Here is a 71,485-nt window from a genome sequence, read left to right as displayed (position 1 = left end):
GCACAAACGAGGCACGGTATTGAATCACACTTGGCTATGTATACTTGGACACCGATACTCTACAATTGGATAACAATAATCTGCAAAAGAGGGAGAAAGATACGGAAAGGAAACCAAGAGACAGGAGGAAAAATAAGCTAGGAATATGGCTAGATCAGCAAGGATAGTCACCACCCAGGATCCAGCAACGTCCCACAGGTCCTCTGTTTGTCTTCAGTCTTCTGGTGGTGGGTCGACACCGTGTCTCAGGGCTGGTCTTCCTTTATACCATGTAGGTAAGAAAGTGGGTTTCGTCGTCTTGACAATGGTGTCTTGGCAACGGTGTGGTTACCGTTTTGCACCTGCGCATATGTCTCGTGCAGTTCACGCGCTTTAGGTCTCACATATCACTCGGTCTTCGTGTGGTCGTCTACAGTAAACAGGATGTTCTTGATGGGCTGCTTGCTCAGCCCAGATGATGGCTGGCATCTGATAAGCAGGAGAGTGGTGTGCTGCCTCAACAAGCTTGTGGGTTCCGCAGTGCCGGCGTCTTGTTTGTCAAACTGGTGCACACAAGCAAGCTTTGAGACAATCACTTTACATTTCAGTCTCTCACAGTAGCCTTCTAGGATTTGCAGACGAGAGGAGAGCAGTAGATTTAATTTACCCCAACTTTATAAAGGCTTCCAATACTGTTTCCCACAACACATTGTATATAATTTGGGACATTACAAGCTGGGTAGGTGGACAATCAGATGGGTAAAAAACAGTTTAATGCTTGATCTCAGAGGGTAATGGTTAGCAGGTAGTACTGTGTGTGAAACCAATAATAAGGGAAGTACTACAGGGGTATAATCTGTTGTCCATCTTGTTTAGTGTTTTTATGAATTACTTAGAGGAGGCAACAGTGTTTACTCTTTTCAAGGTGGCAGATGACACCATATCAGAGTGACTAGTTGGTATGTTCAAATGTAGAACTGTCATCTAAAGAGACACAGACAGACTGGAGGAATGGGCCAAGAGAAACCTTACTAAATTCAACAAGAACAAATGCAAAGTCGTGCTACAGGGAAGGTAGACCCCCCGCCTTGCAACAGCATGCACTGTGGACTGAGTGACTGGGGATCAGTTCTGCTCAAAAAGACTTGCAGGGGTCTTCTCAGACAGCAAGATGAACATGAGCGAGAAGTGTGTCCTGACAGCAAAGACGACCAAAAGGATCTGGACTCCATTAAAAGGAGCAGAGCCAATAGATCAAGGGAAGAGATTATCCCCCTCTATTTATTCAGAACTTCTTAGACCACATCTAGATACTGCTTCCAGTTTTAGGCCTCCCAGTAAAGGCAAGTAAAATATCAACAGGCTGGAGTGAGTTCAGTGGAGGGCTATGGGATGGCCAAGGGGCTAGAGCACATTCCCTGTGAGGAGAGGCTGAGGGAGCTGTGCTTTATCAGCTTGGAGAAGAGATGGCTTTGAGGGGAGCTCATGGCACCCTTCCAATGACTCTCTTTTGTACTACTAAATCTACATGGAAGTAGAAAAATCATGAGAAAATTTTCTTTAAAGTTTTCCTCCTCAGTAAGCTTTCTGTTTTCAAAAAAAAAGAATTAGGAAGATATGCTTTTACGTTTTACTTTCTAGATCACAGATTTAAAAAAAATATCATAAATAAGAAATAAGTAGAAAAAAGTCTTTTTTTTCACAATTTTTTCTTCTTTCTACTTTGTTCTTGTGACATTTGTGAAGGTAATGAGAAATTATGAAATATAGCCTTGAAAGCCTATCCCTGGTGAACAAGCACCAACATGCTTTGCCTAGACAACTTTCCCAAAGTGTCACCCAGAAGATGTAGTGGAAAGATATAGCCTGAGTGAATTATACTGTGAAGATGTCCCAGACTGAAGTCTTTAATGTGTTTTTGTGCGCTTTAAAAAACCTGTTATTTTTCAAAATAGAATTTGACTTTAAAATTATTTGAGCTGCTACATACGAAATTTTCCCAGAAATCAGTTTGGTTAGCTGAAAGATCTGTAATGTTTCTGGTGAATTTTGGATGCAGGTTTTCCAGAGGGTTTCTTCTCTTACTAATAAGCTGTTCCTTGCAGATGTGTCATCAGTCCCTTGTTGCTAGAGTGCCCCATGGAGCATCTCCACCCATGGGATTACTCCCCGGAGATCCTCAACAAAAATTTAAATCAATGCTTGTTACACTTCAGCCTTTATTTGTGTCTGTCTGTATGAAAGTCAAGACCGACTAGGAGGCAGTTCAGTCTAAAAGGGTTTCTGTCCAATATGATGTTGTATTCAATGTAAGGGTTTAGTAATAAGACTCAAACTACAGAGTAAAGGATGATTAAATTCACCTGGTAACTATTTTTCTGATACTGTCATTAATTCTGCCTCAATCTGAAAAACCTAGGTTACTGATGTATCCAGTCTGAGACAAGGACATGAATGCAGACTGAAACCTAGCACTACCTAATGTGTTCACAGCTTGGAAAACGGCTCTGTAAAAATTGGACACATACTCAATATTGTGCATACTGGTTCGTATGTAAGTAGATACCACTGCCATCTGCATCAGCCTTATTATGGATATGGGAAATGGAGTTTATTCTCATGAACTACATTGCTCTTAATCAATTTTCTGTAACAGATTATTCTCTATGGTTTCCATTCTTGAGGTGGAAAGTATATCTTTACTCACAGTATTTAACAAGAAATTATAAGATTGCTGGTGAATCTGTGTGCAAGTTTGTACTCCTCCCTGACAGAGCATTTTGAGGGGATTCTTACATGTGCCGTTGTATGTGTATGTTCAGGATCATGCAAATGAGTATTTACATTTTGTAAAAATATTAGTGTGTGCATTAGTGAGTGGAATTTTCAATGTAATAATTGCTGTTGATCATGTGTATAAGGTTTTACATTTCTTTCAATGAAAATTAGATCTTGGGGGGTGTGTCTGTCTGAGTTCACGTGCTATATACATGTAAGTTTATGAATACCTTTTTACTATGGATTAGTATAAGCGATATCTTTATATATATATGTACTTTCTTATACACATCCTTGCATGCAAGTGTGGAGAGTGGTGTCTACTGGACTACTTGCCAACCATTCTATAATTGTCTATATGAAGTTCATGAAATACATGCTAAAACTTAACATTTCAGGAGGGAGAGAGCGCAGGATGGAAGGGAGGGAGGGAGAAAAGAAGGACAGGTTGTTAGTGACTTTGATGCTGTTCCCAAAGGTTTATTTGAGAATCATAATCTTTATAGATAGTGCTTTCACCACTGAAAGTTAACATATTCTGATATTATTTCCTTAGCAGACAAATCCTAGCTCTTTCCAAGAGATGACAAATATTACAGCAGTACTGGAATTCAGGCTACTGGGCTTCAGTAGCAACCCACACTGCGAGATCCTGCTATTCACAGTGTTTTTGGTTATTTACATTGTCACCATCCTAGGGAACATCATTATAATTTCAGTGGTGACACTGGAGCCACAACTTCATTCACCCATGTACAAATTTCTCAAGAACCTGTCTTTCCTAGAGGTCTGTTACACCACCACAGTTGTACCCAAGATGCTGGCCAATCTACTGGCGAAAAGGAAGAGCATCTCTTTCTTAGGATGCATGGCACAGCTTTACTACTTCATTTCCCTGGGAGCCACTGAGTGTTACCTCTTGGCAGTGATGGCATATGACCGATTCCTTGCGGTCTGTGAACCCCTACACTATGGTGTGGCCATGACTGACGAGTCTTACACACGTCTGGCTGTGGGCTCCTGGGTCACTGGTGTTTTCACTGGTTTTCTGCCCTGTCTGATGGTCTCCAGATTGCATTTCTGCAGTTACAACCTTATTGATCACTTTTTCTGCGATATCTCTCCGCTGTTGAAGCTCTCATGCTCAGACACCACTGTCACAGAAGCTGTCATCTTCATCCTCTCTCTCCTGGTCCTTTCCAGCTGCTTTCTATTGACTCTTGTTTCATACTTACTGATAATTCTCAGTATCCTGAAGATACCCTCTGCTTCTGGAAAAAGAATTACCTTCTCCACCTGCAGCTCACACCTCATGGTAGTGACTATATACTATGCTACAATGATTTCCATGTATGTCCGTCCCACCTACGACCTGTCCTCAGAGCTCAATAAGGCTGTATCTGTGCTCTACACAGTGGTCACACCCCTTCTGAACCCAGTAATCTACAGCTTGAGAAACAAGACGTTCAAGAAGGCCTTGGAAAAAATACTCATCAGACACAGTCGTCTTCATTCTTTGTAAGCTGGGAACACTTCAAGACTGACTCTTGTTGATATTCAGACTCTTTCTGACTACAGAACAATTATCATGAGCATGAGTAACAGCAACCGTTGTTGCTGCTTTTATATTAAAAAAATAATTCAAAGCAGTTACTACTGTAAACTGAAATGACTCCTAGACTGTACAATGTTTCACTTCCCTCTTTTTCTTCTTTTTCTTCTTGCCCTCTCTCTTTGCCCACCATTTAATTTACTTTGTATTACTATTATAGCTACTATCTGCATTGCACTTTTTTTCTTTGTTAGTGCACAGACACAAAAACACATGAACATTCAAAGGCTAATATATGATTTTAAATTTACAAATTATTTATGTGTTTCCTTGCTTGTAGATTTTTCACTTGGTTTGCCTGGTCAGTTTTTTTGAATTCACTGATTCAGAATAAATGTCATTCTGTTTTTCTTATACTTCATTTGGGGCATGTGAAACCAATTTATTGACATAAAGTAGAAAAACTGTATTTGCCTTTTATGAGGAAAATGTATCTCAGAAGCATATTTTTATTGTTAATTTACAGTAATTTAATACTATGAGAAGTTAATGTGTTATAGCTGAATTTATTAAGTGTACTGTTCCTTTCTCTTCATCTTTAGGCAACATTTCAGGTGCTGAGACATCAATGCATATTCTTACATTACTAGATGTACAGTATTTAGAACATCTGCTGGAGATTGTGAGAAGTGACAGAGAAGCCTTAGGAGACTTGCATCCTTCTGCAGCAGCTGCTTTATTCCATTGAATGACCCATGGACCCAAAAATGACATTGGTGATAGGGTCTGCAAAGAGCCAGAACAGTCTGAAAGACACACAACTACCATGGTGCTGCTAAAGACAGACACCAGAGCAAGCACTTCACTGAGTTCTTGCTGTTGTCTGCATCTGGAGCAATTAAATTGTCTGTACTCATGTCTTCTCACTGGCTCTGGCTGGAGCCCAAGGTACTTAGGAGCCAAGGACAGAACTGCACCAGAGTCTGGAGACTAATCTGAAGATCTCTACCGTCATAAGATGTTCAATGCAAACAGCAGTGAGAGTAGTATTGCCTGACTTCAGCCACCCACAGTTACAAGCCTTGGACTAATTCAAGTCATCTAAATCAGGATTCATGACAGCTAGTTGAGAACACTAACTCAAGTGCGTAAAGAGAAACAACTAGTGATATCCTTGTGACATGTTAGATGCTCCAGAGTAAAGCTTTTAGTTGGCAGAATTGGCACCGGATCTGCCAGAGACCAGCCCTTCTTTTTGGAGTGACAGTTGGATGCCACCCAGGACACCATAGGGCATTTACAATGACAATAAATGTGTGTGTTTAGGGAGATAATTTTCTTCCCAGGTATAAACTTTGGATGAGGTGAATGGCTTTCTACAAAGCAGTGATAATACTGATTAGTATTTCAGTTTGGTTCCTGTCTAAGATGCCATTGGGGCTGGCAGACACAGAACAGAATAAATGGGGAACATGCACTTATGTGCAGGTGGCCATAATAGAGGCTTTGACAGAAGTTCATAAAGACATAAAGACATTCATACACACAGAATGTCTTCATTCCCTCATCAAAAACTATGGAATTAATATTTTAACATTCCTTTCTGATGTGCAATCACCTATCTGCAGAGCCTGCATGATTAATCCTTCAGGTCTGACATAATAATTTATAAACTCATAGGAAGAGGCTGTGGCCTATTCCATTGCCTATTCCAGAGATCCCTTTCCACCTGCCTCATTCTGTGATTTCCCACACCATTTCCTTTTCCATACAGCCTTAGAATCATACTACAAAATTTCAAATAAATTAGTTTATAAGACAGCTCTTTCATTATCTATTGGCAAATTATGAATAAATATCATTGGATGGCCAGGCCCAAAGAGTTGTGATGAATGGAGTTAAATCCAGTTGGTGGCCGGTCAGAAGTGGTGTTCCCCGAGGCTCAGTATTGGAGCCAGTTCTCTTTATTATCTTTGTCAATGATCTGGATGAGGGGATCGAGTGCACCCTCAGTAAGTTCGCAGACAACACCAAGTTGGGCGGGAGTGTTGATCTGCTTGAGAGTAGAAAGGATCTACAGAGAGATCTGTGATTGAAGCTACACCAGGCTTGGGTCTTTGAGGCAGAGAAGGCAGATCTTGGCATTAGTCACTGTGGTGAGAGACACAAGAACTCTCACCACAAGTGATGCTGCCACTTTTCCTCTGAGGGAGCTTGAAGTGAGCTGAGTCACAGCACACATCCCACTCCTGAACTACACATGAAATCTGTGCAGGTCGTGTAAGAAAGGTTATTGTTGCTGGTTGAGTACCACTATTCTGTCCCATACTGCCTCCCTCAGAATGGCATAAGCACATGACTAGTCCCTGTTATCTTTCTATTACTCACAGAATATTATCACTCTTTTAGAGGTATGTTGGGCAACCCAGTGAAAGACATCTGATTTGCACATGGCTGTTCATTGATGAGAGGACTAAGAAAATTATATGTATTTGTGTGAATTCAGGTGGTGGCAACAGAAAAACATATTTGCTTTGTGTCACTGAAAAGTTAATGATAAATAACAGAGAAGTGATGGTGTTTAGAAACTTTCAGAACACCATGAGTCTCCATTGTTTTAGATTAAATAAATTGCTCTCTTGAAGCAATTTATTTTTCTTTTTCTTATGAACAACAATGTGATTCTAGACAGATAGTTCACTTACAGATTCCCCAATTTCTAGCTGGCCATACCTGGAGGGCTATGCAAACTTAGACCCAGGACCACTTCACGGCTAGTCCATCTTGAAGTTTGCTTGTGAATTGCACACACACACACACACACTTACACACACATGAGGTTTGGAAAAGATACAAACCCTCTGCTCTCTCCTCTAGCAGCTCGCATCAGGCCTGCACGCTGTGACTCAATGGTCTCACTCCAGCTACTGGTGCTGAGACCTCACTTGCTTCACTTATCTCTGGATGAGTGAACCATCCAGTAGTCGGTACTCCAGACACAGAGTCTGTGGGGCCTGAATACAGTTGGTCCCAAGAGCTATGGTTCCTCCAGCTACAGACCCTGAGACCCCACTCACTCCAGTAGTTGACATGACGGGCAAAGGGCACTGACACCTCTGTTGTGATGCCAGTTGCTCACCCCATATCCACTCATGCCTGGCTACCCAGTAGCTCACACACAGTCCTTACAGCACTAACACACACCTGGGACAGACAGTGATTACAAAGAGACATAGTTAAGAAAGGATTTAATAAGAGGATAAGACAAACTGTGGTGATCAGGCACAGGACTTGGTCAGACAAGAGAACTGACCAGCAATGGTTTACACTTTAATGGCCCCATTTATACACCTTTCTGTCTATTCCCTCCCAAGTTTGTCCCTGATCCTGATGTGTTTGTTCCCTGCACATTCCTTCACCTATTTTCATAGCTCCATCTACCCCCTCTTAAATACCCCAAATCCTGATATTTCTCTTGTTTCCTCCTCCTTATCAGTTTGTCATGGTTTAACCCTAGCCAGCAACTAAGCACCACACAGCTGCTCACGCACTTCTCCCCCTCAGAGTGGGATGGGGAAGACAATTGGGAAAAAAAAAGTAAAACTCATAGGTTGAGATAAAGTCAATTTAATAGGGCAGAAAAGGAAGAGAAAATAATAATAATAATAACAACAACAACAATAATAATAAAAGATTATACAAAACAAGTGATGCACAATGCAATTGCTCACCACCAAAAACAAGTCCAAAGACAGGTGTGCCTACAGCAGAGCTCAGGCAAGGACTGAGTGCCCAGGTCAGAGCTTAAATAGAGCTCAGGGACAAAAGGGCAGAGGGCGCATGGATGGGAGTCCTCGGTGAGGCTGATCAGGACACTTACAGCCTCTTAGCGCATTCGGGTCCCTGACACTGTATTCTGACACTCAATTGTACGTAGTTTAAATCCTCAATATAATTTTGGATGTATGGGAATAATTAATCTATGCCCAGATTTTATCTGATAAGGATAATGATGGTAGACTGTAGAACCCAAGGGGTTCTTCCCCTCCCAGCCCACTAGCTATGAGGATGTTGCTCCTCCCTGTTCCCAAGTCCAGTGGCAAGGCTGAGTGTCAACTCCAATCAACACACACACACACCAGCTCACATGCATACATGCACACACACAGAGAGTACATACAAGTAGGTCAACAGTGAGAGGAGACCAGTGTCTTTGTAGGCACCCACATAAAGACAAACCATGTTACATATAATATGAGCACAGATAGCCTGATCCTGGTGATCTTCATTCTGGCTGTAGCTGGGAATCTCATCATTCCTGCACTGGTGATATTTCTAAGTATTTCCCAGGGAACTTGTCCTCCTAATTTTGCACCATCCTGCCTATAACATCAAACGTCTTGGTGATGGGGACACTGGGTGCCTGTATCACCCACTATTACTTTTTTGTTTTTTTGGCAGCTACCCTGCATGCTCTCACCTGCAGCAGCACTCATGATTGGTATCTAGCAGTGTGCCTCCATGTTATGCAGTTCATATGAAGGGCAGAACTTTTATCTATCTAGCAGGAGGATACAGGATAAATGGCTTTTACCGCAACTTTTCTTAATTTGTGTACTGTTGAGAGCCTGCCTTTTGCACTCCTTATTCCTTTCACTCAGCACTGCCATCCGCCTTTCACTGAAAACTCTGCAACTTTCCAACTATGCACACCGAAGCTGCTGGGGCACAGTTTCTTCCCTTGTGCTCCTTATGCTGCTGTTCTTGTGCTATCATTCACATGTCCTTGCACCTATGAGCTCCAAGACTTTAAATCTATTATCCCAGGTTTCTCATGGGAAACAACGTGAATTGCCATTGATGTGTGAATCTTTCATTTTTTTTTTTTTCCCTCTTTTTCATCTCTTTCACCCCATCATGGACATACTTCCATACATGGGTCCATAACTGTTGTGTGTGTGTTCCCACACCTAAAAATCTGAAGTACTCAAGTATTCTCTGTTTTCTGCACTAACTCTTCTCATCACTCCCTTCATTTACGCTTTGACAAATAAAACGTAAAGGAAACCATGAAGAAAGCTATTGGAAAGTACACTCTTTAAAGGGAATACTAAGGAATATATCTATTTTCATTTCTTTCTTTTTTTGTTCTTTGCATTAAAGTGATAAAATAAAAATCACCATAATGCTTATCTTTCTCCATGCAAATTTCCACATAAGAAGAAAATAAAGATTCAAAAATATTTTAGATACCTCTCTGAGGATTAAATGATGCTGAAGATGGCAGTATAATTTTTAATTTCTTCTGGAAGCACAAGTTAGTAATTTAGACACTTAAGTTCTTGACAGCTTAAACCATATGAGCTGATTCACAGCCCAAGTGAACATCAACACACTTAAACCAGAATTTACTTTCGCAGCCAGGATGCTTACACCAAAAATTTCTTTACACCAGTTTTTATATCTGCTTTAAGATAAATACTTACAATGGCATTTTCATAGAAACAAAAAAAGGAGTTTGCTTCCTTTGTGGTGTGTTAGTGTATGTGCATTAAAAAACATTTACAGGGCTAAGAAAAAAAAATCTGAAAGCCAGTTAACCATCAAAAGATGCTGAGTGAGTTCCAAGAAAAAAATGAGTAAAGCCTCTAAGTTGCTTGGCTAACTAAATATTATAGATTGTTATGTCAAATATGTGTTTAAATCTCTTTAAAAAGCCATACCTTTTGAAAGCATGTCCAGTTATATAGAAGAAACAAAAATTGCTATCTTTGAAATACAAAAACATAGCTCTCATTTTCAATTACATTATTAACAGCATGAGAAATAGCAAGGTGAAAGGGACTGTAAGCACATTGGGGAGGCATAAACATCTCCTTGGCATATGGAGATAATTTAATGTTTTGCAAGCAGGTGAAACAACAACAAGAGGAACAACATTGTTGATGTTTCAGTTTTCCAGGAATGAGAGGTCTACCAGAGAAAAGTATTTGAGTGTGTGAAGATGAGTATAGAGATTTATCAGGAGAAAAGTAAGGACATTTGCCAAAAGAGTTATCAAGCAGGTGATTGGAAACTATAGGAAGACAAGGACTGATGGCTCAGTAATAACTAATTTGCTGAGAATGAGTTTAGATACCACCAAAACCTCTCTTCAGAACTGTGATCTACAAAGACACAAAGTATATTGAGATAAAAATAGACTAAAAGCTATTGGCTTTAGACTTTATCATATACAGCTGTCATTTGGATGGGGTGTATCCAGTTGAATGCACACCAGAGTTAGTCATTGTAAGATTTGTTCATAAATTGTGGAGATCTAGTCAGCATCGTAAAATCCAAAACATGATGCATTTTATTTAGAAGAAGAATCTGTATTTGGCTAGAAAAAACAGATCCCTGAACTGTCCATTTTCTGCACTGACAGTAAAGTGAACCTAAATTGACTTGCTCAGGCAATGATATATGATATTATGTTAGGTTGAGGCTAATTCCTGTTTCTTCTCAATTACTTATCTTTGCACAGCAGCAATGTCTGTTCTTTGGCCAAGTAAGGGAGAGCGTTTTGAGTCCCACAACAGAAGTCCATAACTTGCCATACATCACCACATCTGTACTGCTTATCACTTGGAGCAATCCCTGCCTCAGTACTGTCCCGAAGTCTTTCACACCTGTGCACTCAGAGGTCCTGTTGTCAATCTGTGCATGCCGTGAACAATACCTGACTTTTCTCCATGGTCTAAATCACCATAATGTTTCTCATTTTAGGTCTTAACACGGGACACTGTCCGTATTTTCATTTTGAGTGCTGCTTCTCAAACCTCTCAGCACAGAACTGCTCTGCCATTTTCTTAAGGGTGACTACGGACCCTCTGTCGGTGATGAATATTCTCCTGTCCAGGTTTGATATTGTGGGTGTGTGCTCCATGAAAAGAAGTGTGGCGTGAAAACACAAAGCTTTGAGGTGTAATGCTGGAAGACTAAACCAAGATGGGAAAGAGAGGGTGTGGTCCCACCGTTGCTGATGAAAAGAGATCACAAGAACTATGATACCACTAAAATATATTTGAATCTTATTTGGGAATGGGCCAGAATGGATCCTTTGTTGCCCAAAGTTCTCAACAACAACCCGTTCGGCGAAGGTGACACGGAGGCATCCCCAGCCTCCGGGCCAAGAGAGCACAGACACCAATATGAGGATGATGCAAATGGCGTTTATTTAACTGCGCAACAGCCTTATATAGTCGTCTTGTCCCGTACGAACTCACACGATACTTGCACATCCTGCTCCTTTCGCCACGCCTGCCTTCCGTTACAGCCCGAGATTTTCCGGTCGCCGTACCCTAATCTACCTACATTTCCCCCTCCCCATGCTTCAAGTCATGCAAAGTAAAGCGTATCGCTGATTCTGGAGCCTTGCATCAAAGCGTAAGCGTAGCTGGCGGATACAACATCCCGAGCCCAGGTTCTCCAGTAAGATTCCCCTGCAACTCCTGAGATGCAAAGCAAAAGCAAGCTAATCATAAGCGCATTGTTTAAAGCTTTTGTTTCACTCAGCAACGGCCGCCGTTCCTCATCTTTCTTGGCACCCCGCCGCTTTACCAGACTCTCTGTACTGTCATGACTCCTCACGTCTGAAGGTCGAGGCTGGTGCTGTTTCGGCTTCCCCCACAGGTACTCCTGCAAAACATAAAGCTCGGACAGCGTACATATTACTTCGGGTTAGGATTTTGTTTTAAATCAGGGCGCAAACAGCGTGTAGGGACCGACTGTATAACATCATCCCGTTTGATGGCGGCATACCCCCTCCTGTGATGTAGCAGCTCCCAACCTGTTTCCCACTCCGCTGTCCCAGGGAACCGAACCTTGACTGGGGGGCCCACTTCTGGCACCCCTGGACCCCAATGTCGCTCAATTGGGGCACGCTCTTGGTCTCCCCGGGCAAAATGATTTAAAGAATAAAGAGGGCGATGTAAAATGTGAGATTGGTAGTTGACAGGAATTACGTCTGGGAATCCTTCCCCCTCCCCAAGAATCTTAATTCTGTGTTTTTGTTTCTTACTTAAACCTGGTTCCCTGTGTCTTGCAGAGCCCAGTCAGAGAATCCCAGCCTTGGTTACCCATAAATCCTGCTCTCTGTTGTTGAGCCACAAAGGTTGTATTGACCATTCGTTGCACAGTTTTCTGCAAACATGCAAACAAACAGGGTAACACAAGTAGGATAATGCCTATTATAAACATTCCCATAAGCAGACTCTATCTACAAAACATGCAGTTTACTTCAGAACATACTGTTATTCTCTGTTATTCTAGCTGAAAGGAAAACTACTGACAGGAAAGCTGATTCTGTTTAAAGGTAACACAGATCAGGCCTTTTAGAGCCTACTCTGAGGCCTACTCTTGCTAAACCGTTGCTAAACCATCCGGTATCAATTTCCCCCTTTGGAAGTAGTTAGATTTATTATCTCACTACTTCCATATACTATTCTCAATGATTGCCTCAACACAACCCATGCAGATCCCTACGATAATTATAATCACAACTATATAAACTATTCTCTCTAATAATGTGGCTAACCATCCTTTTAGAAACAATCCACCGTACTCCTGCGCCTGTAGAGACAGAAACATAACCTCGACCCATTAGTAATAGTTCCCCCGGTCCCAACCACTCGTCAGTACCTGGTTCCCTAACCACACTTTGCCTTTGTTTTGCACATAGCTTGCTCCCTATCGAACTGCCTCCCAATGTATCACAATTGGGGGTCGCTCCTTATCTCCTGCTAAAGTTAAATGGTTAAGTACATAAACAGCTTTTGCAAGTCTCTCAGAAGGTTCAGTTTCCTCTCCCCCTTTTTGTTTTTGCAGAAGCTGTTTCAATGTACTATGAGCACGTTCCACAATCGCCTGACCCGTAGGCGAATGAGGAATCCCGGTGACATGTGTAATACCCCATAGTTGACAAAATTGACGAAAAATTTATGAACAGTATGCTGGTCCATTATCAGTCTTAAGTTGTTGTGGAACCCCAAGACTTGTAAAGCAAGCAAGTAAATGTCATTTGACATGACGACCTGTTTCCCCAGTTTGTGCTGTTTCCCATATTATATGTGAAAACGTATCAACAGATACATGAACATATTTGAGCCTTCCAAATTCTGCAATGTGAGTAACGTCCATTTGCCACAGTTGCAACGCACTCAACTCTCGAGGATTTACCCCTATTCCAATTCCCATGCCAATTTTCTGACAACTAGGACAAACACTAACTAATTCACGTGCTTGTGCCATGGTGAGGTGAAATTGTTTCGCTAACATTTTCGCTGATTGATGAAAGAATTGATGGGATAGGTGTATTTGTTCAAATAAATTTGGTGATATTTGCGTATAGGATACAAGTGTGTCTGCTTTATTATTTCCAATGCTCAAATTTTGATCAAATTGATGACTACGAATGTGGGTGACAAAATAAGGTATCTCTCTGAGGCTTATTGCTTGATGCAACTGTAGCAAAATAGTGTAAAGTCGCATATCTCTTATTGGTCCATTTTACAAAGACCTGATATATCGCAAAAAATTCAAGTGTCTGCAATGAGTCCTCAGTTTGTCCTGAGAATTTACAATGTTTCTATTGTCCATCCTCTTGCCAGGTAATAACTGCTGAATGTGATCGCTTTCCTGCATCAGTAAAAACAGTTAGTCCAGTCATAGGTATCTCTGATCTGATAGGTTTTTCTTCCCAATCCTGTTTGCAAATAAACTGTAGCTTTTTATCTTTTGGCAAATGTGTTAACAATTGTCCAGTAAAGTCCTGTAAGGCCATTTGAAAAAGAGTTGACTGATTTGTTAACCACTGTAGATATTCCTTTCTGATAGGTAAATAGACAGCATCTGAGTCTAGTCCGGTAATGTCTGTAATCCTTTTATGCACTTTGACAAGCAATTGTGTTATTGCTTCCACTCTGGTACAAGTTGTTGTTTTAGGATGAAAAACCAAAGAGTCCACTCGAGCATTGCCTTCTGCAATAAACCCAGGCAAATTAGTATGATTTCTTACATGTAAAACATAAAACAATGCAGTTCGGATTTGAATTTCTTGCCACAGAGCTCGCAGCAATTCAAAAACACACTGATTACATATATGCTCTATAACAGATCTATCCAATTGCTTTATAATGCCAGCTACATATGCTGAATCAGCAATCAAATTAAAGGGAATGGGAAAATTCTGAAATATTTTTAATACAGCTCGTAATTCTACCACCTGAGGTGAACCCTTTTGATGTATTACCATAGATTCCCACTTGCCATCAGAATACCAGACAAGGCCCGCCTTGCCTCTGTTCCCAGATCCATCCGTAAAAATGGTAGTTCCATCCACAGGAGTGTCTGCGCACCACACTCCTGTGGCAATTGGAAGTTCCACACTCAATTTTATAACAGGATGGGAGGGCAAGTGGTAAACAACCTGTCCCGAGAAATTCTCCATAGCTGTTTGCAAAGCAAAGCTATTAGCCATACACCACTCAAAATACTGAGCTGCAAAATAGGAACGGTTAGTGATGCAGGGATCTCTGGCCACAAGCTCCCGACATCGCATCCGTCCTTTGATGAATAATCTGTGCCAATAGCTCTGTAACGAATCTGATCATTCTGAATTCCATTGACCAATTATTGCATACGGAATTTGCCTATCAAACAAAGTGATAATTTGTATTTCCTGATTCAAATCAATACGATGTACAAATTTGGAATGTAGCTTGCTTTCTATTTCTGTAATCAGTTGCTGTATCTCTGAAGTAGTGTGTCGTGGCGCTGTTAAAGTTGTGTCCCCTGCTAACAATTGGAATATAGGCTGCAATTGTGACGACGTAAGCCCCAAGTACGGCCGCAGCCATAACCTGAGCCTTATGTTCCACAGTAACCACTTTTGCACATGCCTTTATCATAGCATTCAAATCTGTTTTTCCAGGTAAAGCTTCAATGATCTTTTGACAATCATCATTAGCATTATCCCTGTTTGCCACAGGTCCAAGGCTTGGCAGCCGCACAGGTTAACCCCGTGTGGAAACACCAGTCCTGCGCTCCCTGCGGTTTGGGCTGCGAGTTAACTGCATAGGCCTGGAACTGGTTGGGAAGATTCATTTGTGTCAGCATACGGTTCCCCCCCCACGTTCTTTCTCCAGTTTCCCTGTATTCTGCAGCTGGTTGTTATCAGCTGACCTTGAGCATTATACTGAGACCTGCACAGCTTCACAAAATGCCCTAGCTTCCCACAGCAATGACACATCAAAACAGAGTTATCTCTCCCACTCAGCTTCAACTTCTTAAGGCAGTTTTTCTTAAAGTGACCTTCCTGTTCGCATGTATAACAACGATGAACTACCTTAATTGCCGCCGCAAAAGTTTTTGCTAAATGCTCCATCTGAAATGTGGTGGTTCCTACTTTCTCACAAGCATCCATTAGCTCAGTTAAGGTGGCATTACTATTTGCCATCCCTGCAACAACTTTTCTGCAGTCCTCACCTGTGTTGTCTTTCGCTAACTATAGTGGTAATGCTTCTTTTACAATTTTCCAATCTAACAGTTGCCAAATATTTCTTCCCTCAGGACCCGCACCCACAATCACCGGATATGCTTGTGGAATTATAACTCCTAATAACACATCTCGAATGATCCCTTTCCATTTTACTCCTCCCCCCCCTTTCCCCGTATACGCGGGCGGACGCTGATTCTCTCCCTCACCTCCCACATTACCAGATGGACGCAGACCTCCCCCCCGCCCTGATCTAAAGGTGGAGTAGGGAGTTGTAAAGGAGGTTGAGATGGCCCTAATACTTGTCCCGAACACAGAGGGGGGTTTTGGGGGAGACATAGTCACGTGTCCCGAGGCGTTGGCTGTACGATGCTGCTGCAATTCCGTCTTTAATTCTTCCAGTCGTCTACCAAGCTCTGTCATGTCAAGTTCGTGTCCATTTCGTGATGGTAACAGTCCTTTAAGTCCTTGTGACTCTGGTACTGCTGACTCTGTAAATGGCGAATCCGGTAAAGGTGGGTACAAAGCATGTTTACCCTCCTTCTTGTCCTCCTGCTCAGCCTCATCCGTAGAGAGATCAATGAGAGGGAGGGGGTTTTGGAGGGGGTTTCTGCCAAGTCTCCTGTTCAGCGTCTGAATCAATTAGTTCAAATCGAGTTCGTGTTTTAGGGCGCACTACCGGTTCTGATGGATCTGTATCTATTTTTCTCACTCCCCGCTCCTCAGCTTTTTTTTGGAGCCGTCCGTACCCACGGTGATAAAGGAGCTGCCACCGGTACAGCCACCGGGGCCATGGGAGGTGTTGGTCCCGCAAACAGTGAGGGGGTAGTAGGCGCCTGTGGTCCTAAAGCCATAAAAGCTGTATGTGTGACTTCTCTCTCTGCTTTTATTCCCTTTAACGCTTCACTAACCAGCTTCCATGTAGCAGACAATTTAAAGGCTTCCTTATCACCACTTGACACCGCATTCCAGAGAGAGTCACCAATCTTCTCCCATAAAGGCACTTCAAAGACATCATTAAAGGTTGTAAAATGTCCTTTGTCTTTTGCCCAAAGCAGTAACTGCTTTAACGCAGCTTCGTCATATTTAATTCCTCTCTCAGAGAGTATATGTTGGAGGAGTTTCACCACTGTCACTTCTGTCTTGGTCAGGGTAGACCCCATGTAAACACGTCCGAGCCGCATCCCATGTCGCCCAGTCCTCTCGCGCCGCTTGCCACGTGTCCCGTTCTTCCCGGGCTCTCCGCAGGAGCCGGGTGATATCCCCCCACACTTTCAAATCTTTTGAATTTTTTGATTGCATAGCGTATTCCGCTAAGGCGGAAGTACATTGTCCCCAGCCCTCGGGGAATAGAACATCCCCAGGGCAGCTAATCGCCCCTTCTTTCAGGAGCCGCTCGATGCAGTTTTTTACTGCTGCCGTTTTCACAGAAACACCCCATTCGCGAGCACACGTTTGTATGACCTTAATTATTGCGTCCATGATCCGGATCCGTCGACCGCCTGCGGTCCGCCACCTTCGAGTATCACGTCGGGGTCACCACTTGTTGCCCAAAGTTCTCAACAACAACCCGTTCGGCGAAGGTGACACGGAGGCATCCCCAGCCTCCGGGCCAAGAGAGCACAGACACCAATATGAGGATGCTGTAAATGGCGTTTATTTAACTGCGCAACAGCCTTATATAGTCGTCTTGTCCCGTACGAACTCGCACGATACTTGCACATCCTGCTCCTTTCGCCACGCCTACCTTCCGTTACAGCCCGAGATTTTCCGGTCGCCGTACCCTAATCTACCTACAATCCTTGAAGAGATTTTTCATTCATGTGCTGTTAAAACAAGGGGTGCATGCTGCAGTAAAAGAAGGAAACATGCATATATTGAATACTGTACTCGATTTTAGCAGTGAGATGGCAACCTAGAATAGATATCTGAGATAGCTGAAATGAGCTGTGCCTCAGATGAGCCTCTTTTCTCCCCTTGCAGTAATAGGAGCATAGAAAGTTATCTCATACATAAGCAAATGAACTCCTTCTGAGTTAAAGACCTGACTATTGGAGGGACCAGGGGAGTCCCAGCTAGCTGCCAGAGAGACTGTAGGGTCTGGAGGTCTCTAGGGGTGAGACCTCTGTGTGTGTGTGTGCATCTGTGTGAGTGAAGTGGTCTTGGGGGCAGATAGTGTTGGATAAGAGAGACTTTAAACACGCTAAAGGAAAAAAATCATCTCGCATTTCCCTATTCTGTCTATTCACCTATGTATTTGAATATATGTCTACCTAGAGTTCATTCAAAATCCAATGAAGTAATATTTAAGAATTCTCCTAATTTAGAAAATCTAATTCTTCTAATTTAGGAATTAAGATTTTTTTTCTGTTTGCTTAAATTTTAACTAGATGAAGGAAGGCTTTTTGAAACAGGTTAAAGTTGACAATATAAGATAAAAGATTAATATGGGATGATGGAGAATCTTGTTGTTTTATTTGGTCACATATTAGTAGTATCACGGGATCTACACGGAAATGGAAAATTTCAGAGAAAACCATGGTTGAACGGGTGCTCATGCACCAGGTTTCTTCTTCTAGCTAGGATTCCCATGATGCAAACTTTTTTTTCTGATACATACATAGAATATTCATCTTTGCATCATGCTTAATAGGAGGTGAAGACTACTGGACATCGGCCACTTGTCCTGAATGTCATTCCATCACAAGCATGTCATCTCATTTTTAGTTTTTTAAAACTGTGGTAAACCCACAGATGACTGCCACACCACAGCTGCAAAGATGTTGAAAAGGGATAAATTATTAATAGCTGATTTCTTTAGCACACTGGTCAAAATACACACAATTACAGAAAGTCAAGCTCACCAAAAAGTCTTTTGATAAAAAGCAAAGAGAGGATGTATAGAAAAAAAGGGAAGCTAGGTCACCTCTTTCTACTGCTGGGGTATGGTAGTTCTTTCAGATGGGATGCATCTGTTCCTATTTAGACATCCAAACTATGGATACCATATTTTTATATGAACTATATAGGGACATTAAGATACAGGTACATTAAATAGCTATCTATCTCAGCTGTTATTTGCATCATAGGCACCAAATATTAAGAGAATAAAGTCCATCATTTAGACAAGAGATAAGCAATAAAAGAATCCACAATGTGAAGCTTATCTCAGATGATTTTGGGAGGGAGGGATGCTTGTAATATTAATAATAACTGCTTTTACTTGATCTCTTCATTTCAACCAAAATATCCAAGATATGATGTTTTATTTTACTTGGTCTCAGCAGTATTTAGTAGACAGTTTGTGTTTCCAGTATCCTGAAGGCCAGAGGTACACAGCAGTCTTCAAAACAGAATGGCTAATGAAAGGAATTACAAGGTGCAACACTGGGAATATAAGACACTCGCTAATAGCCTATTATTATTATTTTTTTCTGTCTTGGAATAAACTTCTTAGCTCCTGGCTCAAAATATTCAGAGATTCATACACAAGAGAGAATCATCCCAGAGGCAGCCAGGAAATATTTAGGCTTCAAAAGTAAGGCTAAGAATTTAGAGTTAGGAATATGAAAAGCGACGAGCTGCAAAGGAAGAGGTGTATAATAGACTCTTCCCCAGTACATCACCAGGATGAACACCGAGAAGTATCTCTTTTCCTGGGGTAAACTGTATTGCATGTTTTTACATACAGTGTTTGACTTAAAGATGCAGAGATTGAGAACGAGTATGAAAAAGACAAGAGATGTAGATGAGAGATAAGAGAGAACTTAAGAAAGATTTATGTTGTATTTTTTGAAACATTGACTCATATTTCTATTAATATTGACTCAGTTCTATTAATACAAGGGGCAGTCAATAGGAAGGAACTGTATCATTTTAGCTTGTACATCATGAATCATTCTCCCTAGTTATCTGCATATCTGGCAATGTGTCTATCTGCTCAGTTTTAATTTATTCTTCATTTTCATGTTCGGGGTAGGTCAGTTCACTGTTGTTTTACTCTTTTCTAGGGATTTGAGAGTATACATGCATGAACATTAGTTTATTATTATTTCATTATTATAGTTTATTAGTTTATTGTTATTTCATTTTGTACTAACAAACTCATTCAATACATTTTAGTCCCTTCTTTCAGGGAGAGGATACAAGAATTGCAAACAGATAATGACATCTTAAGAAAAGAAGCAACTTTTTTCTTTGGTGAATACACAAATCCCACAGCAACTAATTCAGTGAATGTATGGGTTTTGTTGAAGTACCATGAGTTAGTATTCGTGTTCATGTTCATGATCTAGGCTCTTTGTGTAGCCAAAGGAAACAACTTGGCCATTCCAGGAGTGACTCAGAGGATGTGTCTGAGACAGAATGAATTTGTAATTAAAGGTGCTAGTCTCCACTAATTATGACATTTTGGCCTGAATCAGACCAGAAACACATAGAATAGACTTCCTAAGAACTGGGGCAACCTTGCACTGAGTGTCTAGTTCAGCGTTAAGGTCATCAGTGTGGAGCAACAGACTCGTCCAGCTGGAATTGCTGTCATCCTCCCATGTTGGGTGATGGGCATTTCTGGGATTAAAGCCTGTTTATTAGGAAGAAAACGTATCTTAGACAAGTCAGAGGATTGTAAGGGCTTCTTCTTTCCCAGGCCTCCCCTTCGTGTGGAGTTTGAAAGGCATTTGTAAGAGGACATGAAGGAGGAGGAAATGCCTGTTGGGCTCATTGGGAGGACAACTCACATCTAACCCTGTCTCCATACCTTTGTTGGAAACCCTGCTTCTCATCTAGGACTGAAATGGACTGCATCCCTCTCCCTGCTCCTGACATTGAATACTGTACAAGGTTGGTTCTTTGCCAGTCTCTGTTACCTGGGAGTCAGCTACTGCAACTTTAATATGTCCTGATTCCACTTGCTGACATGATGTTTTTCTCCTCCTCTTACAGGTAACATACTGTGAATGGAAAACCAAACAAGTGCAAGTGAGTTTGTTCTCTTGGGACTTACCAGTGACCCACACCTTCAAAGCCTCCTCTTCTTTGTGTTTTCAGTTATTTATTTCATCACTCTGTCTGGAAATATGGTGATCATGATTGTGATAAGTACTGATCCTCACCTTCACTCCCCTATGTACTTCTTCCTTTTTCACTTAGCCCTCATGGACATCTGTTATGCCACCACCGTTGTTCCTTATAGGCTGGTGTATTTCCTAGTGAAGCAGAAAACCATTGAATTCAGTGCCTGTATTATCCAGATGTCCTTAATCCTTTTCTCAGCTGGTAGTGAAATTTTCATGCTCTCAGCAATGGCATATGATCGATACATTGCCATCTGTAAACCCCTACAATACCAAGAGGTTATGAACAAACTTGTCTGTAGCCTGCTGGTGGGGGGTGCATGGGTGATGGGGATCTTACACTCCATTATAAACACACTGCCTATGCTAAATGTGCAATTCTGCAAGCACACAGAAATTAAGCATTTCAGCTGTGAGTTGCCCCCTCTCTTAAATGCAGCTTGCGGTAGCACCTTCCTCAATAAACTTGTTCTTCTCTCCTCTGCTGTGATCTTTGGGTCAAGCTCCTTTCTGCTCACTCTCATCTCCTATATCTATATCATCTCTACTGTCCTGAAGATACAGTCTGCAAAGGGGAGGCACAAAGCTTTCTCCACTTGCAGCTCCCACCTCATCGTAGTGGTTTTGCTGTACACAACTGCTCTGTTCCAGTACACAAAACCCAGTTCAGTCTCATCATTCTTTCTAGATCAACTGTTTTCCATCCAATACAGCATTTTAACCCCCATGCTAAATCCCATCATCTACAGCCTGAAAAATAATGATGTGAAAACAGCTTTGGGCAGAATGTTAGGGAAAATTCAAGCTTCGCAAAGAGTGTAACTACCTCTAAGCTGTACTTTTCAAATAAATGCATTTTAAAATATGGAGCTATTAAAAAAAGCAACCTGTCCTATATGTTAAAGGATGTCAAGAGTGGCTGTCACCTGCCACAGCTTTGGACCCAAGACTCCCTCCTGCCTGGCTGCTGGAGACCAGTCTGGTGGCCTGGGGACCGGGGGTCTCTGCCCAGGCTGAGGGTTGTGGATGCCACTTTCCCATCTGCAGGTTCAACCTGAAGCTGATCACATATCCCAAAGGACACTGACGTGGCCGGTCCACAGGCTCCCACAGACACAGCGCTGCCTTCAGCAGCACCTACATACCGGACTCACATAACACACAAGCACATGTCCCCTCCTCCTCTGGGGCTCGCAGAGACTGGTGCAGGCACACACACACACAATACTCTCTAAGTTCACAAACATATTCACATTCACCGGTTCCCTGAGCACCAGCAGGGCCTGTCTGCTGCCTGGTACCCCTGCCCTAGCCCTCTTACCTGCCCCATGGGTCCCCTACTTGCTGACTGGTCTGACTTGATGCTCGCTGCAAACATGCAATACTCACACACTGATCCCAGAGGCACTCCACACTCACAGGTCCTCCTGAGTACCAGCATGGACCCTCTGTTCACCTGATACCCCTGCAAGGATCCTGGTCCTTCTACTCACCAGACAGTCCAGCTTGAAGGGGGTGAGTACACATGCAAACCCATACACACCCAGTGTGGGGAAGATAAAGACACTCACCCCCCAGCAGCTAGCACCAGACGGGCTGTGACCCTCAGTCCTGCTCCAGCCACCAGCATGAAGTCCCTCCCTCACCTCAATCACCCCCAGTAGCTGGTTTTTGGGACACACACTGTTCCCACCCCAGCGGCTGGTAGCCAAGACCCCTACTCACACCAGTAACTCTGCCCACATCCTTGGTCTAATGCCAGTAGCTGACACTCTGTCCAGTCATGCTGGTTCCCTCAGTAGGTGGTACTTAGTCCTTGCAGCACTCCCACACACAGGACAGAATGTGAGATTACACAGAAAGATAGTTAAGAAGAGATCTAATAAGAAAATAAGGCATACTGTGGTGATCAGGCAGAGGGCTTGCTCACACAAGTGTACTGATTCATTCCGTTCTACACACAGCTGCCCCATTTTATGGTGCATTATAAGCTGACATTACAGTGGGTGTCTGCCACAGGCCACCTGACCAGGAAGACCGAGTAGATGAGGCCCTCCACAGACAGATAGATGTAGCCTCATGTTCACGAGCCCTGGACCTCATGGGGGACTTCAACCACCCCCATATCTGTTGGAAGGACAACACAGCAAGGCACAAGCAATCCAGGAGGTTCCTGGAATGCGTGGATGACAACTTCCTTCTCCAAGTGATAGAGGAGTCAATGAGGAGAGGTGCCATGCTGGACCTTGTTCTCACCAACCAAGAGGGGCTGGTTGGGGATGTGAAGATCAAGGTCAGCTTTGGCTGCAGCGACCATGAAATGGTGGAGGTCAAGATCCACAGGGCAGCAAAGAGGGCGTGCAGTCATCACACCACCCTGGTATTCAGGAGAGCAGACTTTGGCCTCTTCAGGGACCTGCTTAGGAGAGTCCCTTGGGATAAAGCCCTGGAGGGAAGAGGGGCCCAAGAAAACTGTTAAATATTCAAGGCCCACCTCCTCCAAACACAGAAGCAATGCATCCTGACAAAGAGGAAGGCAGGCAAAAAGGCCAGGAGGCCTGCATGGATGAACAAGGAGCTCCTGGATAAACTCAGGCACAAGAAGGAAGCCTACAGAGGGTGGAAGCAAGGGCAGGTAGCCTGGGAGTAATACAGGGAAGTTGTCCAAGAAGCCAGGGACCAGGCTAGCAAAGCTAAAGCCCTGATAGAATTAAATATGGCCAGGGATGACAAGGGCAACAAGAAAAGCTTCTATAGGTATGCCAGTGATAAAAGGAAGACTAGGGAAAATGTGGGTCATCTCTGGAAGGAAACGGGAGACCTGGTTACCTGGGATAAGGAGAAGGCTGAGGTACTCAATGACATTTTTGCCTCAGTCTTCACTGGCAAGTGCTCTAGCCTCGCCATCCAAGTCGCAGAAGGCAGAGGCAGGGACTGGAAGGATGAAGAACTGCCCACTGTAGGAGACGAGGTTCGAGACCATCTAAGGAACCTGAAGGTGCACAAGTCCATGGGACCTGATGAGGTGCATCCATGGGTCCTGAGGGAACTGGCGGATGAGGTTGCTAAGCCACTATCCATCATTTTTGAGAAGTCGTGGCAGTCTGGTGAAGTTCGAACTGACTGGAAAAGGGGAAACATAACCCCCATCTTCAAGAAGGGAAAAAAGGAAGACCCAGGGAACTACAGGCCAGCCGGTCTCACCTCAGTGCCTGACAAGATCATGGAGCAGATCCTCTTGGAAACTATACTGAGGCACATGGAAATCAAAGAGGTGATTGGTGACAGCCAACATGGCTTCACCAAGGGCAAATTGTGCCTGACAAATTTGGTGACTTTCTATAAGGGGGTTACAGCACTGGTGGATAGGGGAAGAGCGAGCAATGTCATCTACCTGGACTTGTGGAAAGCATTTGACACTGTCCCACATGACACCCTTGTCTCTAAATTGGAGAGACATGGACTTGACGGATGGACCACTCGGTGGATAAGGAATTGGCTGGATGGTTGCAGTTAAAGAGTTATGGTCAATGGCTCAATGTCCAAGTGGACACCAGTGACAAGTGGCATTCCTCAGAGGTCGGTATTGGGACTGGTCCTGTTTGTTTAACATATTTGTCGGAGACATGGACAGTGGGATTGAGTGCACCCTCAGCAAGTTTGCCGACGACACCAAGCTATGCGGTGCGGTCGACATGCTGGAGGGAAGGGATGCCATCCAGAGGGACCTGGACAGGCTGGAGAGCTGGGTCTGTGTGAACTGCATGAAGTTCAACAAGGCCAAGTGCAAGCTCCTGCATGTGGATTGGGGCAATCCCAAGCACAAATACAGACTGGGCAGAGAATGGATTGAGAGCAGCCCTGAGAAGGACTTGGGGGTGATGGTTGACGAGAAGCTCAACATGAGCCGGCAACGTGCGCTTGCAACCCAGAAGGCCAATTGTATCCTGGGCTGCATCAAAAGAAGCATGGCCAGCAGGTCTAGGGAGGTGATTCTGCCCCTCTACTCCGTTCTTGTGACACCCCACCTGGAGTACTGCATCCAGCTCTGGGGCCCCCAACATAAGAAGGACATGGAGCTGTTGGAGGGAGTCCAGAGGAGGGCCACGAAGGTGATCAGAGGGCTGGAGCACCTCTCCTATGAAGTCAGGCTGAGAGAGTTGGGGCTCTTCAGCTTGGAGAAGGCTCTGGGGGGACCTTATAGCAGCCTTCCAGTACCTGAAGGAGCTACAGAAAATCAGGAGAGGAACTTTTTACAAGGGCATGTAGTGATAGGATGAGGGGGAACGGTTTTAAACTGAAAGAAGGTAGATTTAGATGAGATATTAGGAAGAAATTCTTTACTGTGAGGGTGGTGAGACACTGGCCCAGGTTTCCCAGAGAAGCTGTGGATGCCCTCTCTCGTAATGTTTAAGGCCAGGTTGGATGGGGCTTTGAGCAACCTTGTCTAGTGGAAAGGTGCCCCAGCCCATGGCAGGGGGATTGGAACTAGATGATCTTTAAGGTCCCTTCCAACTGAAACCATTCTATGATTCTATGATTCTACGATTTACACCCATTTCTGTCTATTCCTCCTTTGTTCCTCCTCAGTTCACTTCCCCTGCACATTCTCTCTTCAGTTTGTGCAGTCCCACCAACCACCTCCAACATCCTGGAGCCTCGGGTTTGAATCCTTATTGGTTGCAAACTCCATGTTTACCTGCAATTTCTTGATAGCCCATCAATTAGTGTGACTGCCAAGGTTTCATTTGTGGTTTTGTCCTCATTATGTTTACCTATCAGGTTTCTTTCTCTGTATAATTTGTTTATGGCTTCCTGCTTTTTCTTAGGATCTCATTTGACAAGGTCCTTGATTAGATAATCTCGCTGAAAATAACATTCCCACATACCGTTATCAGCGTGACTGACCATGTTTGTTCTCATCCCTGCCTCCCTTATGATTTGTTGGTCTGGTTTGTGTCTCTTTATGTTCTTCTTTGTTGCTTCCTCCTTTTCCTATTATCCATTTTTGCATTGAAAATGTGCTTGACCAGATGATACCCTTAAAGGAGCATATACCCCCCTTCCACATAACCTTAAACTATAGAAACCAGTTGTGTCGATAGGATCAGGCTGTATCACTTGTTTTTTCACTTCATGTTTTTATTCTCATGCTGTCTTTACAGCATTTCTACTCTTTTGCTACTGGAATCTTTCCAGGGGGCAACAACTAAGTTGGCAGATGAAATCTGGGGCCAACTCAGTGCTTAGATCAGCTGCTCTGTTAGGCTTGTTCTAGGTCCAGCCACATCATGCTGGTGTTACCGGACAATAGTAACCAAGAAAACTCTCTAAACCAAATGATAGTTTAGAAAGCCGACACTGGTTTGTTGCAGTGCTGGGTGCATGGGGGATCTCTCCTCCTATCATGCACACCTAGGGACAAAAGCACGCTCATTCTATAGATTGTCAAAAAATGAATATTTGTACAATTCCGAGTAAAGACCACCTATTCTAAGAAACCTTATGCGTATGCTAATATATTGCGTAACTGTCTTTGCCCATGTGTACTACATTGGGGAAGGGGTCTTGGGTGGTCTCTAGTGGCTGTAATCCCTCCATAGTCACGCTGTCCGCTGTATTACCCTGCTTCTGCACAAGCATGGTTGATGCCTTTATGTTGACACATGCAGGTGGCTCCAAGGAAAAGATCCTGTTCTGGTTCTTACAGGATTTCTCTCTTCTCCTGGCACCAGAACTGTGAATCAAGTCATTTAAGACACTACAAAGATGTTGTCTGCAGGCTTGTTTATCTTTGGCCCTTCTTCACAATTATTGAGGAATCTAACAAAACCCTTGGATTCTCTAGGAATAAGCACAAGCAAGAGTCTTTCTGCATACCTTTCCCATCAGCACTTCAGTCATCAGTCCTAGAAGCAGACATTGTCTGCTAACTGCAGTTAGCTTCAGAAAGTGCAGTTATTTTAGCTGAAAGGAAAAATACTGAAAGGAAAATTGGTTCTGTTTAAAGGTTACACAAAGTAGGGCCTTTAGGGGCCTGCTTTGAGCCCTGCTTTTACTAAACCGTCTGGTATCATCAGGGGCCGCCCTTGTTCCAGCCACTGCATTCCCTTCACAGCCATGGCAGGCACGTCCTTGCTGCAGCCAGGACTCCTGCTTTCCTGGAGCTGTGTCCACTGAAACTGTCAGAACTGGATCTCTTCAGAAATCTCTCTTCACTTCCTTGCTGACATGTTGTGCCTCTCTCTTTGTATACGGTCTAAGTGTTTTTGTAACCTGGTGCCGGCACTGCGATGCCCGCATGGGCATTTCCATGACTACAAGCATGTCCTAGCAATGGGTGCTTCTCTGCTGAAGAAAGCCTGGCCTCTTCTGGCCTCCCTGTTACAGCATCTCTGCAGTAACAGGCTTTCAGTGTAGTGCCTGAAGGCTCAGCTTTTCTTACAACACTGTTGGCAAAAACACACTTCAAAGCATTGCACCCTAAAGGACCTGCTGCTTTCCTTGGGTTCTCCATGAGCTCAGGGTGACAAGCACAGAGACCTAGCATTCCCTGGAAATGAAGAATGGAGACATCTTCAATTAAACACCTTAGGCTGGATCTAGCAGCACACCCACATGCATCCTATGCCATTGGAAATGTCTCATGATTCCTCAGAGCACTTTTCATGGCCACAGACACCTAAAAATAAGGGATAATAGGCCAGTGGACCTGGATAGGTGGCTGGAAACAAGGGTAACACTTTGGGAAAAAGTGGGAAATGTGACTACTAGTAGGGGTGGGAAATCTGCCAGAAGTTGGGGATATGGTACCAATCACTTCTTGTCTTGGATAAAAGTTGTTCTTATATTACTACTGGTGATGTGGCGGCTCTGTGATACAGACTGCTTGATCAGGAAGAAGAAAGAGAGGCTTTCTTCAAGACACTGAAGGAGCAGTGGTGTCCCAGCCATCTCTGGCTGTTTGTGTGAGCTAGTGACAGTGTGTCTAATGGTGAGACCACAGTGGGGTTTCTACTGGGGGGACCAGGGGATCCCCACCAGCTCACAATCTGTGGATGCTTTTGTGCCTCCAAGAACAAGATCACCACGAGGTAGCCTACGGTGGAGCAGGGGAGTCTCCGCCAGCTCTGGATGTTCCAGTGCCTGTGTGTCTCTAAGGCTGAGAGTAATTGCAGTGCACTGCTGGGGGACCATGTGGGTCCCAGGGAGCCCTGGCTGTTTCTTTGTGGAAGTGCCTGTGTTTCTCTAAGAGAGAGACTACAAGGAATTTGATTTTTTGGGACAAGGGGATTCTTCATCAGCTCTGGGTGTGTGAATTTCCCCGCGAGCCTTTCTGTGGGTCTCAGAGGCCACCAACTTCCCATCCCAGAGGCCATCCCAGAAGCCTCCAACAACCTTTCTCTTTGCCCCAGGGGCCTCTGATGCCCTTCCATGAAGCCCTAGCCTCCAAGAGCCTGTCTGTGTGCCTCAGAGGTTTCCAAGTGCCTTTCTGCTCAACCAAGGGGCCCCTGAGAGCCATGGGTGAGCACCCTCTGCCTTTTGGGCCCGTAGGAAACTCCTAAGGTTTGGGGACCCAAGGGCTAGGACTCCCAAGGGTTATGGGCACCTACAACTACAGGTCCTTAAGGTTAGCACCTCTTAGGTTTATAGGCCTGTAGGATTATGGGCCCTTAGGGTCCCATAGGCACATAAGGTTACTGGCCCTGGGGTTTTGGGCCAGCCCTTAAAGTTATGGGTTCTTGGGTGTTGTAGAAATTTTCACATAAATTGTTATAGAAGTTCTCATGAATTAAGAATAGAATAATAAATATAAGCCAATCTGATAAACACAGGTGGGCTTTCACAATCCATGAATATTGTTCTCAAAGCTCCTTGTGTAATCCTGACCTATGACTGAACAAATCATCAATCAAAGCTTAATGAGTAGCTAAGCAGGAGTAGGCCTAGAAGTATTACCTTCTGATGATTTTAGCAAAGGGGATGTATAGTTAACCTTTTCTTTACTTTAAAAGAAATATAGGATACTTAGAAATAAGCATTAATAGAAATAAAGTTCTAAATAGACTTTAGGTATTTTAGGTTAATACTTAGGAGATGCTGGCAGTGGAAACCAGACTCTGGTCAACCCGGATCAAGACGGGACGCTGATTACAGCAAGTACATTAAGGACGGGGTGTCAACCGGAGTCAGAGTGGAACCAGAACATAAAGATCAGCTAAGCAAAGGAAAAGAATGGGCTTTTGTGGACTCCTGACAATGGACTTTTGTGGACTCTTGACGAAGGAAGAAAGAGGAATTGAAATAGTTAGTGGATTTTTAACAGAAGCTCCTGAGAAGTTTGTGATGTAACTATTTATTAGTTTCTATATAAACTGATAGTGAATTTGAGTCAGGTACCATTCACTGTGTTGGTGGTCCAACTCTGAGTTACTCCAATAAAGAATCAGCAAACCTAGAGACCCTATCTCTGCCACTTTTCTTTAACAGAATTTGGCACCCCAGATGGGACTCTAGGACACTGCTCCGATTCTCTGAGCATTCCCGTCTCCAAAGCCCAATTGCCGGCAACAAGAGTGAGTTCACCTGGTGGTCTTGGGAGTGAGTACACTCAGAAATTAGGAGCCTGTGTGTTTAAAATTGCCAAGAAAAATTTTGGAAACAGGGTACCCCAGGAAACTAGGAAAAAAAATAAAATGGGAATTGGACTCAGCATTGGAAGGGGGACGCTCCTTGCTGAGGTTTTGGAGAATTGGAATAGAATCCTGTTGACCGGGACATGTGGGAAAAAGAGATTTATTTTGCTGTGTCAAGAAGAAATGGCCATTTTTAACTAGGGTCCGAGGTGGAGGACCTAGAGACATCTGGCCCTCTAAAGGGACCTTTGATGCACGTAAGTTGAAATTTTTAAGGATAATCCTTGAGGATGAAGGGACTCAAGATATTGATTTTTGGTATATTTGATATTATTGGGTAAATAAAAAGAAAGGCAAAAGGGAGCCTAAACAAGTGAAACCTTCTATTCCCTCAGCACCTGTGCTGGAGGAATCGAATCCTTTCACTGACAAGGAAGTTGGCATGTATCCCATGAGATTGGAATACATCCCAAACCCTAGAGCTGGACCTGGAGCTCCACCAGAAGTTCCACCAGTCCAAGCTGTTGTGAGACATGAACCTTGGAAACAAGGAGATTTAGTAAACTGGCAATCAAAAGTGCCATGCATCAGAGAGGATGCTAAAATGTGTACTCAGGTGCTATCTGGCATTTTTACTGATTATTCTCCAAATTGGAATGATGTAAAGACCCTCATGAGAGAGCTCTTTACAGCAGAAGAGAGAAAAAAAAATCTTCCAAAAGGATCAGGAAATTGCACAAAGAGGTCAAGCTCAAGGGCTACAGCCCTCGCCCGATCAAAACCCAAATTGGAATTTGGCCACTGAGGATGGTGCCAGGCTCCAACGAGATGCCTTACAGTAACTGGTGGAGGCTGTTTGCCAAACTGGCAGGAAAAAAAAAAAAAAGAAAATTACTAATTGGACAAAGGTGATGGAATGTAGGCAAAAATCTGATGAACATCCCAGTGATTACTGGAGTTGATTAAAAGCTACTCTCCTGAAATATGGAGGAATGACAACAGACAATTTTCAGGAACCCCTTGCAATCAGTGTACTTGTGGATCAATCTGCACCTGGTATTAATAAATATTTCAAGAAACATATGCCAGGGTGGCAAGGCGAAAGCCTCACAAAGACTCTTACTATTGCCACCTTTGTATATGATGGGAGAAGTGAAGAGCAAAAGAAACAAGATCAAAGAAAAGAGAGAAAGGAGTGAGAGAGAGATGTCAACCTTTCAGCACTGCAACTACTCAGAATTACCAACACAGCAGGGGAAGAGGTTTTTCACAAGGTTGTGGAAGGGGAGACTGAGGAGGACAAAGATTCATTCCCTCTCGAACTGATATTCCTGAATGTTTTTACTGTGGTAACTTAAGACACAAAATACGGTTTTGTCCTCTGAGACCAACCTCTAACAACGGTGGAAGAGATGGAGCAGAAAGACTGGAGCGTCCACATTCTCGCTGAGAAATTTATGGATCGAGACTCCGGGATTAAGGTAAATAATGAGGGATTTATCACAGCTAAGGTAAATGGCATTCCTGTTAAGTTCTTAATAGATACTGGTGCAACTTTATCATTGTTAAATTTTCATGTGTCACAGTTACCTGATGAATTTGTAAAGGTTACTGGGATTTTGGGTGAAGGTAAGTTACCACCTTCCCTTCCTCTTCCTGTTGTTTTTGATGATCATTTGATATGGGGTCGATTTGTTATTTCACCAGCTTCTCCTATTTCATTATTTGGGAGAGATTTATTGCAAGAATTGGGAACATGCATAGCTTTAACTCCCAAAGGAATTCGATTAATCATAATGGGAATGCAAGCTGTAGGAATTCAAGAAGGTGAGCTTAAAATCCCGAAAGAATTAAAAGATGTACCTAAAAATTATGGAGTCTCTCCGGAGATGATATTGGACTGTTAAAATCTTCAGAACCACAGAATCACAGAATCAATCAGGTTGGAAGACCCCTCTGGGATCATCGAGTCCAACCGTTGCCCTGGCACCACCCTGTCAACTAGACCAGGGCACTAAGTGCCATGTCCAGGCTTTTCTTAAACACATCCAGGGATGGTGACTTCACCACCTCCCTGGGCAGCCCATTCCAATGGCTAATGACCCTTTCTGAAAAGAAATGCTTCCTAATGTCCAACCCGAACCTCCCCTGGCAAAGCTTGAGGCTGTGTCCTCTTGTCCTATCGCTAGTTGCCCAGGAGAAGAGGACGACTCCCACTACACTACAACCTCCCTTCAGGTAGTTGTAGACTGCAATAAGGTCACCTCTGAGCCTCCTATTCTCCAGGCTAACCACCCCCATCTCCCTCAGCCATTCCTCATAGGTCAGACCCTCCAGACCCTTCACCAGCTTGGTCGCCCACCTCTGCACTCCCTCCAACACCTCAACACCTTCCTTGAAGTGCGGGGCCCAGAACTAGACACAGGATTCAAGGTGCGGCCTCACCAGTGCCGAGTACAGAGGGATGATCACTTCCCCAGACCGGCTGGCTACACTATTCCTAATAGAGGCCAGGATGCCATTGGCCTTCTTGGCCACCTGGGCACACTGCTGGCTCATCTTTAGACGGCTGTTGATCAGCACCCCCAGGTCTCTTTCCACCATGCCGCTTTCTAACCACTCTTCCCCCAGCCCGTAGCGCTGCATGGGGTTGTTGTGGCCCAAGTGTAAGACCCGGCACTTGTTCTTGTGATTAAACCAAGATTGGTTAAACCACGATTAAACCACGATTAAAACAGTAGTGATTAAAACAAAAGGAGGGACGCCCCCTTCTATTAGGCAATAACCAATTGTGGCAGAAGACACCCCAAGTATTGGAAAACAAATAAAATCATTCTTGGAAAAAGGGATTTTAAAAAAATGTCAAAGTTCTTTTAATACATCCATACTCCCGGTTAGTAAACACCGATCTGATAAAAATGGGGATCCAGAATATAGATTTATACAAGATTTAAGAGCAGTAAATGAATTTGTAATCATTCCCCATCCAGTTGTACCTGATCCAAATTTGATTATTATTCAAATACCTATTTGGGGAAAATTTTACATGGTATTGGATTCGACTGGAGCTTTCTTTAGCATACCTGTGGCTGAGGAAAGCCAGCACATATTTGCCTTCACTTGTCAAGGGAAGTAATTAACCTGGACTTGGTTACCTCAGGGATTTACAAGTTCACCAACAATATTCTCCCAAATTTTGAAAGGAGATTTGGCTGATTTGTTTTTTCCATGCAAGTCTGAATTAATACAATATGTAGATGATTTATTGTTAGTATGTCGTTCAAGGAAGGATTGTATTACAGACACTCGATATTTGTGTAATAAGTTGGTTGCAAAAGATCACCGAGCATCTCCATCAAAACTGCAGTTCTACCAACAAAAAGTGAAGTACCTTGGATTTACATTAAGTCCAGGTACGAGAGAGAAAGATCCTGAGTGAATTAAAATAATCCAAGAGTTACCTAGGCCTGTACCAAAGAAACAAATTCAGGGTTTTTAGGACAAGTAGGATTTTGTTGCCCTTGGATACCAAATTTCAGTGAATTGGCAAAACCCTTGCATGCTGCCATGCGAAATGAGGAAATTGAACCAAACAAATGAGGTCCGGAGAGACAAAAAGTTTTTACAACTCTGAAAAGTGCCTTAATACAAGCACCGGCTTTAGGTTTACCAGATTATAGTAGACTTTTCAGATTATATTGTGATGAGCGAAAGGGAAATGCTAGAGGAGTTTTAGTCCAAACTTTAGGACCACATGAAAGACCAGTGGCATATTTTTCTGCTCAATTAGATCCAGTTATACAAGGAACACCATTTTGTATAAAATCAGTAGCCGCGGCAGCAGAAGTGGTAGAAAAATGTAGATCAATAGTGCTGGGACATCCCCTAACTGTATGCATACCGCATGAAGTTGAAATATTATTGAAACAATATGCAGAAAAATGGCTTTCACCACAACGGACACATAGATATGAACTGGTTTTACTTTTGGCTGACAACATCACACTTCAAAGATACAATACTTTGAATCCAGCCACTTTAATACCTTTGCCGACTGAAGGGGAAAAAGATCAACATGACTGTACCCAGGTATTAGCAGTATCCAGTAAGCCACGTAATGATCTTCAAGACCAACCCCTGAGTAACCCAGACATCAACCTTTGACAGACGGCTCGTGCTTTTAGGAAGAAGGAAAAAGGTATACTGGCTTTGCAGTAACAACAGAAAAAACTGTATTAAAAGCTAACCCTCTTCCTAGTGCTGTGGGGGCACAAGGTGTGGAAATCATAGCGCTTACTGAGGCTGCAAAGTTGGCACAATGTCAAAGAGCTGATATTTACATGGACTCAAAATACGCTTTTGGAGTTTGTCATGCTACAGGTACCCTGTGGAAAGAAAGAGGATTTTTGACTTCAGCTGGAAAAACCGTTGCATGTGGAAAGGAGGTACGTGAACTTTTAGAAGCTATACAGTTACCTGCACAAATAGCAGTAATTTATATAAAAGCTCACACGAACTGCCGAGGTGCACTGTCGCGAGGAAATAACTTGGCTGATCAAGGTGTGGAAGCTGCAGCCAAACAAATTAACTTTATTATGGCAGCTTTGTGTGTACCAGAGAAACTTGACAGGCTTCCAAGTGCAGAGGAGATGTATGAGGCTCTTTCAGAGGAAGAAATGGAATTTTGGAGACGACTTGGAGCAGAACGAGGTGGACAACGGACCTTGGACAACAAGCCCCTACTCCCGAAAAGGTATTTACTACCTCTTGTTTGGTGGTTCCATGAAAAATGCCATGGGGGACCTGAAGGACTTGCACTGAGAATTCAATGGCTGTGGGCTGCACCCAGAATCTACTCCGCGGTGAAAAGAATTACTGAAAGCTGTAAACTTTACCGACAATATGCTACAACTAAGATTCGGCCACCTCAAGGTAAAAGACTGCCCACAGTGTTTCCTTTTCTAAGATTACAAGTTGATTATGCTGAAATGCCAAAAGTAATGGGGTATTCATACTTGTTAGTGATCGTAGATCAATCATCAGGACGGGTAGAAGCCAGAAGGAATAATTCAAAAACTGTAGTTAAAGCTTTGTTAAAAGAGAAGCCAAACCCACACAGTTTTTCCACCTGACCTCAAGAAGCCAAAAAAGTGTATCTATGAGATTTGTCTGAGCTCAACATAAACAGGTTTCAAAGCTCAAAACGATGGAAGGACTCGAACTGATAGACGCATTCATGAGCCGATCTGTACAAACATGTCAAGAAACGGCACTTTGTCTGTAGTTACCCTATACAGACCACAGAAAAAGGTTTCAGACATCAGTAGAGTTCGTGGAGAATCAGAAAACTGTATTTCAAAACATTTTTATTTTTTCCGAACCAAGTGAAAATTTCTGTAAACCGAGCTTTTAAAAGCATTTTGCATAAACAAACTGAAGATAAAATTAAGGTATATATTGATTAAGCTAAAACATTTGTTCAGTTTTCTAACTGGAAAAAAAAGAAGTTAATTTATCCAATAAATTCCAAACATGTTTCCACAACAAAAAAAGAAAACTTTTTGACCAGCATTCTGACCAGCATTCTTCACTTCTGCAGCAGTGTTCTGACATCTTGGCTGTACACTCAAAACCCTTGTCTTCTTGTGTCCATGTTGTCTTGTTCAGCAGCTGTTTGCAAAACACTCCCAACAGTTGGACAAGACACCTTCATATATACCACAGGATGCACGACATACAAAAACAAGCCCAAGACAGGCTTTTGATCTGGACATAACTACACTGAGCACTGACTGTCAGGAGGACTTTTCACAGTTCATAGGTTAGTTATGATTCTGAATAAATGCATGAGTCACTCCAACAGAAGGAAATCATCACATCTCCTCCCTCTGAGAGGGCAGTTCCAGATTGTTTGAAGGTTTGAGCTGCGGCAAAACTCAGCCCACCTATGAGGGTATTTGAAGCCAGCTTCAGGATCAAACAGATGTGCCTCACAGCCGCCTTGGTGTAAAAGGTATGTGAGCTTTAACTTTCTTGGGTTCAGATGCCATATCTTTTTATTTTATTGAAATCATTGTTTTAACCTTGTGGTTTTGGAGTGGGAAACTGAACTACGGATTTCTGTTTTCTAGACTGTTATCTAATTAGTGCTAAACCTTAGTGCACGCCTCGTATTGGGTTTCAGCAACTATTACTTTTGAAAGCTGAATATGCTTACCCAGACCAAGGGCCTTAAAGAGAATATTGCTGTCCTCTGAAAAGAGCTGTTACTCAGGAAAAAAAAAAACAACAAACCCAACCCTGAACAAGACTAGCTCAATAAAACCCCCAAAATAAACAAGACCAGGTAACAGGAAGTGCACTTCTTGATTGATAACAATAAAAGTAATGATCTGATTACCTTTATTTTGCCTGGGGCTGGATTAGCCAGATTCCAGCTTTGGGAGGTAAAGATCATAGCTGAGCAATACCGGCAAGAAGAACCTTTTCTTTTCCCTGTGAACAGGCCACTGATGATCACATCACAATTCTGATAAATCTAAAGTTTCCATTTTCACAGAATCATAGAATCATACAATCAAAGATTCATAAAATCATAGAATGGTTTGGGTTGGAAAGGACTGTCAAAGATTATCTAGTTCTACCCGCCTCCCTGTCATGGACAGGGACACCTTACCCCTAGATCAGACTGCTCAAAGCCCCATCCAACCTGACCCTGAATGCTTCCAGTGATGGGTCATCCAGAACTTCTCCGGGCAACCTCTTCCAGTGTCTCATCACCCTCACCATAAAACATTTCTTCCTTATGTCTAACATAAATCAAATGTCTTTCATTTTAAAACCATTGCCCCTTGTCTTGTCACTACAGGCCCTGGTAAAAATCTTTCTCCGTCTTTCTTACAAGCCCCCTTTAAGTATTAAAATGCTGCAATAAGGTCTCCTCGGTGCCTTCTCTTCTCCGGGCTCAACAACCCCACTCTCGGCCTTTCTTCATAGGAGAGGTGTTCCAACCCTCTGACCATTTTTGCGACCCTCCTCTGGACGCCCTCTAACAGGTCCATGTCTTTCTTGTGCTAGGGACCCAGAAATGGATGCAGTACTCTAGGTGGAGTCTCACAAGAGCGGAGAGACTCACCTCCCTCCACCTGGCCACACTTCTTTTTATGTAGCCCAGCATACAATTGGCTTTCTCAGCTGCAAGTGCTCATTGTTGGCTTCTGTCCAATTTTTCACCTACCAGTATCCCCAAGTGTTTTTCTGATGGTCTGCTCTCAATCCACTCATCCCCCTGTCTGTATTGACGCTGGAGATTGCCCTGACCCAGACGCAGGACCTTGCACTTGATCTTGTTGAACTTGTTCATTTGGGCCCACTTCTCATGCTTATCAAGGTCCCTCTGGATGGCATTCCTTCACTTGGTGTTATCTGCAAATTGCACCACTCAGCTTGGTGTCATCCGCAAACATGCTGAGCGTGCACTCAATCACGCTATGTCAATGTTGAAGATATTAAATAGTATTGGTCCCAGTACAGACCCTTGAGGGACACCACTCATTAGAGGTTTCCACTTGGACATTGATCCATTGACTGTAACTCTTTGGACACAGCCATTCAGGCAGTTTCTTATTCATCTAACGGTTCATTCATTAAACCCATACCTCTCAAATTTAGCAGCCAGAATGTTGTGGGGTACCACATCTTTCCCCAAACCTTCAAAAATTCCACTGGAAAGATTTGGATTAGGCTAACTCAGCATCTTGTAAACAGAGACAAAAAATAGCAAACTCAGAGGCAAACCTTCAAAAGAAATGTCAACAAAGCTCTGCTTCCTCCTTCCCCTCTTGCCATCATGCCACTGTTTGGAGAGAGCCAGAACAATTATTCCTCAACCAAGGACAGGAAGGTGGTAAAGGATGTGAGAAAAACAGTAGTGTGCTTTGGAAAATTCTGCAAAACTTCTTCTCTTACCCCCATCAGATAAAGCTGTGCCTCTGAAGAAACATGCCAATCTCATGCCATGTCTGTTTTGATATAGAATTCACATGATTGTGGTGGCTGCCTGCAAACAGGTAAAACCACAGCATTCCAGGACAAAGGCTCATAGTTGAGATGAGCAGGATGTGTTGCAGTTCTGTGCTTATGACCTAAGGATCGCGGGGGCTGGTCATGGCCTCTGGTGTGCAAGGGAGTAAAGAAAATGAGGAGAAAACATGCCTGCCCTTTTCTTTCCAATACAGATGATGAGAAAATTTTGTGCAGGCATTTTTAGATAACTGATAGAGAGATGAGACGAAGAAGATGTCAGGGAGTGGAGCCAAGGCTGTGGAAGAATACCAGTGGAATCATTGCCTAGGAATAGCTGAGGTCAGCTTTAGAGAGTGAATACTACGGCTATTGGTATTGGCCCGTGATGTCTTCCAACAGGGTCCAGTGAGATGCACTGATAACCCTATGGTATGCTTCAGCATAGCCCAAGAGAAATGACTTCCCTACTAACCCTCTAAGGCAAACTTTCAATGAGGGACAGTGCCAGAGAAGCCCTGGGCTGGGTGTTTACACTGACCAGCTCAGGTACGGACTTTCCTCATTTCTTCTGCTCTCTCAAGCGTTCTTCAAAATGCCAAACAGCATCAGCAGGGAGGAGTATGTGAAGCCAGGACTGCTGAAGATGCACAAGCTATGGGTCATGTTGCTGGCTGTAGCTGCAGTCTCACTTGTCTCCATGTGCTTTCTGATGTTGAATGACAGGTGAGTGAGGGACAGGGTGGAGGAACTGTGTCCCATCAGTCCTGGAAAGGAAGTGGGAATGCAGAGGGTCACTCCAGGAGGCCTCCAGGGGAGGAATCAATAGAGTAGGAGTGGAGATAATGTAGGGAAAGGAGGCAATGATGCTAGTTTCAGGTGGATATTTCAGGGTGGGAGTGGTTGCAGGCAGGGCCATGAGATGGCCAAGGGAAGACACTGGGGGTATGGGATTGCTGGGTTGGAATAATGGAGGAAAGCTGTGCGAAGCCATGGTAGTCTGGCTCAGTTTAAACCCTTGGTTTTTTTCCACAGACCTGACATCAAGGTTCCAGAAGCAGAAGCATGTCAAGGACTGTTGAGCAACATAACACAACCTGAGAAGTAAGAGTCACAGCCACAAATGTGCTGGGCAGTGGCAGACAGGCGACTGGCTAGACTGGGTCACCTGGGAGCCTCAGTGAAGGTCCAGTGTGTAGGAAGGGATGCAACAGAGAGTAATTTGTTTGCAGTAAGTCTTTGTGAGAGCATTCAAGTTGCTTACGAGCTCTTTCTGCCCTAGGGTGGATGAGGTCTGGAGCCTGAGACATGTGAAGTTAATGCAGAGCTGCCATTGGAAGTTCAACGCTACGGCCTTGGCCCAGTACAGGTGATACCCACCAGTCACAGGGAAAAGCTACTCAGTTCACTTCCTTCCAATAAAATCGCAACTGAAGGGGCTTATTCATTTATCGATGACACACGTTTAATCCACAATGTGTGAACTAGATATTCAGGATCAAATATCAGTAATGAAGAAGATAGATAAACTGAAATGTTAGACACTTAGAAAATGTCAATATACAGCTACAAATTTCTAAACACCCTTCTACAAATAAGCCCAAGAAGATTTAATCACACATGGCTACGCACACTAACACAGTTACATGCACACACTCCCCCTCACAGGATGTGCGTGTGCTCTAGATTTGTGGGAACCCCTCTTGCTCTCTCTGACTTGCTGATCCACAAGCCTGTGAAGAAGTACCCCATGAATTCATGTATGTACATCATCCATGCTGTGAGTCTCTGCTTGCTGCGCTCAGTACTGACAGCCCACTGTCTGGATGCAGACTCTGCACAGCGTCTGACAGGGAGGCTGCTCTGCCTGGCCTTGGCAGAGGTTGTGATGCTTGGTGGGGCAACTTCTGGCAGGGTCAGATCAAGTTTTGACTGCTGTTTTTTCTACTCCATATTCATTCACCCCTCATGAAAAATGTTCACGTTCCTTTCATATTTTGTTTCAGGTGACTCCTTTATTCCAAGGGTCTCTTGGTCATCTTCCTTTTCTACATGATGAGTTTTGGGTGAATGCCTGCCTGGGTTTTCTTATTGTATTGATCCTCACACGCACTGTCTACACTCACAATCATATCTAAAGAGATGTTTTTCTCCAGGTCCTATTGTAAGGGTGGGACATGCAGGCACCCACCATCCTTGCATAACACCTGTTTGCATTGCTTTGCTGCATCTCATCGCCATTTACCATCCCTGTCGGTGACATAGACAGTGGGATTGTGTACACCCTCAGCAAGTTTGCCAGTGACACCAAGCTGTGCGGTGCGGTCGACACGCTGGAGGGAAGGGATGCCATCCAGAGGGACCTTGACAGGCTTGAGATCTGGGCCTGTGCGAATGGCATGAAGTTCAACAAGGCCAAGTGCAATGTCCTGCACGTGGGTCGAGGCAATCCCAAGCACAAATACAGGCTAGGTGAAGAATGGATTGAGAGAAGCCCTGAGGAGAAGGACTTGGGGGTGATGGTTGATGAGAAGCTCAACATGAGCCGGTAATGTGCGCTTGCAGCCCAGAAAGCCAACGGTATCCTGGGCTGCATCAAAAGAAGCACGGTCAGCAGGTCGAGGGAGGTGATTCTCCCCCTCTGCTCCACTCTCGTGACACCCCACCTGGAGTATTGCTTCCAGCTCTGGGGCCCCCAACATAAGAAGGACATGGAGCTGTTGGAGCGAGTCCAGAGGAGGCCACGAAGATGCTCAGAGGGCTGGAGCACCTCTGCTCTGGAGACAGGCTGAGAGAGTTGGGGTTGTTGAGCCTGGAGAAGAGAAGGCTCCAGGGAGACCTTCTAGCACCCATCCCGTACCTGAAGGGGGCCTACAAGAAAGCTGGAGAGGGATTTTTTACAAGGGCATGCAGTGATAGGACGAGGGATAATGGCTTTAAACTGAAAGAGGGAAGATTTAGATTAGATATTACAGAATCACACAATCACAGAATCAACTATGTTGGAAGAGTCCTCTGAGATCATCGAGTCCAACCATTGCCCTGACACCACCATGGCAACTAGACCATGGCACTAAGTGCCATGTTCAGTCTTTTCTTAAACACATCCAAGGATGGTGACTCCAACACCTCTCTGGGCAGCCCCTTCCAATGGCTACGACCCTTTCTGAGAAGAAATGCTTCCTAATGTCTAACCTGAACCTCCCCTGGCAAAGCTTGAGGCTATGCCCGCTAGTCCTGTTGCTAGTTGCCTGGGAGAAGAGGCCAACCCCCACCTCTCTACACCCTCCTTTCAGGTAGCTGTAGACAGCGACAAGGTCTCCCCTCAGCCTCCTTTCCTCCAGACTAAACACCCTCAGTTCCCTCAGCCGCTCCCTATCAGACTTGTGCTCCAGACCCTTCACCATCTCTGTTGCCCTCCTCTGGACTCTCTCCAGAACCTCAATGTGTTTCTTTAAGTGAGGGGCCCAGAACTGGACACATTACTCAAGGTGCGGCCTCACCAGTGCTGAGTACAGGGGGACAATCACTTCCCTAGTCCTGCTGGCCACGCTATTCTTGATACACGCCAGGATGCTGTTGGCCTTCTTGGCCGCCTGGGCACATTGCTGGCTCATGTTCAGCTGGCTGTCCACCAATACCCCCAGGTCCTTTTCCACCGGGCTGCTTTCCAACCACTCTTCCCCCAGCCTGTAGTGCTGTATGGGGTTGTTGTGGCCAAAGTGTAGGACCCGGCACTTGGCGTTGTTGAACTTCATGCCACTGGTCTCAGCCCATCTATCTAAACTGTCCAGATCCCTCTGCAGAGCCTTCCTACCCTCAGGCAGATGAACACTTCCACCCAACTTAGTGTCGTCCACGAATTTACTGAGGGTACACTCAATACCCTCATCCAGATCATCAGTAAAGATATTAAACAGGTATGGGCCCAGTACTGAGCCCTGGGGGACACCACTAGTCACCAGACACCAACTGGATGCAGTACTGTTCACCACCACTCTCTGGGCCTGGCCATCCAGCCAGTTCTTAACCCAGCGAAGTGTGCACCTGTCCAAGCCACGGGCTGCGAGGTTATCCAGGAGAATGCCGTGGGAGACAGTATCAAAGGCTTTGCTGAAGTCCAAGTATACTACATCCACAGCCTTCCCCTCATTCACTAGGCAGGTCACCTGGTCATAAAAAGATATCAGGTTGGTCAGGCAGGACCTGCCTTTCCTAAACCCATGCTGACTGGGCCTGATCCAGTCCTTTCAGAGAAGGACTAGTGGGAGATGTGAGAGTCAGTGGCCATCTTGGGAATAGTAACCATGAAATGTTAGAGTTTTCGCTAGTGGGGGAAGTAAGGAGGGGCAAGAGCAGATCTTCCGCCTTAGATTTCCAACGGGATGACTTTAGCCTATTTAGGAGGTTGGTGGACAGAGTCCCTTGGGAGTCGGTCCTGAAGGGCAAAGGAGTCCAGGAAGGCTGGACGTGCTTTGAAAAGGAATTGCTAAATATTCAGGAGCAGGCTGTTCCGGTGTGTAGGAAGACAAGCTGTCGGGGAAAAAGACCGGCCTGGTTAAACAGAGAACTTAGGCTAGAACTTAAGGAAAAAAAGAGAAACTATTTGCTCTGGAAGAAGGGTCGGGTAACTTGGGAGGTCTATAGGGATGTTGCCAGGTCATGTAGGGAGAAGATTAGAAGGGCCAAAGCTCAATTATAACTTGATTTGGCTGCTACAGTCAAAGACAACAAAAAAAGTTTCTACAAAAACATTAACAGCAAAAGGAGGGTCAAGGAGAGCCTCCACCGCTTGCTGAATGAGGAGGGTAGTGTAGCGTCAGGGGATGAGGAAAAGGCAGACGTGCTCAATGCCTTCTTTGCCTCGGTCTTTAATGTCAGGACCGGTTGTCCTCAGGAGACTCAGCCCCCAGAGCCTGAAGTTAGGGACGGGGGGCTGTGTGAACCCCCCGTAATCCAGGAGGAGATGCTTAGAGACCCGCTGTGCCAATTGGACACCCACAAGGCTATGGGCCTGGATGGGATTCACCCCAGAGAACTTTGGCAGATGAACTTGCCAAACCACTCTGAATTATCTACCGGCAGTCCTGGTTAACTGGAGAAGTTCCAGCTGACTGGAAATTAGCAAATGTAACGCCCATCTACAAGAAGGGTCGGAAGGACAATCCAGGGAACTATAGGCCTGTCAGCCTGACCTCGGTGCCAGGCAAGGTGATGGAGCAGATCATCCTGAGTGCCATTACACGGCACATGCAGGACAATCGGGGCATCGGGGCCAGCCAACATGGATTCATGAAAGGCAGGTCCTGCTTGACCAACCTGGTCTCCTTCTACGACAAAGTGACCCCCTTAGTAGATAAGGGCAGGGCTGTGGATGTAGTCTATCTAGACTTCAGTAAGGCATTCGACACTGTCTCCCACAGCATCCTCCTAGACAAACTGGCTGCCCGGGGCTTGGATGGGTGGACTCTTCGATGGGTTAAAAACTGGCTGGATGGCCGAGCCCAGAGAGTGGTGGTGAATGGGGCAAAGTCCAACTGGCGGCCGGTCACTAGCGGTGTTCCCCAGGGCTCAGTTCTGGGGCCGGTGCTGTTCAATATCTTTATAGATGATCTAGACGTAGGGATTGAGTGCACCCTCAGGAAATTTGCAGATGACACCAAGCTGGGTGGGAGTGTCGATCTGCTGGAGGGTAGGAAGGCCCTCAGAAGGGATCTGGACAGGTTAGATAGATGGGCCGAGACCAACAGCATGAGGTTCAACAAGAACAAGTGACGGGTCTTACACTTGGGCCACAACAACCCCATGCAGCGCTACAGGCTGGGGGAAGAGTGGTTAGAAAGCGGCCTGGCGGAAAGAGACCTGGGGGTACCGATCGACAGCTGGCTAAACATGAGCCAGCAGTGTGCCCAGGTGGCCAAGAAGGCCAATGGCATCCTGGCCTCTGTTAGGAATAGTGTAGCCAGCCCGTCTAGGGAAGCTATCGTCCCTCTGTACTCGGCACTGGTGAGGCCGCACCTTGAATACTGTGTCTAGTTCTGGGCCCTGCACTTCAAGGAAGATGTTGAGGTGTTGGAGGGAGTGCAGAGGTGGGTGACCAAGCTGGTGAAGGGTCTGGAGGATATGACCTATGAGGAACGGCTGAGGGAGCTGGGGTTGTTTATCCTGGAGAAGAGGAGGCTCAGAGGTGACCTTATTGCAGTCTACAACTACCTGAAGGGAGGTTGTAGTGTAGTGGGAGTCGGCCTCTTCTCCCAGGCAACTAGTGATAGGACAAGAGGACACAGCCTCAAGCTTCGCCAGGGGAGGTTCAGGTTGGACATTAGGAAGAATTTCTTTTCAGAAAGGGTCATTAGACATTGGAATGGGCTGCCCAGGGAGGTGGTGGAGTCACCATCTCTGGATGTGTTTAAGAAAAGACTGGACATGGCACTTAGTGCCATGGTCTAGTTGCCATGGTGGTGTCAGGGCGATGGTTGGACTCAGTGATCCCAGAGGTCTCTTCCAACCTGATTGATTCTGTGATTCTGTGATTCTGTGATCCCCTGATTGTCCTGTATGTGCTGTGTAATCGCACTCAGGATGATCTGTTCCATGACCTTGCTGGGCACCGCGGTTAGGTTGACAGGCCTGTAGTTCCTGGGATCCTCCTTCTGGCCCTTCTTATGGATGGGCATCACATTGGCCAGCCTCCAGTCATCTGGGACCTCCCTGGTTAGCCAGGACTGATAATAGATAATGGAGAGCAGCTTAGCAAGCTCTTCTGCCAGCTCCCTCAGTGCCCTTGGGTGGATACCGTCTGGTCCCATAGACTTGTGAGCATCCAAGCGGCACAGCAAGTTGCTAACTACTTCCTCCTGAATTACAGGGGGTCTATTCTGCTCCACGTCCCTGTCTACTGGCTCAGGGGGGCAGTTGCCCTGAGGATAACCGGTCTTACTGTGAAAGACTGAGGCAAAAAAGGTATTAAGCACCTCAGCCTTTTCCTCATCCCTGGTCACAATGTTCCCCCCCGCATCCAATAAGGAACGGAGATATTAGGAAGAAATGCTTTCCTGTGAGGGTGGTGAGACACTGGAACAGGTTGCCCAGAGAAGCTGTGGCTGCCCCCTCCCTGGGAGTGTTCAAGGCCAGGCTGGATGGGGCTTTGAGCAACCTGGCCTGGTGGAAGGTGTCCCATAGCAGGGGATTGGAACTAGATGGTCTTTAAGGTCCCTTCCAACCCAAACCATTCTATGATTCTATATTCTGTGATATGCTGGACTTGAATCTCGCATGTTGGTGAGCTTATGAGGGGAGGTGTGAAGGCACGCATGGGTCAGGGGTGAAGCTGAGACTGAAGCAAGCAGGAAGGGCTTTGGAGTAGTGGCTAGGCTGAAGAGTGAAGAACAGACAGAAAACATCTGGAAATGTGTGTGAATGAGGAAGAAGAAAATGAAGGATGTGTGGAGATGGTTGAACAGAGACCACATGACGAAGGCTGTTCTAACTTGACACAATGCTTTCTTTGTGTTCCCTGTGCTTTTCCAAGCTCGCTTTCCCTTTACGCTGTGATACTTGCACCTAATCCTTTATTCCTGCTTCTACTGTAGCACCTTGCCTAGCCCTCTCTTATTCTTACTCCTCTCTCCTTTGTTATTCTGTTACAGTCCCCCTTCATCCCATCCCCAGACCTCTGCTCACTGTCTTCCACTCTTTCCCCCTTACAGGGCAGAGCTACAGCACTGCTGCAACGCCTCAGCCTGGCTGGCTGTGACTCAAGAAAACACACCATTGGGGTCTGAGATTGTCTACGATGGGTATCACCAAAAAAGCTTGAAAGTCAGCAGTGGCTTGCTGGAGATCCTGCCAGAGGTAGGAGTGCTTTTTGATGGGGAGTATGGCTCACAGTCTGCATGCTTTTCTCTCATACACCATGGAATGTGTCTGGTTGGAAGATCTGTGGTAGGTCTTTACTGTAATTCTCTAAGGGTGAGTGAATTTCTACATGTTCTTCTTTATAGAAATCCCCCTTCCGGGACCCTCTCTACAAAACCTGTGCTGTAGTGGGAAATGGAGGAATCCTCAGGAACAGTAGCTGTGGCTCTAAAATTGATGAGCACCAGTTTGTAATCAGGTAATTGCTGCCAGCCTGCACAGGAGAGATGTAGGAGACCAGCAGGAGGAGGGGGCTTTCACGGGAATAGGGTGAAGGCAGAGAAAAGGGAGACAGAGGAAATGTTCTGAGCAGGGTTGAAGGTGAGAGCCTAGGGAAATGGTGGGGTGTACCTGAACTGAGTTGTGTCACAGAGGGATGGGTAAGCTCTCAGGATATCATGAAGCATTATTTCTCACAGCCTTCCTTTGCTTATCACCTCAATCAGGTTTAACCTGCCTTCTGTGGACTTTCCTGAGGATGTGGGCAGAAAGTCAAGCATTGTCACTGTGAATCCTAGTATCCTTCAGAAAAGGTAATAGGTGTGGTACCCAAAATGGAGGAAAGGACTCCTAACTTTCTTCACGCCCATATACTGTATTCTTGAAGAGGTAATATCTATTGCCTCTGCTCTGGGTCCCAGAAGACAGACAGGCCTTTGCTACCATGCAAGGCCTGTCCAAAAAAAAGCTATTAGCATCTACTCCCATGGGATGCTCCCCTCTGTGCAGAAGTATACAGAGGAATACTGCAAGTCTTGGAGTTGTTTGGGGCAGAGTTTGTTCAAGACTTAGTTGCTGTTGGTTGTTTTAGCTTACCACTTGAGATTAATAGCATTTCCAGTCTTTGCAGTGAGCTGATCCTCTCAAGGGTGATATCAAGACAGGCAGAGAGGCTCAGCTGTATTCTGTACTGCTGCTATCAGGAGGAGCCCTGATGGGAACTATTTAATCTCATCCTGATCCTAGCTGCATAAATGCTCTTTATGTTCAGTGGAGAAAATAGGTACTCCTTGTCCTACAGCAGACATCTAAAATACAACAGATCAGTTGTGATCCAGCTGAGCTTGTTTCCCTCCATTGACTACAAAGAACATTTAGACAATTAACTCAGGTGTAGATGTCTGTGTAGTAGATCTCTAAAGGCAGATGGCATGAATTCTCTCCCAGCCCTCTGCTCCACCATTATGGGACATCACTCTCCATCAATTGTGAGTTGTGGGGCCACTAAAGTTTTAAATTTGAAGACATATTCCCAGTCTTTTAACCATCTAGTCACTAGCAAACCTCCTGGGTATTTTCAAGCAGTTCCTCTGGTCTGCATTAGCTGCACCTGGGAATCTTGAACTCAGATCACCCTCAAGGCACAGAGAAGGGGAAAACAGAGGTGAAGAGTGGGACTGGTATTTCACTGCTCTGGGGCAGAGTAGCATGAGAAGGGCAGGAGGGAATGAGGATGGAGTTGGCAGAGGATGATGGTCCCACATCTCTTGCCTCACAGGTTTCACGGTCTGAATGGTCGTCGCCTGCCATTTGTGAAGGCAGCAGCTTCCTATGGGAAGACATGGTTCCTCATCCCAGCTTTCTCCTACCCTGGCAATACTGAGGCTTCTTACCGAGCACTCTATGCCTTACAGGACTCTGCCTCCCAGTCACATGTCTTCTTCTTCCATCCTCAGTACCTGAGTGCTCTAAGCAAGTACTGGCATGATCATGGCTTTCATACCCATCGCCTCTCCTCAGGCTTCATGCTAGTGAATGCTGCTCTGGAGTTGTGCCAACACATTACACTCTATGGCTTCTGGCCCTTCTCTTTGCATCCTGATGGCCATTCCCTGACCCATCATTACTATGACAATGTGCTTCCCAACCACAAGGTGCACATCATGCCCAAAGAGTTCACTTACTATCTGGATATGCACTTCCACGGTGTGCTGCAGCTGCATCTGGGGCAGTGCTAAGGGTTCAAGTCAAAGACAAAGAAAATCCAGGTCTAAAGAACACAGTTTCTGCTGTTGATATTATCCATTCTGGGATCTTCTGATGGGAACACACAGACCTAGATGCAAACCTAGAGACTCTGAAGATGAAAAATATGCCGCCTTCTTTTTTCCACACTGTTCCAGTAAAGGGTCACCATTCAGTAAGTAGCATTAGCTTGAGATCATTTGTATGTTAAATTGAGAGTCACCAATTGTTATATTAGTACTTAATGCATAATTAAATTGGTAGTAAATAACTTCCTTTCTTGCCAGCAGTGTGAATTTATTAACTGCATTTCAGAATTTGAGTACTCCATCTCAAAAGCTTTTATTGTTCTAATGCCTCTTGTCAATAAACTATTAAGTGCTTCCCACATTTTGATTACTCTCTGTTAATCTCTGTTTGCTTTAATCAGACTTATTGCACTGATTTATTTATCTTATCAGCATTACGCATGAAGCATTACGTTCTGCAAATTTGTCAGAGCTATGCAGTTATTGTTCATTCATGCCTTTGAAGATCACAGTTAATCAGGCAGTCCTCACAGTCTGGATTGCCAGTTGGGCCAGCGACTAGCTGTGGATTGCAGGCTGGAAGGATCGGTTGCATGCATCAGTGCCCATGAGACATGGAGCCGTGCCTCTTTCCCCGGTGCATGAACATCAAATCCCTCCTATGCTGTGGGTGGCTGCCAGCTGATTTAGGCAGTTGTTATATATTAGCATATATTATATATATATATGCTTCTTTATATTTAGGGAGTAGCCAGTCTGGATTTGCAAAGAGGGAAATCATGCCTCATGGAGCTGATCACCTTCTGCAAGGAGGTGACTGCCTTGGTGGATGAGGGGAGTGACGTGGATATTGTTTATCATGCCTTTAGGAAGGTTTTCAGCACTGTCTCCTGTAACATCTTCACTGATGAATTGATGAAGGATAGGCTAGACCAGTGGACAGTGAGGTGGAGTGCAAACTGTCTGAATGGCCAAGATGACAATATTGTGATCACTGGCATGAAGTCCAGCTGCAGGCCAGTCACCTGTTGGCAGTGGTGTACCTGATACTGAGGCCAGTACTATTTATCTTCACAAATGAACTGCATGATCAGACAGGGTGCAGCCACAGCAAGTTTGAAGATCATACCTCAAAGATGCCAGAGAAAACCCACTGGTTTGAAGACCTATAAAATATTAAGAAAAAAAAGGTGAAAAAAACAGGAATCTTTCTCTCCACAAGAGCTGGAGGCTGACTTTTCTCCATCTGACTGACAAAGACTTTGGTTGTTTTTCTGGGGCAGTGAGCATATCAATGTTTAACCTCATTACTTTTTGCTACCCCTTGAGTGCAATACCCAAGAAATAATTTCTGTGTATACATCAGTTGTCAGCATCCTGCCTGCAGATCTCTTGGTGCACAGTAAAAGTTAACCAAAAAAATGATCTTGAAAGAAATGGTCATAATGGAGCAAAACCAAAGGAGGTATGACTGTGTCCTCATTCTTATGCCAGTGAAAGGGACAGAGGGAATGAGTTGTACCATGAGAGGGACAGAGGGAAATCATAAAATCATAGAATGGTTTGGGTTGGAAGGGACCTTAAAGACCATTTAGTTCCAAACCCCCTGCCATGGGCAGGGATACCTTCCACTAGACCAGGTTGCTCCAAGCCCCATCCAATCTGGCCTTGAACTCTTCCAGGGAGGGGCCATATACAACTTCTCTGGGCAACCTGTGCCAGTGTCTCACCACCCTCACAAGAAATAATTTCTTCCTAATATTTAATCTAAATCTCCCCTCTTCCAGTTTAAAACCATTACCCCTCATCCTATCACTACATGCCCTTATAAAATGTCCCTCTCCAGCTTTCCTGTAGGCCCCCTTCAGGTACCAGAAAGCTGCTATAAGGTGTTATAGAAACACAGAATCCCATCAGTGGGAAGGGACCTCTGCAAGTCTCTGGTGCAACCCATTGCTTGAAGCAAGAAAGTGGATTATTGGTAGAGACATCATTCAGAATTATCAGTCCCCACCAATATTACTGCATTAAGTTTTGTACCCTCATGGGATTCTCTAAAGAACTGACAACATACATTTTTCTATACTGTATTGCATATACACAGAGCGCACACATGTACATGTTATCTTATGATATTATTGCTGTATCTTACAGCATGCTGAAAAGGCCTCTCAGCTAAACAGTAATGGAGAAAACAGAGCAACAGTGGGGTCCTGAATCATTCCACTTACACCTGACATCTTTCAAACTCCCAGCTCTGTCTGGTTCCAGACTTCCAGTGTCTCCATTTTATACAGATGTTTCCAATGCACAATAGTTATCTTCGTACAATCATTTGAGAGAGTTTTACATAGTGGCACAGGGTCTCCCTCAGTAGCTCTCCCTGCTGAGCTGCAAGGACTCCCTTTGCCGTGTGCTCAGCTTTTGTCTCTGAGTTGCCATTCCGAAGCTGGGGCAACACAGCTTGCTCAGCTGCAGAAAACACCTGGCTTTTTGTGAGCATGTCCCAGGGACAGTGGCTGCAAGGCCGGCGATGCTGCAGGCAGCTAGGATGAGGCTTTTTCTGGAGGGGTCCCTTTTGGCTCAGAGGGTGACCAGTGAAGCTGGAGGGCAGAACATTTGTGGCACCTGTGGCTTGCTGAAGCAGAAGGCAGGCAATGGACTGGTAGGGAATGGTGAGAAGGCACAAAAGTGGATGGATGGCGATTTGGGAGCAACTGTAGGCATTCCTCCTGCAAACCCCTAGGTGAGATTCTCCATGGGCCAGTCAAGGAGACGGGACATGGTGCAGGAGGTGAGCTGAACCCCTGCCTTCTTATGCCTGTGCTACCTCTGAAATGGGAGTGGGACCAGCACTGCTGTCATCCAGGGTTTTATTTCAGGGTAGAAGTGCGGAGACTACATATAATAAGAAGGCATTTGTTCTTGAGTTTTCACAGTGCATTCATTAACTATTCTCCCTGTGTTCGGTACCCCAAAGCATGCTGGAACAAGATCAGGCTGTCAAATCACTTCGGCTTGTATCTCATTATCTTGGTTATAAAAACATGCAGTTCATGCAGAATATGCAGGAGCAGAACAAGGAACTTTGGACATATCAATGCATGCCTTACCATCAGCTGTCTGGGCAGGAGCAGAATTTATTTTGTCTCCTTGCCTTTTCCTTGAGATTTTACGCAGCCATGAATTTGTCAGACTATCCATGCCCACTCCAAACATTGGCATCTCCTTCTCTGAGCCAACCCCCTGAGCAGGACCACTCTGTCCTGCCAGGAGCAGCTCTGGGCTGAGCAGCAGATTCCATTACACCCCATGCCTCCCTTCAGCCTCCTGGTTCCCCATCCTTTGTGAGTGGAAGCTTCTTTTCCTCCTTTTCAGATGCCATTCCTTGCAACAAACACAGCAACCCTATAAGCTTTGAAGAGAGTAAGTACCTAGATTATTTCACTTATTGGCCTGGAAGTGAAATGTGGAAAGAGTGAGTGTTCATCTATCTTTCTCCAGCCAGGAGCATTCTGTAAAACTATGGGTGACCAGAGAGCTGTGGAACAGAGGTGCCATGTGGCCCAGGAGGGCAGCCCTCACCATGTCTGGCTCCAGCTCATCTGTCATCCCGGTTGTGCTGGGCAAAAGAAAAATGGGGTCCCCCACCTTGATCTTCAATCTATGGGTCCTTTGTGTAGGGGTTTGTCCATGGGCATGGCTTCAAGTACAGATTTTTACGGTTTCAGTCCAGTTTTCCAGAAGACCCTGCAGCCCCAGTGGCACCTCAGTGGAAAAGTGGACTGGGAGTTGGATAGGGGCAATGGAAGTCTCTTTTTGGGGTCAAGGACAAAAAGTTTCTGAACCCTAAGTCCAGGTAAACAACATCCACAGCCTTTCCCTCCTTCACTAAGCAGGTCACCTTGTCATAGAAGGAAATCAGGTTAGTCAAGCAGGACCTGCCTTTCATAAACCCATGTTGACTGGGCCTGATCACCTGGTTGTCCTGTACATGCTGTGTGATGGCACTCAAGATCATCTGCTCCACAACCTTCCCTGGGACTGAGGTCAGACTGACAGGCCTGTAGTTCCCTGGATCCTCCTTCCAGCCCCTCTTGTAGATGGGCATCACTTTTGCTGACCTCCAGTCAACTGATGTTGAACTGTGATGTTCTCCTGTGAAGGAATTATCACCCCAACATTTCCAAACAACAAGTCCATTTGTACCTCAGGTATAGGTGTGGTGAGTTCCATTTGTATAGTACACATCCCACTGTTCTCAGTGCCCCATAGTTAGATGATCTAGGAGGTAACACCATCCTGGTATAGTGATGGCTGCACATTTTGTATGTAAATCCTCACTTGACCTCAAAATCTTCCAAGTGTTATTAATGCCTATTCCACATTGAAGGTTACCTTGGAACCAATGAGACCAGAAACTCCCTTAGTACCGTTGGGTGGATCCCATCCGGCCCCATAGACTTGTGTGTGTCTAAGTGGTGTAGCATGTCGCTAACCAGTTCCCCTTGGATTAGGAGGGTCTCATTCTGCTCCCTGTCCCTGTCTTCCAGCTCAGGGGGGCTGGGTACCCCAAGAACAACTTGTCTTACTACTGAAGACTGAGGCAAAGAAGGCATTAAGCACCTCAGCCTTTTCCTCATCCTGTGTCACTACGTTTCCCCATGCATCCAATAAAGGAGATTCTCCTTGTCCTTCCTTTTGTTGCTAATGTATTTATAGAAACATTTTTTATTGTCTTTTATGGCAGTAGTCAGATTAAGCTCTAGTTGGGCTTTGGTCCTTCTAATTTTCTCCCTGCATAGCCTCACAACATCCTTGTAGTCCTCCTGAGTCATCTCTCCCTTCTTCCAAAGGTCATAAACTCTCCTTTTCTTCCTGAGCTCCAGCCAAAGCTCTCTGTTCAGCCAGGCCGGTCTTCTTCCCCAATGGCTCATCTACCAGCACATGGGGACAGCCTGCTCCTGTGACTTTAAGATTTCTTTCTTGAAGAGTGTCCAGCCTTTCTGGACTCTTTTGCCTTTCAGGACTGCCTCCCAAGGGACACTGTCAACCAGGTTCCTAAACAGGCCAAAGTCTGCCCTCCAGAAGTCCAAGGGTTCTGCTGACCCCTCTCCTTACTTCTCCGAGAATTGAAAACTATCATTTCATGATCGTTGTGCCCAACGGCCTCCAGCCATCGCAACACCCCCAAGTCACCCTCTTTTTGTAACCAAGAAGTCCAGTGGGGTGCCTTTCCTGGTTGGCTCACTCACCAGCTGTGTCAGGAAGTTATCTTCCACACAATCCAGGAACATCCTAGACTGTTTCCTCTCTACTGTATTGTATTTCCAGCAGACATCTGGTAAGTTGAAGTGCCCCATGAGAACAAGGGCTAGCGATCATGAGACTTCTCCTAGCTGCTTATAGAATATTTCATTGGTCTCCTTATCCTGATTGGGCGGTCTATAACAGACTCCCACTATGATATCTGCCTTGTTGGTGTTTCCCCTGATTCCTACCCATAAACACTCAACCCTTTCATCACCATCAAGCTCTAGACAGTCAAAACACTCCTTAACATAGAGTACCACCCCACTGCCTCTCCTTCCTTGCCTATCCATTCTGAAGAGTTTATAGCCATCCTGTGCAGCACTCCTGTTGTGTGAGTCATCCCACCATGTTTCCGTGACTGCAACTATATCATAATTTTCCAGTTGTACAACGGCTTTCAGCTCCTCCTGTTTGTTGCCCATGCTGCGTGCATCGGTGTAGATGCACTTCAGTTGGTCTATTGATCCTGCCACCTTTGTGGGGGAAGAAGCCCTAATTCCTATGAGACCATTCTCAGGTGTTTCCATGGTTTCTAACCCATCAATAACCCTTGCATCTTTCCCGCCACATAGATCTCCATCCCCTACCTCCAATGAGATGGCAGACCAAAGGTCCTCACTAGCACACCATCCTTCAAACATTGGCATGCCACCCCAAGGCCTATCTCTAGAGAGCCTGGTTTTATCCCTTTCCCCTTTCAAATCTAGTTTAAAGCTCTTTCAATGAGCCCTGCTAACTCCTGCGCAAAGATCCTTTTCCCCTTTGAGACAGGTGTACTCCACCTGTTGCCAGCAGGCCTGGTGTCACACAGACCGACCTATTTTCAAAAAACCTAAAATTCTGCTGGTGACACCAGGGTTGGAGCCAGGTATTGATCTGCTGGCTCTTCCTGTTTCTTCCCTCATTATTCCCTGCAGTTGGAAAGATAGATAGAGGAGAACACTACTTGTGCTCCTGATCCCTTAACCAGTCGACACAAGGTCCTGAATCCTCTCTTCATTGCCCTCAGACTTCTTGTTGTAACTTCATTACTGTAATAATGGTTACTAATCATAGACCATGACCCTGGCCCTTATGGGCAAGTCAGTCTCCCTCGTATTCACTGAACTAGTAAGACAGCAGGATGCAAACAGTCCAGGAGGTTTCTCATGGGCTTTGTGAACAACTCCTTAGCACAGCTGCCAAATGGAGCACCCGCTTTGATACTCCCCTGGACCTGGTACTCGCAAAAGAGGAAGAGCTGGTCAGGGATGTGAAGACCTTGGCTGTAGTCACCATGAAATTGTGGTCTCCCAGTACTACAAGGAGGTGGGGGTGGAGAGTAGCAGAACACAGACTCTGGACATCAGGGAATAAGAATTTGGTCTACTGAGGGCACTGGCAGGTGGGATCCCATGGGGGCACTGTCAGATCCCTGAAAGCATCCATAGGCCTTAGTACCCCAGACTAGTCTCACCTGGGGCCTCCACCCACACCTCTGTCCATGGGCCCAGGGGACCATTTAAGCCTAGGCCTGAGCTTCAGCCCCAGCTTGATCAATGCTGTAGGTACAGTGGTGTCCAGCCCCAGCCATAGGCACAGCCTTGCCTGTCCATGGACCTTATTGATTCAGGCTTGCAGACTCACTTCCCAGCTTCATTCTTTATCGAGTGTACAATGAAATGACACTGTGGCCATCCAAGTACCAGACCTCAGCTGATTCACAGAGGCCTCAGGCCTTTCTGCTTCCTTTCTTTCTGTTATTTAGTCAGATTTTGGGAAGAGAGGAAGTAAAAGCAGGTGAGGTTTCTGGGTGCCAATGACAGCAAGGTGGGGAAAAGAACTATGAAATGCAAAATTATCTAAAGGCTATGCTAGTTCGAAACTGTTATCTTCTGATTCTTTCTGTGATGCCTCCAGCAGGAACCTGGAAGCTCTGAGATCACTCCATCTCCTTTTTATAGCAAGACAGTACCCAAATCAAAGGCTTTGTGTGAATTCTGTTTACAGTGTAAAGCACCACATGATCTGGAGCTATACAAGGAAACTTGCAGAAGAATCACAGTCCTCTGGTCAAGAAAATGGATGTTCCCTCGAGTCTCAGAAGGCATGGCATACCAAAAGCTGTGTGCAGGAATGTGGTCAAATACATCATCTCCATTTCTCACTTTCAGACTAATCTCTTCTTATAGGACACTCTGCAAGGCGCAGGCTCACGGAAGGGTTGGTGGGAAAGAAACTGCTGGTTGTTTGTCTAGTCCAGCCTCCAGGTTGGCTGCCACTTTGTGGATCTGGAAACTGAAGAGGTCCAAAGGTGGAGATCACAGCACTGCTCTTCCTAGTCAATTTTATTTTTCATAATGTTATGTCTGAAGCTCCAAAGAGGCAGTTTGTCACTGTTGCCTCTGTCATTGGCCACTGCAAAAGAGAGCTTGGCTTCATCATCTCTCCAGGTAGGTGTAGGCTGTTATTAGTTTTTTCCGGGACTCCACTTCAGCAGGATGGACAGGCCCAGTTCCATCAGACTTCCCTCACAGCACGTGCTTTAGGACCCTCACTCCGTCTTGCCACACCTCCTTGGGACCCTCTCCAGTTTCTCCACTTTCCTTTTGAAATGTGAGGCCCACAGTCTCATATGGCATCTGTCATGGTGCCCAGGCCCTTCTCCTCAGGGCACTCCTTAGCCAGTCAGGCTCCTGCCCATGCTACTGCATGGAGTTGTTCTGCAGCTTTTCCTTCTAAAGCTTAAGATGTCTTTTGGCCAAACCCCCAGGTGTGTCAAGGTCCCTCTGGACTGAACCTCCAACTGTCAAGCTTTTGAAGTATGTGTGGCAATGTTCATCCTGAGTCGTGGTGCCTCTAAGAAGACCATAATTTAAGTAGCTGCAGGACACTATGGATAAGAAAAGAGTACTACTGTAATGCAGTTGCTAAGCAAGGAAGAAAGCACTGTGGTAACCACCTCAGAAACACCAAAGCAGGGTACGAAGTGAGGAAATGGCAGGGCCAGTGGGGAAATGGTGAAAAGGGGTTGGCTTTTTGCATGGGAGGGGCTTAAGATGGTTAAAGAGTAGGATATGAGAGGTAGGAAAAGGGTGAAAAGGGAATGAAAGGAAATGTTTGGGGGTACCTGTCAAGCAGCCCTGCCTCTGAGCAACACTGCCTGGAGCAGGAGAAGAAAGCTGCAGCTGCTCTGAGTATACTAACATCTGACTTACTTCCAAGGTCATGGGGAACCTGAGAGCTTTCCCTACTGTCATCAAGGCAGAAATCATCAGAGGGAAGGAAGCACAGAATCATTTAGGTAGAATGGGACTTCAGGAGGTCTCTGGTCTGACCTCCTGCTCACAGCAAAAGCAGCTATCGAGTCAGACCACACTGCTCAAGGTTTTATCCAGAGGGACTGGAAAACATCCAGGAACAGAGGTGGCACAACATCTCTGGGAAACCTGCACCAATGCTTGGATGCCCTTATGGAGAAAAATATTTTCCTTCTCTCCACCCTGAACCTTCCGTATTTCAACATCTGGGTATTGTCTGTTATCTTTCTGCTACACACCACAATGACAAGACTGGCTCCATCTTCCTGAAAACCAACCTATAGGGACTGGCAGGCTGCCATGAGGTTCCTGGGGCCTTCCTTTCTCCAAGCTGAACAAGACCCATCCCTTTGTTTCTCCTCACAGGAAAGTGCTCCAGCACCTGAGCACCTTGTCAGCCCTTTGCTGAATTCTCTCGCAGTTATCAACACCTTCCTTGATGTGGTGGGTTGACTCTGGCCAATAGCCAAGCAATCACACAGCCACTCACTCTTTCCTCCCCTTTCCCGGAGGGATGAGGAAGAGAATAGGAAGAAATAAAGCATGAAAAGTGGTGGGTCGACATCAAGATGGCTTGATAGGTGAAGGAAAGAGATTAAAAAAACTTGACAAGTGACACGATAATCACTCACCACCTCCCACAAGCAGAAAGATGCTCTGTCAGTCTCCCAGCAGCAGACTCCTTGAATGACAAAAATGCTCTGCCTCCTTCTTCCTCTGCCCCAGCTTTTATTGCTGAGCATGATGTCATATGGTATGGAATATCCCTTTGGTCAGCTGGGGTCAGCTGCCTGGCTGTGTCCCCACCCAACCTCTTGCCCACCCACAGCCTTCTCACTAATGGGGCAATGTGAGAAGCAGAAAGGTCATGATGCTGTGCAAGCACTGCTCATCAATAGCCAAAACACTGGTGTGTTATCAACACTAATTTAGTCATAAATCCAAAGCAGAGAAGCGTGTGGACTGCTATGAAGAAAGTTAACCCCATCCCAGCCAGACTGACACTTCAAGTACACTTGAAGTGAGAGCCCTAAAATGGACACAGTAGTGTACATGTGGGCTAACAAGTGACGAGCCACAGGAGACAGTGACTTTCCTCAATTTTTTGTTGAGGCTTCTGTTTATGTACTCCAGGACACTGCTGGCCGCCTTTACTACCAGGTTGCACTGGTGGATTGTGTTTTGTCTTCTGTCACCTAGCACCACCAGAGCCTTTTCCACAGAGCTGCTCCCCAGCCAGGCAGTCCCCAGTTCCTACCACTGCAGGGTGTTAGTCTATCCCAGGTGCAGGTCGTGGTGTTGTCCTTCTTATATTTCATAGAATCATAGAATGGTTTGGATTGAAAAGGACCTTTAAAGATAATCTAGCCCTCTGAAAATGTTTGTGGCCCTCCTCTGGATGCGCTCTAACAGGTACATGTCTTTCTTGTGTTGGAGACCCCAGAGTTGAATGCAGCAGTCCAGGTGGGGTCTCACAAGAGTGGAGTAGAGGGGTAGAATCACCTCCTTTGACCTGCCAGAGACGCTTCTTTTGCTGCAGCCCAGGATACAATTGGTTTCTGGGCTGCTGTCCTAGTTTGGCGTTGGATAGACTTTTCAGTTAAGTTTCTTTTAAGTGACTGTACTTTCTGAAGTTGACTACACATGCTTGTTGCTGTGGAAGCCAGGGTCTCTGTTAGGTCTCTTTGTTCTGCAATTGAAAGGCCATCAAAGTGTCTCAACTGTAGGGAGAAGCAGACAGGACAGGTGACCCAAAACTGACCAACAAGGTATACCATTCCACACACATGATAGTTTAAAGCTGAGAGACCACGAGGGTTACACTCTCTCCCTCTTTGGTCGACACCCGTGGAGGACTCTGACTGCGCTTCTGCCTTTGTTTCTGAATCTGGTTTCCCACCTGCTGCCGCTTCTGGTTCGGGACTCCCTAGTGCCTGCCCTGTGGCGTCAGCAGTGACGTGATAGTAATTGGGGGGAGCTCAATAATGGTTTTGTATATAGTTCACTGTTTATTATACTCTTTTTTCATTTATATTTTTTATTAAAACTGTTTTAATTTTCCAACTTGTAAGCCTCCCTTTACTCTTTTCCTTTTCCCCTCTGGGGAAGGAAAGGGTTAATAAAGAGAATCTGTTGTCCACTAAACGTCCTGCCCAGCCTTAAACCGTGACAGCTGCAAGCACACATGGCTGGCTTATATCCAGTTTTTCACCCACCACTATCCCCAGGTCCTTCTGTGCATGGCTGCTCTCAATCCATTCATCTCCCAGTCTGTACTGGTACTGGGGATTGCCCCAACCCAGGTGCAGGACCTTGCACTTGGCCTTGTTGAACTTCATGAGGTTTGCCTGGGCCCACTCCAGACAGTGAAGGTACATCTGGATGGCATCCCTTTCCTCAAGGGTATCAACTGCACCAGTCAGCTTGGTGTCATCTGCAAACTTGCTGAGGGTGTACACAATCACAGTATCTATCATTGATGAAAATACTAAATAGTATTGGTCTCAATACTATTTAAGGCATTTAATGAAGTTCCTGAGAAGACAGTCCTCCTGCCTTCTCAGATCTACTCTGAACGGCACCCCTGAGGCACAGGAATGGTCCTCCCATGTTGTCATTGACAGAAGTGGTGAGAGTTGCCTTCTCCTGGTCATGTGTACAGGTTTTAAAAACTGCACTGGACCCAGGAAAGTCCCCTGTACTGCCTCACAATGCCCCAGTATGTCCCACTGGCCTCCAGGTAAGGTACGACCCCTTCAGCGCTGCTCTCTCAGCCCAAACAATTAAATGTTATTTTACCTATGTTTGTCTGCCCATCCAGACTGTAATGTCCTAACTTGGGTACAAGAATATTGAGGGAGACTGTGTCAAAAGTCTTGCTGAAGCTGAGGTAAACGACATCCACTGTTCTCCCCTCAGGCACAATTGTAGTTACTTCATCATGAAGGCAATCAGGTTGGCAAGTCATGAGGAGTGTATTTCATTCTTTATGAAACTTTATCATATCATGCTTTACTTCTCTTCATTTGCAATTTAGAAAAACCCTTCTGTGTCTGTATGCAGACAGTTCTCTGAGGAAAGCAGGTGAGAGTTGGTGAAAAGGAGCTATAACATCCTGCAACTTCTCAGTGGAGAAGTCTGATGTAAGGAAAAATGATGCAAGTCCCAGGTGGTTTATGAGAGAGAAGGTGGGGTTAGGGAGGTGAGGAGTAAGTCTCTCCATACAGTGTCTGTATGGGAAAGCACTTTTACACGTCCTCCAGACCATTAAAAACATGTTGAGGGTGGCAGGTTGCAGGATAGACCCCTGTAGTACCTTACTAGTCGGAGGCCTCCAAGCAGATTGCCACCCACCCACCATGTCCCTCCAAGCCTGACCATCCCAGCAATTTTTTACCCTTCTACTTATCCACTCATCTGTACTGTTCTTTCTCCTGAGACATCTACTGTTTTCCTCAATATTAGTAAGGGAACTCTCGTGCTTATAAAATGCTGCCCTTAAAGATCAGCAGTACTGATCTCTGCCGCCCCTCAGTGCTGCTGCCCATAGGATCCCCACTGAAAGTCCTAAGGACATGCCTCCTCTGAGGTCTGGTGTCTGTATTCTGCTACTTTCCTCCTTTGCTCCCTGTGGGAGCTGGGAACCCGCTATATCATGCTCCCTACAGCCAAGGCTGACACTGATTTTCATATCCCTTACCAGTGCTTCCTTGTTTGCAGTCCAGGTGGGAATCACTTTTGTTGGCCCACCTGGCAGCTGTGCTAAGAAGTTGTCCCAAGACCCTCTAGAAGTCTCCTTGACTGACTGCATCCTGCTTCTTTTTTTACCTCCAATGAATGTCAGGGTCATTAAAATCACCAGAAGGACCCAGGGTCATTGATCTGGAGACTTCTTCAGATGGCTTAAGTAAGACTTGGTCCACTTTGTCATCCTGACTGCAGGTTCTTTATCACAAAATCATAGAACCATAGAATCATAGAATGGTTTGAGTTGGAAAGGACCTTAAAGATCATCTAGTTCCAACCCCCCTGCCACGGGCAGGGACACCTTCCACCAGACCAGGCTGCTCAAAGCCTCATCCAACGTGGCCTTGAACACTTCGAGGAAGGGGACAGCCACAGCTTCTCTGGGCAACCTGTGCCGGTGTCTCACCACCCTCACAGGAAAGAATTTCTTCCTAATATCTAATCTAAATCTCCCCTCTTTCAGTCTAAAACCATTACTCCTCATCCTATTGCTAAACTCCCTGATAAGGAGTCTCTCCCTGTCTTTCCTGAAGACCCCTTTAAGTACTGGGAGGCTGCTATAATGTCTCCCTGGAAACCCTTATCTCCCACCACAATGTCACCTTGACTGGCCTCTCCTCTGATCCTTACCACAGGAGCTCACCCAAACTGTTGCCCATCCCATAGAGAATCTCCATACACATCCTGCCTGATCTTCACAGCCTTTCTCTCCTGTACCTATCCATTGCAGACCGCCAGTTGTGCAAACTTTCCCACCATGTCTTGGCAGTTATTCCATCGATGTCAAAGCTCTGTGATGGAACAGGGGGTTCCAGCTTCTCCTGTCTGTGCCTCTGGCTGAAGGCACTGGTACACCTCAGCTGTGGCACCAGGGCCAAGCTCTCACTTGCCATGGGGAATCCTGCTATCAAGTGCCCATGACCATACATAAGCAAAGACTTTGCTTCAGAGCAGAGATATGCTGGCATAGATGGCAGATGGCAATGTACGGTTGAAATAAGGTGGGCACAAAGAAAGCAAACCCTGCTGTCCACCAGGCCAGAGAGAAATAGGGTTTGCACTCTGATGTCTCTCCAGGCCCAGAGGATCTGTGATGGAGGTGAAGATGATCTCCAGGAAGGACTGGTGCTGCTGAAAACATCCTTGGGTATGGACATATTTTGACCCGGGAACACTGTGAAAATCATTGGCCTGCTCCTTGGTTGTATCATCCAGGGGATGACTAAAGTGTACAGGAGAAGCACTGCCTGCACCTACTGGATAGCGATGGGAGAGGCCTTGCCTCACAGCAGTGGTGAGAATCAGTCACCTGCTCATAAGCACCAAATCTATCTGAGATGACATCGGGTATCTGTTGCGTACCCGCTCTGAATGGGGATAGGTGTCCATAGGTCCTGTGCTGGCCTTGTCAGCTGTGTGCCCCAGTTGTGGTGGATGGTTTTGATATGTGAATTAGCACTACAGGCCTGTATTTGGCTAATAAATTCAGCAGCTGGACTGAATTAGGTGAAGCAATGTAGGGGTGTCCTTGAGACTACTGCCATTATAGTCACTGGACATCTAGTAAATACAGCTAATGGAAAACAGAGAGACTGAGCGCCCTCTCTCTCTGGCACATGATTCGATTTGGTCAGCTTAATACCTCTATCAGCTGCCCTGAATATAAGGACTATGTTCATAATAATGATTAGGGACAGGTTCGCTTGTACTATATGTGGGCATCTGCTGTCATTTCACTGGGCCAAAGGGATTTCGCACCAGCCTCCAAGATGCTCCCATGCTGCTCTGTCCTTCAGAATTGCTCCATTAGAGCTTGCAGTTACCTGCACAGATTTTGGACCGCTTCCTGCCCCTCAAATGTGATCAAGTGTTTGCATCTCAACTCACTCCTGACATCTGCTTCCATTAATTAGCATAGGAGCTGAGACAAGCAGTTCACATGTAGGTGCCCATTTTGTGCACACCTGAATTGAGGCAAGAGGAATCTCACCTCTTGCAAGTTTGTGGCAGGCTTTGGAAGAAGCTGAGTCCCTTTCCAGTCCCAGGACTACAAACCCAGGATGAGATGCCTTGATTGACTCAGCTGAATCCCTTCCCTCAGCACAAGTAAAGGAGATCCCTCCTTTTCACTGTCTGGGGGTCCTGTCTAACAATATGACAAGAAAAGGTAATTCTTGGACCTAACTCTGTCTCTGACAGGAGAAATTACACTGCTGGAAATAACTGTTTCTCCCCAGCTGAGGGAGGGAACATCAGTGATTATTTCACTGTCTTTCACAGCAGATTCCCCTGGAGCCCCAGGGACACCTCAAGGGAGCACAAAGGGAAGCAGAGAAGGTGACACCTTGGGCTGGTGCTCTGCTCCTGAAGTGTGACAGGCTCCTGGGATGGACAGAGCTCATGGCAACTTAGCAGTGCTGCAGAGCGAGACAGCTCTGCCTTGGTGCATCTCCTCTGCAAAAGGCATCAGGGCTGAGGAAACCGGATGAATGTTGCCAAGGGGAGAGAAGTGAGGCAGAGGGAGGTTATGGCAGTCTAGGGTGGAAGGAGAGAGGAGAGATCACTGGGGAAGAAATCTTCTCAGCCTTTCACATGGTAAGTCTCTGGCAGCAGGGCAAGGCATGTGAGTAACCTGGACAAGTGTCCTAGAGGTGGCACATCCCCAGGCAGATACAATCTGCAGGATGGCTCTCAGGGTTTCCTTAGTGTGGAGGAGGACATGCTCCAGAGCAGGGTTTCCCTTCTGCACTGTCAGAGGGACAGGGCACAACAGCTCCCTTCTGCCGGGGATGGCTGCAGGGGTGTGCAGCCAGGTGTGAACTCAGGGGTGCCCAGGGCTATCTGCAGAGCAGGGTCCCTGAACCCCAGGGGGCTGCGTGCCAGGGCAGGAACTCTGCTGCCTGCTGGGGTCAGCACTCAGCCTGCCCGGGGAGCTCCCTATGAGGCTGTAGGGAGAAGCTGTGGGTGGAAGGCAGGGTCCTTCTGCTCTCAAGAGGGTGCTGCATGGAATCAGGGTGGCTCATGGCTCCAGATCACCCCCAGGACATTTCTGAGGGGACTTTTCAAGAAGCACATCAAGGTAGGGGCTACTGGAAAGAGAAGAAGCTTTCCTGACTCTTTGCCTGGTTGTCTGAGTTTTGAGCTGGAGGTTGAAATTCTTGTTTCCACTCTAGAGCAGGCTTTGAGACTCCCAATCTCTTACACTGAGAGATGAGTAAATCTGGGAGAAGCACCTCAAAGCACTGTAACCCAGCTGCCCCCAGCCACAACCTCCCTTTTACAGCTACATCAGGATTTCTGTGACCTGCTCCTTAGCTCCTACAGGCACAGAGGTGCCCCTGGGTGGTGTCCTGCCCCTGGGAGGTTTCTGCAGAGCAAAGCTGAGTGCAGAGTGAGTGGGATGGGAAAAGACAGAGAAACAGATATTGGTACAAACAGCTCCAGGCAGAGGAGATGTCAGGGGAGGAGAAGAAACTGCTGTCAAAAGTGCTGTGGTGGGTGGATTTGAGCAATTCCCTGTCAGTTCCTCCAGTGCAGATACCTCCCCCTGACCAAGCCTCCTGGTCCCCTCTCTCACCCAGAACATCTTCTACCATGAAGACGGTGGTGGCCAGGGAATGAGCTGCCTCCTCTGCAGCCAGAGCTTTAGCTCCTTACATATGCCTGTTTCCTCCTGCATGACAGAGGGCTCAGAGTGACTGCCCAGCAGTGCCGATGTCTGGGGAAGTGTGCACAGCTGGGTAAGTTAATGACCCTTCAGAATGTTTGCCTCTTTGCCTTTCTTGGCATAAGCGTCATGGTATTTCTCCATGTTTCTCCACCTGCCCATGCTGCTGTTGTTATTGTTGTCAGTCGCTCTCGGGATGGAGGGTTTCAGCTGCAGTTCAGACACAGATCCTGACCATCCTGCCACAGACATATCTGCCTGGGAATGAGGTGTCCTAGCCCCGGTTCTGACTTTTGAGACCCCAGGCAATGCAGTGTGTGGAGGTGGAGAATGTGCCAACTGTCCCTTCAGAAGATGCCATCTTTTACTGCCTCCTCGTGTTTTAACCTGTCGTCCTTGTGGCAGTGGAGTCAATGGCGTTTAGGACATAAGCAGACTCTCTCTGAAAGCCACACCACCTCAGGACACCTGACTGTCTCCCTGCAGTGTCATGTCAAGCTGTTCTCCACAAGGGTGCAGTGCTCCCATAGCATCTTTGTGCTAAGAGCCCGACAAGTGAAGCAGTGAAGATACTGAGGCTGTGGAAATGTTGCTGGGCATTTTCCAGCATGGGTACTTGGTGAGATGATATGAGCCCTTCATGCCTTTGGCTAGAGAGGGACTGTTGAGACCTCAGTCAGGTGTGGACACAACACCCCAGAGTGCTTGGTCTGGTCATGTGAGTGAGGAGCCACAACTTCTGTGTCACTCCCTGCACATCCAGGCTGAGAATGATAGAGCGTAGTTTTGAGAGTTGCCCTTTGGATCTGGAAACCCCTGCTCTCTCCAGTTCTTTTCTCAGAGTAACTTCTGAGTGTGACCATCCTGCAGCTGAGAGAGGCAGAATGGGGCAGCTGGGAACAAGACTGGTGGAGAGACCAGCTCTCCTGACTCTGCACTAACGCACAGGGAACCGTTTTGCCTCTCATAGCTCATTATTGTTCATGCTGAGAGCAATCCAGAAGCTGAGGATTTCTACCCCTTCAACAAACACTCCCCTCAATGTGACAAGGGCATCTAAAACCAAAGGTTTTAGTATATCGCTAAATCACTGTGCTATAGCCCACCATCCGGAGCACAGGGCGGGAAGATGCTGAGCAGCCTTCCTCCATGATGGGTGCACTTCTCCTGAGGGAGGATGTGCACATAGTGATATCCACACCTGCTGCTCTCTTGTGATCATGCCTGCAGATGGAGGGTGGTAAATTGATGGGTGGGTAGGGTATGTCACAGTGGTGGCTGAATCAGACCCGGACACCTCGGCTTAGAAGGGTAAAACCAGAAAAGAGAAATCCCTCCTAGAGCAATTTTTCAGAGGCAGGTAGCCCAAGTGCTCATTTAAACTCTTCCTGCAGGACATGAAGACTATTCCCACAGTGTCACTGCATCCAAGCTCCTGTACTCAGCCCAGGGTATCCATCCTCAGTGAACATCTCGATATACAGGGCATTTTGACAGTTCAGTGTACAAACTGCTGTACAGCAGCTTTTACTCCTGGGGAACCCATTAGTGGAGGCCTCTACTCCTCCTGCAACATTCAGCCTGAGCAAAACAGAACTTAAAGGAGGAAGAACTATGAAGGGTGTCTTGGGAAGAAGAGAGGTGATATGGGAGGTTTCTGTAAGAAACAGAAGATATTTGCTCAGAGAAAACTGCCCTAAATTGTCAATGTCTTTTCCTCCTTGGACAGCACCTGAGTTCTGGAGGGACCGAATGTCCAACAGCAGCTCCATAACGCAGTTCCTCCTCCTGGCATTCGCAGACACGTGGGAGCTGCAGTTCTTGCACTTCTGGCTCTTCCTGGGCATCTACCTGGCTGCCCTCCTGGGAAATGGCCTCATCATCACAGCCATAGCCTATGACAACCGTCTCCACACCCCCATGTACTTCTTCCTCCTCAACCTCTCCCTCCTCGACCTGGGCTCCATCTCCACCACTGTCCCCAAAACCATGGCCAATTCCCTCTGGGAAACAAGAGCCATCTCTTACTCAGCGTGTGTTGCCCAGGTCTTTTCCTTTCTCTTCTTGATTGTAGGGGAGTATTGTCTTCTCACCGTCATGGCCTACGACTGTTATGTTGCCATCTGCAAACCCCTGCACTATGGGACCCTTCTGGGCAGCAGCGCTTGTGCCAAAATGGCAGCAGCTGCCTGGGGCAGTGCGTTTCTCAATGCTGTGCTGCACACTGCCAATACATTTTCACTACCACTCTGCCAGGGCAATGCTGTAGACCAGTTCTTCTGTGAAATCCCACAGATCCTCAAGCTCTCCTGCTCAGACTCCTACCTCAGGGAAGTCGGGATTATTGCAGTTAGTCTTTCTGTAGCTTTAGGGTGTTTTGTTTTCATTGTGCTGTCCTATGGGCAGATCTTCAGGGCTGTGCTGAGGATCCCCTCTGAGCATGGACGGCACAAAGCCTTTTCCACGTGCCTTCCTCACCTGTCCGTCATCTCCCTGTTTGCTAGCAGTGCCATGGTTGCCTACCTGAAGCCCCCTTCCACCTCTTCCCCATCCCTGGATCTGGTGGTGACAGTTCTGTACTCAGTGGTACCTCCAGCAGTGAACCCCCTCATCTACAGCATGAGGAACCAGGAGCTCAAAGACGCACTGAAGAAACTGATTCAATCAGTTGTCTTTCAGCAGCAATAAGCTGCCCATGCCTCTTTTGCAGTGGTTTCCAACTCAACTTGGGAGCCTCCTGCATTTTTCACATTTTTTCTGTAATAATCCTCATTTTCCAGGAATGTCTGCATTCACTGCACTTCTCCAGAGGCTTGAACCGAGTTGGCCTGACACAGAAGCCCTTGTACACATGTCAGGCATGATGGTACAGCTGGCCTCCCATGTCAGAACTCTGTAATAAAAGGGGATTTCCCCAGTGCTGGTGTTTGGAGGTTGAGTTCTTCTTCCACAGCTGAAGTGAAAAAAGGCTGAAGAAATTGTCCTCCATGAGGCCATGCTGCTGTGCTTGGGCTCTCAATGGTCTCAGGAGGGGTGCCCAGTGCCCCTGGAGATGGTTAATGATCAAAATGGATCTGCCTAGGACCGTCTCCCTGTGGCTTTCAAACACCACAGCCTGCTCGCTCTGGCGAGAAGCACCGCCAGCTTGGGCCCCTGCAGTGAGCACAGGGAGGGGGCAAGAGAGCCCAGCCAGGCCAGCATGGACTCACTTCCCTGTGGAAAGTGTCTCTGGTGGACAGGATGTCCCTGGGGAAGAGCATAGGAACAATTCTGTGCTTCCACAAGTAAGTAAATGACAAAGAGAAACCTATTTCTGTGTGCATGAGCTCAGGGCAGGCTGCTCCATTGCTGGGGCAGTATGAGCAGCCTTAGGAGCCCCAAGACCAGGAATCTTGTGCTGGTGAGAAGGGCTGGCACAGAGGGCCTGCCAGCAGTGGGCAATAAGGATCTCTTGGAAGCAGGAGACACAGGGAGACACTAGCCTCCGTCTCCTCGTATCATGACTGTCCCACAGACTGGGGTTGATGTGGGAATGACACCTCTCTCTGCCCCCCAGGAGCTGCTGTGCCCTTCAGAGGGGTTGGGACTCTAGTGTGAATGCCTGCAGTTCTGCAGCACCTTGCAGTGGGCACTGCCAGGGGCCAGCTCAGACTGTGCTTCTGTGCTGGGCTGGGAAGAGGGCAGGGGACGTGGGGAGAGCCAGGTAGAGGCTGGGCTGGGCTGAAAAGTGCCCAGGAGAGGAAAACACCAAAGGTAGCTGAGATGTGTCACCGTGCAGAGTGAGAGTGGGTTTGTGGTGCAGAGCCAGGGCTAGTGGAAGGAGCTAAGATATTCGGGTGCAGAAGAGAGGAGGCCAGACTGTGCCCTTTGACACCTGGATAGACTGGGAAGTTGGCCCAGGGTATTTGTCACCTCCAGCCTCTCACACGGGAAATTTCCATCTGTGTTCACTCACCCCAGGTTTTTGGGTGAGTCTTCCTGTGAGGCCATCTCCATCTTCCTGCTGGGTTCAGCGCCTGTATCAGGAGGATGGCCAGACCTCCCCAGCCTCTCTCTTGGCCCAGACCACAGCAGGCCATGGAGCAGGGTTGTCTGAGAAGGCTCACGTGGGACATAGCCAGGGCAGGGCAGGGCAGGGTGTGGTCACTGGGTAAAGTTGTAGAAGAGGAGGGTTATGGGGGGATAGGAAACTGAGGACTGTCATTCATATTGTAATGGGGGGACCTCTTACACACTCCTGAACACAGTCTGCCTGGGGCCATGGGATGATACATGGGGCAGTGGGGCAGGGACAAAGCAGGGGCAGGGTGCTGACAGGGGCCATGAAGCAGGTGCCAGGGGGTTACAAAAAGGACAGGTATATACAAGGAATTTATATGCATTGCCTTTGGTGTGCAGGTATGATTTTGGGAAAGGCAAAGCTCACCCGGAGTTGGTGTCTGCAAGGAAAGTCAAGAGCAAAAAGTAGAGCTTTGATCACTTGTTAGAGGCCAAGGCAGAACAAGGAAAATGTTGGGCTGCTGCTGAATGGGGAGAGTGATTTAATAACAGCAGACACAGACAGGGCTGAGGGACTCAATGCATGCTTTGCCCGAGCTTTTACTTAAAAGGACTTCAGGCCTCTGTGCTCAGTGAAAGAGTTCAAGGAGGATGACACTATGTATTGGCAGGAACCTCATGAAATCCCACAAATACAATTGCTAGTTTCTGCCCCCACAGGGGACTAAGCCTGGAAATGTCACAGGCTAGGGGTGTCCTGTGGAAGGGTCTTGTTGGGCAGCAAGCTGGACAGGAGGCAGTCATGTGCTCTGGCAGCAAGGGAGGCCAGCAGCATCTTGGGCTGTATGACCAGGGGCACAGCCAGGAGATCAAGGGAGGGGATCATCCAGGTTACTGCGTTCAGATTTCAGATCCCTGACATGGGAAAGATGTTGGTCAGCTGGAGCGGGTTTAGTGAAGGGCCCGAGATGGTAGAGGGCTTGAGTACTTGGTCTGTGAGGAAAGTCTGAGGGAGCTGAGCTTGTCCGCTCTGGAGAAGGGAAAGCTGAGAGGGACCTCATCGCAGCCTGCCAGTACCTATGAGGAGGTTATGAAGAACCAGGCCCTTACCCATGGTGCATGTTGGCAGGATAAAAGACAACAGGTGGAAGGTGAAAAAGGAGATGTTAATCCTGGACATAAGGAAAAATTATACTCAGCCAAACATTGCTACAGGCCACCTAGAAAGGCTGCGCAGTCTCTGTCTTTGGAGGTTTTCAAAATCCAACTGGATCAATTCTTGAACAACCTGTCGTGAGCCTGTTCCTGTCAGGTTGGACTACAAATCTGCCAAGGTCCCTTCCAACCTGAGCTATATTATAACCCTCAGGCCCTATTTCTGATGGGCACAGAGCAGATGTTTATGGGGCATGAATCTTCCTATGCTGTATGTGACCATCTAAAACAGCATCTAAACCAGTGAAGAGAGGTCAACACCTCACTGTGACTTGCTCTCTGCAAAGACTGAGGAGTGTCAAGGCCAGGGACTGTTTTGGGTGCATGAGGCTCTGTGTAAGACACAAAATAATCTTTACTTAATGGTGTTAGCCTGACATATACTAATTAATGTCAATAAAAATGAAACAAAGAAGAAGTGAAGACTAGGATCCAAATCAAAGTTTTAAAAATTCTTTTTGGTTTTGTTTTCTGTTGTTTTAATATACTGGTCTTTGGGGGGATTGTGTGTCCTTTTTCTTTCTTTGAAAAAGAAAGATGTTCAGAACTGGGTTTGGATGTGGGACACACATGTCCTCAGTTACAGGAACTCAGACACCTGGCGCCAGCATCTATGCCCTGGGATCCTCTGCCCAGGCTCCACCTGCAGCTCCTGAGGGGTTCTGATCTCCCACAGGTCTTCTATGATAACTACCAGTACCACGAAAAAACACCTAAGGTGCACTAGGGCCCAGAAAAGGGGCGCTGGATGTTTATGGTCAGACAATTGAGGTCTGCCTAGAAAGGTGAACAACTTTTTTCAACGTTTAAAAGAATTTGAATACATTTTCATCATTTGAAACAACGGAGTGTTTTCAATAAAATGGTAACGTTTTTCCACCATGCCAGAATGGGCATTTCCAGGAAGTGTATTAATCATAGAAGAAGAAATATTGTTCTCCCCCTGTACTTGCACTACCAGTACTCTGCTGTTACACTGCATATTTAATCTACCTCATCTTTTAGGTATTCCCAGCTGTCCTGATTAAAGGACCATGTTTAAGAGAGCATCTTTTCAGCAGACTATCTGGACATGTGCCCTTCCCATTGCTCTCCAGATTTCCTCTTCCCCTTCCTTTTTTTTTTCATTTAGACACCTGCTAACTAGTTGCTGCTTTGAGGTTCAGGGAGTTAGAAACTTGCCCTGTCTCTTAGAAGCCTAATTTACTCTTTAACCTACTCCCTTGTGTTTATATCTAGCCTTTCCTATCTCTCTGCCTAAAAAAAAGTTCTTGTACTGCTACCCCTTGTGGAAGGTGGACATCATGAGATGCAGCTTGGACTTAGCATACAGTTAAGGAGTGTTTTACTGTTCATGAACAGTTCATTATACTGTTCAATAACAAACTTATTGTTTGTAACTTTGGTTTGTTGACAATTAAGAGAAATCCTTCTGTGCCTGTGTGCAGGCAGGTCTCTGAGGAAAGCAAGTGAGAGTTGGTGCAGAGAAGCTGTAACATCACACTGAAGCTGCAGGCTTCAGTGGAGATGTCTGATGTAAGTAAAAGTGATGCAAGTCCTGGGGGGAGGATGACAGAAATAGCAGGGTTGGGAAGGTAAGGAGGAAGTTTGTTGATATAGTGTCTGGCCTCAAGAAGACTCCTTTTCCTGCCCACCCAGGCCTCCTTAGGAGACCTCCTGGATCAGTATCAGTTGGAGCATGCTTCTATCACTTCTTCTGTAAAGTGAAAAATTACAAAAATATCCTCAAAAGGCAAAAATCCTTTCTTATTAAATGGTCATTGAAATCTTAATTATTCATTGCTCTCCTGAAACCTCTCCAATTAACTGTCCAGGTCTTGAAGACTTGAAGATTACAGGACTGTATTGAGCTCCATGGTCTGTTTGGTCCTAAATCCATGAATCTCAGATACTGAGAGGAGACTGAACAAGCTGCTCAAGAAGGCAAAGTCAGAAGGAAATGCTAAAGTTTCTTGGAGTATTAATTGGTCCCCCTGAGGGCCATTACTGACAAAGCCTCCCCATGGACTCGTTAGTGCAGAAAATTGCAGGCAGGCAGAGGCACTGTGCAGGTGGCTCTGATGGTGAGTAAAGCATTGATGTATTTATCAAGTCAAATGTCAAGTCCTGACCACCATCCTCCTTGGGGAAGGAAGACCCTGTCCCTCACGCATGGCTCAGGGCTCTTCCTGGGGCAGTAGGATATGGGCTTTGTGATGCCAAGTGAAGGACAAAGGTATGACACGTCCCAGCCTCCCTGAGGGATTCAAGGAGGAAAGGAAGCTCCAGTGCCATGAGGACGATGTGTTTCATCGTAGGCCTCGGTGGCAGAGACATCAGCCATAGCCAAGAGGACAAAGACCTCGGTCCTTTTGGAGCCTTCCAGCCTTGCCAGCACCCTCAGCCATCTCCACTGCAGGCTGTACTACACTGTCCCACACCCGTGCCTGTTTTCCTGCAGGCTGTAGACATCCCACCCACTTCCCCACCTTGTTCTCACCCCAGCATGTCCTTACCTTCACCGGTTTCTCTCCATCCTCACTGGCTGTTCCTTGAAATACAAAGCTATAGGCTGATCACAGATTCCCTCTCAGTCACCTGTAGCAGCACAGCACTACTTTTTGAATGACATTTCTTCCTCCTCCTGTTCTGGACCTCCAAAGCTGCAGTTTCTGGTTGTTTTCCTTCCTCATACTCTTTCCCACTGCCAGAAAAACATGGAGTCATCTCTGTAAGCAACTTTCAAGCTTCCTCAA

At 45.9% G+C, this 71,485-nt stretch overlaps 4 protein-coding genes across 4 annotated transcripts; all 4 read left to right on the top strand.

The window, feature by feature from the left end:
* The first annotated feature begins 3,340 nt into the window (after positions 1–3,340).
* On the top strand, positions 3,341–4,279 carry LOC137668812 (olfactory receptor 11L1-like). Its single transcript, XM_068410609.1, has one exon. The coding sequence runs from the start codon at positions 3,341–3,343 to the stop codon at positions 4,277–4,279; it is 939 nt and encodes a 312-aa protein (XP_068266710.1).
* A 16,524-nt stretch (positions 4,280–20,803) lies between these two features.
* Positions 20,804–21,742, top strand: LOC137668913 (olfactory receptor 5V1-like). The gene has a single exon (XM_068410727.1). It carries the CDS (start codon positions 20,804–20,806, stop codon positions 21,740–21,742), a length of 939 nt encoding a protein of 312 aa, XP_068266828.1.
* A 16,431-nt stretch (positions 21,743–38,173) lies between these two features.
* On the top strand, positions 38,174–47,453 carry LOC137668353 (alpha-2,8-sialyltransferase 8F-like). Its single transcript, XM_068409763.1, has 7 exons — positions 38,174–38,304; positions 38,614–38,682; positions 38,861–38,947; positions 45,288–45,432; positions 45,582–45,694; positions 45,942–46,028; positions 46,994–47,453. Exons 1-7 carry the CDS (start codon positions 38,174–38,176, stop codon positions 47,451–47,453), a joined length of 1,092 nt encoding a protein of 363 aa, XP_068265864.1.
* Positions 47,454–65,267: 17,814 nt separating this feature from the next.
* On the top strand, positions 65,268–66,203 carry LOC137668912 (olfactory receptor 14C36-like). The gene has a single exon (XM_068410726.1). It carries the CDS (start codon positions 65,268–65,270, stop codon positions 66,201–66,203), a length of 936 nt encoding a protein of 311 aa, XP_068266827.1.
* The last annotated feature ends 5,282 nt before the right edge of the window (positions 66,204–71,485 follow it).

Source organism: Nyctibius grandis, chromosome 11 (genome assembly GCF_013368605.1).
Source record: "Nyctibius grandis isolate bNycGra1 chromosome 11, bNycGra1.pri, whole genome shotgun sequence".
Classification (NCBI taxonomy): domain Eukaryota; kingdom Metazoa; phylum Chordata; class Aves; order Nyctibiiformes; family Nyctibiidae; genus Nyctibius; species Nyctibius grandis.
Note: the sequence above shows the minus strand (reverse complement) of the source record. Positions and strands in the feature narration are given on the sequence as shown.

Bases quoted from the DNA above. Each gene is read 5' to 3' on its own strand.
- LOC137668812 (XM_068410609.1), top strand. From the start codon at position 3,341: ATGACAAATATTACAGCAGTACTGGAATTCAGGCTACTGGGCTTCAGT.
- LOC137668913 (XM_068410727.1), top strand. From the start codon at position 20,804: ATGGAAAACCAAACAAGTGCAAGTGAGTTTGTTCTCTTGGGACTTACC.
- LOC137668353 (XM_068409763.1), top strand. From the start codon at position 38,174: ATGCCAAACAGCATCAGCAGGGAGGAGTATGTGAAGCCAGGACTGCTG. The intron at 38,948-45,287 runs GTGATACCCACC...TCCCCCTTACAG, and splicing joins ACGGCCTTGGCCCAGTACAG to GGCAGAGCTACAGCACTGCT. The intron at 45,433-45,581 runs GTAGGAGTGCTT...TCTTCTTTATAG, and splicing joins TGCTGGAGATCCTGCCAGAG to AAATCCCCCTTCCGGGACCC.
- LOC137668912 (XM_068410726.1), top strand. From the start codon at position 65,268: ATGTCCAACAGCAGCTCCATAACGCAGTTCCTCCTCCTGGCATTCGCA.